We start from the raw sequence: 72,089 nt of genomic DNA, 5'->3' as shown, positions 1-72,089 counted from the left end.
TTTCGATCATTAGAAACACAGATAGCTGGGTTTGTGATGACCGGGAGAACCGTATGGTGACTTGTCTGCCTGGTATGAAGGTTGCGGATCTCTCGAGGCATCTAGATAGACTTATGTGTAGTGCTGGGGAGGAGCTAGTGGTCGTGATACATGTAGGTACGAATGACATAGGGAAGGATAGGAGAGACATCCTGGAGGCCAAATTTAGGCTGCTAGGAAAGAGACTGAACTCCAGAACCCCTATGGTGGCATTCTCAGAAATGCTTCCAGTTCCAGGCGCAGGGCCAGGTGGTCAGGCAGAGTTTCAGAGTCTCAATGTGTGGACGAGACGATGGTGTAGAGAGGAGGGGTTTAGATTTATTAGGAACTGGGGAAACTTTGGGGATAGGGGGAGCCTAAACAGGAAGGATGGGCTCCACCTAAACCAAAGTGGATCCAGACTGCTGGCACTTCACATTAAAAAGGTTACAGAGCAGTTTTTAAATTAAGAGATGGGGAAAGCCGGTTACTGCAGAGGCGCACATGGATCTGACAGAGACTTCTCTTAGAGGAGAGTCTATTCATAGAGATTCTCTAGGTTTTAGTCAGGAGAAGAGGATGGAAGAGGATAAAGTGTGGGCCAGATCAGACGAGAAACATTCACATAAAGAATCTGACACGTCAGAAAAGGGCAGACAAATAAACAGTGACAAGTTTTTAAAGTGCTTGCACACAAATGCTAGAAGTCTAAATAATAAGATGGGTGAACTGGAGTGCCTCGTGTTAAAGGAGGATATTGACATAATAGGCATCACAGAAACCTGGTGGAGTAAGGACAATCAATGGGACACAATCATTCTGGGGTATGAAATATATCGGAAGGACAGAACAGGTCATGCGGGGGGAGGGGAGGAGTGGCACTATATGTGAAAGAAAATGTAGAATCAAATGAAATAAAAATCTTAAATGAATCCACATGTTCCATAGAATCTCTAAGGATAGTAATTCCAGGCTCTAATAAGAATATAACAGTAGGGATCTATTATCGACCACCTGACTAGGACAGTGATAATGACGATGAAATGCTAAGGGAGATTAGAGAGGCTATCAAAATAAAAAACTCAATAATAGTGGGGGTTTTCAATTATCCCCATATTGACTGGGTACATGTCACCTCAGGACGAAATGCAGAGACAAAATTTCTCGATACTTGAAATGGCTGGTTCTTGATGCAGCTGGTAGAGGAACCCACAAGGGGAGAGGCAACTCTCGATCTAGTCCTGAGTGGAGCGTAGGATCTGGTCCAAGAGGTAACTATAACAGGACCACTTGGAAATAGTGACCATAATATAATAACATTTAACATTCCTGTGGTGGGAAGATCACTTCAACAGCCCAAAACTGTGGCATTTAATTTCAGAAAGGGGAACTATGCAAAAATGAGGAAGTTAGTTAAACAGAAAGTAAAAGGTACTAGAGTGACATCCCTACAAGCTGCATGGACACTTTTCAAAGACACCATAATAGAGGCTCAACTTAAATGTACACCCCAAATTATAAAACACAGTAAAAGAACTAAAAAAGAGCCACCTTGACTTAACAACCATGTAAAAGAAGCAGTGAGAGATAAAAAGGCATCTTTTAAAAAGTGAAAGTCAAATCCTAGTGAGGTAAATAGAAAAGCGCATAAACACTACCAAATTAAATGTAAAAATGTAATAAGAAAAGCCAAAAAGGAGTTTGAAGAACAGCTAGCCAAAAACTCAAAAGGCAATAACAAAATGTTTTTTAAGTGCATCAGAAGCAGGAAGCCTGCTAAACAACCAGTGGGGCCCCTGGACGCTCGAGATACAAAAGGAGCATTTAAAGACGATAAAATCATTGCGGAGAAATGAAATGAATTCTTTAGAATCACAGAATCATAGAATATCAGGGTTGGAAGGGACCTCAGGAGGTCATCTAGTCCAACCCCCTGCTCAAAGCAGGACTGATCCCCAATTAAAGCATCCCAACCAGTCTTTGCTTCAGTCTTCACAGTTGAGGATGTTAGGGAGATTCCCAAACCTGAGCCGTCTTTTGTGGGTGACAAATCTGAGGAATTGTCACAGATTGAAGTGTCACTAGAGGAGGTTCTGGAATTAATTGAGAAACTTAACAGTAATAGGTCACCAAGACCAGATGGCATTCACCCAAGAGTTCTGAAAGAACTCAAATGTGAAATTGTGGAACTCTTAACTATGGTTTGTAACCTGTCCTTTAAATCAGCTACTGTACCCAGTGACTGGAAGATAGCTAATGTAATGCCAATATTTAAGAAGGGCTCTAGAGGTGATCCTGGCAATTACAGACCGGTAAGTCTAACATCAGTACCGGGCAAATTAGTTGAAACAATAGCAAAGAATAAAATTGTCAGACACATAGAAGAACATATATTGTTGCGCAAAAGTCAACATGGTTTCTGGAAAGGGGGATCATGTCTTACTAATCTATTAGAGTCCTTTGAGGGGGTCAACAAACATGTGGACAAGGGGGATCCAGTGGACATAGTGTACTTAGATTTCCAGAAAGCCTTTGACAAGGTCCCTCACCAAAGGCTCTTACGTAAAGTAAGTTATCATGGGATAAGAGGGAAGATCCTTTCATGGACTGAGAACTGGTTAAAAGACAGGGAACAAAGGGTAGGAATAAATGGTAAATTTTCAGAATGGAGAGAGGTAACTAGTGGTGTTCCGCAAGGGTCAGTCCTAGGACCAATCCTATTCAATTGATTCATAAATGATCTGGAGAAAGGGGTAAACAGTGAGGTGGCAAAGTTTGCAGATGATACTAAATTGCTCAAGATAGTTAAGACCAAAGCAGACTGTGAAGAACTTCAAAAAACTCTCACAAAACTAAGTGATTGGGCAACAAAATGGCAAATGAAATTGAATGTGGATAAATGTAAAGTAATGCACATTGGAAAAAATAACCCCAATTATACATACAATATGATGGGGGCTAATTTAGCTATAACTAATCAGGAGAAAGATCTTGGAGTCATCGTGGGTAGTTCTCTGAAGACATCCACGCAGTGTGCAGCGGCAGTCAAAAAAGCAAACGGGATGTTAGGAATCATTAAAAAAGGGATAGAGAATAAGACGGAGAATATCTTATTGCCCTTATATAAATCCATGGTAAGCCCACATCTTGAATACTGCGTACAGATGTGGTCCCCTCATCTCAAAAAAGATATACTGGCATTAGAAAAGATTCAGAAAACGGCAACTAAAATGATTGGGGGTTTGGAACAGGTCCCATATGAGGAGAGATTAAAGAGGCTAGGACTTTTCAGCTTGGAAAAGAGGAGACTAAAGGGGGATATGATAGAAGTCTATAAAATCATGAGTGGTGTGGAGAAAGTGAATAAGGAAAAGTTATTTACTTGTTCCCATAATACAAGAACTAGGGGCCACCAAATGAAATTAATGGGTAGCAGGTTTAAAACAAATAAAAGGAAGTTCTTCTTCACTCAGCACATAGTCAACCTGTGGAACTCCTTGCCTGAGGAGGTTGTGAAGGCTAGGACTATAATAGGGTTTAAAAAAGAACTGGATAATTCATGGAGGTTAAGTCCATTAATGGCTATTAGCCAGGATGGGTAAGGAATGGTGTCCCTAGCCTCTGTTTGTCAGAGGGTGGAGATGGATGGCAGGAGAGAGATCACTAGATCATTACCTGTTAGGTTCACTCCCTCTGGGGCACTTGGCATTGGCCACTGTCGGTAGACAGGATACTGGGCTGGATGGACCTTGGGTCTGGCCCAGTATGGCCATTCTTTTGTTCTTGTGGGCTGAAAGTATAAAAGATGAGACTGTGACATCATTGCTTTGTCTTCAATCCTGCTCCACTTCTCTGGCCTGTGATTTCTAACAACAAGGAAGTTTGAGGAAGGACTGATGACCCTCAACCTTTTGGGCGATCCAGAGAGCCTTATTGCAAGCTAGCAGACTTACCATCACTGCTATTATGCTGACCTACAGACTCTGGAGTCAATCGTCATGTATGATTCCTTTAACCATTTAATTAAAAAAAAGAGAGTTATGAGTAAACCTAAAGTTACTCATAGTTTAGTTACTAAAGGAATTGGCTGCAGAATGGTTTTGGGGTAAGATCTAAAGCATATATTGACCTGGGGGAACTCCTTGGAAGAACCTATTATGTGTGATTTCTGGTTTTAATAATCATTTATCACAATAGTTCAGCTGTCTGGGTGGTGAGCCGGGGCTGGGATGCCTAAGGGCATTGTGTTTTGGCTTTTTGTTAACCAGTGTGGTGATACAGGAGCTCACTGTTGTTACTGGCTTGGTGAAACCTAACTATAGAATAAACCACCAGTTCTGGGATGTGTCTGCCCTGTTTCTTCAGTCTGTTTCTTCAGTCTGTCTGGAATTTGGCACACTCAGTGTTGGCCCGTACCAGGCAGCATGACACAGGGCATTTTCAGTTTTCAGGATGTCTTTTGTAAGTGGCCTCAAATCCAGCACATTTCAGCTTCTCAGCTGTTCAACAGCCTGGTGAAAATGGTTCTTACAGAGATAAAGACAATCTCCTTTGTTAGCAAATAATTTCTGCATGAAAAATTAAATCTTTACTCTTCCAAGGAAAGACTGAAGCTTGCACCCCAGGTGCATTTCCATGGGGAGCAGGGCACTCTCCAGGCTTGTAGCCTTATTCAAAGGAAGGTTCAAAATTGGCCTCACACAATATTTGAACCCAACACATTGATTCTGAATGCCTTGTAAGGCTTTGCTCTTATCACCCCAAACTGAAACTGTATATTTCAATCAGCGCAGAATTGGATTGTTTCTTCCTCTAAAGGACAAATATTTGATATTGTATCAAGAAATTATGGACACAATATAGACACACATAAAACTATGAGCTCATCATGCTGAATATCTTGCCAAATTGAATGATGGGCATCCTTTTCCTCTAAGAACAGAAAACATGAAAAAAAGTAAGCCACCATCAAAGTAAGGGGAGAGCTGCAGAATCCAGTCATGGCTATGGAAAGCTGAAGCAGTGAAATAACATAATACTTTGCTGTTATATAGTGCAGTCCATCAGTAGATCTTAAAATGCTGCACAAAGGAGGTCAGTATTATCCCCATTTTACAGATGGGGAACTGAGGCACAGGGAAGGGAAATGACTTGCCCAAGGTCACCCTAGCAGACCAGCGGCAGAGCAGGGCATAGAAATCAAATCTCCTGCATCCCAGGCCAGTGTTCTCTCCATACAATAGGATCAGTATCCTCTAGCTCAAAACTACTTTTTAAAGTGTGTATAGACCTAGAATTTCTTTACAAAACCCAGCAGTGTTGCAAGCACAGTGGGGTTGCAGTTACATCTTGTAAGAAAGTATAACTAAAAATGAACTCTTGCTCACTGGAAACTGTCCATGGTGCTGAAGTTCATGCAACTAGCATCCTGGAATCTGTAAAACGGTAGGAACCAGAATGGGAACCATCCATTAAACCATATCAGAGTGGCTTAGTGTGGGAGCCCATTCCAGCATTGTGCACTGTCTGGAACAGTGCAGTAATAGGCTATTATTCAGCCTTTTAGAAATTGTTTCTGTAGATTAAAAATATTTTTGTGATACAATCTACATAATAATTACCATGCACCTTGGTCCAATGCCCCGGAGGAAGGAGGCATCAAAGGTGGTTGTATGCTGCCTTTTCATGTCTCAAATTCTGAGTCCAGCTGTCCCCTAGTGTAAATTAGAGCAGCCCCTCGGGCCTGCAGTGGCTCTCTGTGGAGCCAAACAACAACCCTGAATAACCACATGCAGAGTGTTCTAGCCACACCCTTACCCACCTCTGAAATGTCAACTCCCAATCCAATGCCAGAGATGGACAGGGATGGTATACAGTCATTATACCGTCCTTGAACTTCATAGGGTACCCTTCTGTGCTAGTAGGCTTCCCAGCTGGGTGATCTGCCCATCGCCGTCCAGAACTGGGATCAAAGACTCTGTAAAAGCCCACATTAAACAGTGGTGGCTAACCTCCCTTTCTTCCTGCTTTGAGTGGTGGGTTGGGGGTAGGAATGGGCAGGTAAAAGTTTGTGCTAGAGATGCTTTGGAAGCTAGGGGAGGTAAACTCATAACTGTGCTGTGCTTAAATTAGTCTGTTGCATTTGCACACTTATCTACTGTCATGAATTGTGGACATACCTGCTTCTCTGAAAATATCTGATGAAACAAGTCAAGTCTTTATTTCTGGGCTTTAGGTGTAATTGTGATAGAGGACGATTTTCCTATAATATAATATTGGTATTTTTATGCGATTACTTTTATTAAGACTGGAGATCTGGATTTAAACAGGGAGGAGATGGTTAAACAGAAAAGTGGCAAAGCCTTTGCATTACAAAGCCATTACAGCTAAAACCAGATCACTGGTCACATGGAAAACTTTAAGAGCATTAGGCCGCTCTAGAGCAACTGGCCCAAGAGCAAGTTAATGTGTAAAATGTTAAGACCCCAATAGCTACCTCTGGGGCACAGTGACACTAAAAGTATAGCAATGTGTGTTAGGCCTGCCTGTAAATGCCTATATTTTAAGAATTTAGGTATGTGTTTATCATTTAGCTAGTAATAGAGGTATACAAGAAAGAATCTGTGGAAGGGCCTTCTTTCACTGTGACAGTCTGAGGCCCTGTTCTTAGGCCAAGGCCTTTGGCTAAGCAGCAGAGGCAGCCATAAGCTGGGAGCATACAGTCACATCCTCACATTCCAAACTAGTCAATATGGGGCTGTTAGGAAGGTGATCCGATCTATCACCTCCAGAGAAAGGGAAGAACCTAGAAGATGTAAAAGGAAATGTAGGTTGATAGTTTTCTGTCTGGTAAGAACTCACTTATCAATAGACACAGCTGGGAAACCCTTATGTCTTTATAGATGTCATTGTGAAATCCTCACTTCTGTATTGTTTTGTCATTACAGTGCCCACTTTGCTATTATTTGCATGGTTGCTGTCTGGTTCTGTGATTGTTTCTGTCTGCTGTATAATTAATTTTGCTGGGTGTAAACTAATTAAGGTGGTGGGATATAATTGGTTAGCTAATCATGTTACAATATGTTAGGATTGGTTAGGTAAATTTCAGTAGAATGATTGGTTAAGGTATAGCTAAGAATATTATTATATAAATTAGGGGCAAACAGGAAGTAAGTTGGGATTCAAAAATAAGGAAAAAGGAACTTGGATTTAAGCTTGCTGGAAGTTCACCCCAATAAACATTGAATTGTTTGCACCTTCGGACTTTGGGTATCGTTGCTCTCTATTCATGCGAGAAGGACCAGGGAAGTGGGAGAGTGAAGGAATAAGCTCTCTAACAATGTGTAAAGCATGTGACATGGGAAAAAAAAGCTTCTTAGAGACTGGAATCAGAATGTGGAAAGCTAAAGATGCTAAATGTTGGTATATGGTCAAAACATTAATAGTATCAGAAGCAGCTGTTAAATCAAGAAAAAGCAAAATCAACATAAATCCTTTCTGTTTAGCTACAAAAGGCCACTGAAACTCTTTCAGTACAGCAAATGGCTCTAAATCTGGATCCCAAACAGCCCATTAGCTGGTGGGCCTGAAAACAATATAAAATCTGAGCCCTATCGGCACATACAAGAAGTTTAAAAAGAAAAGGAAAGAGAATGAGACACTGCTATTTAGTGACGATTAGAGAATCCATTGGAAGTTTTCTTAGAATAGGAGCTAGGAGGAAAATATGTTTCATGTGACATAAAAACTACCCACCAGACAGAAGAATTTACAATAGAAGCAATTAAGCCTGAAATAGAAGGAAAGATGCTAAGGGAAACCAGAAGGAATGGGGTCATAAAGGACAAATTGTTTGACCTTAAAGGTCAGCACACAAATATCTTTAGAAAACTTTGTTGTTCTTTTAAAGTAGAAGAAAAGGAACAAGATAAAGAGCTATCCTGAGAGTCATCATGGCCAAATATTTCCTGACACTTGCCAATTTTGTCTGAGAAGAATCTACAGAAAAGTTATCAGGCCAAAAAACAAACTGGTTACCTGCTGCCTTGAGAGAAATATTGTGCAAAGAATTAAAACACATTTTTAAATCTCCATGAGTTATGGGATAATTCTGAGGCCTCAATCAATTCTTGTATTAGGCTCTGTAGAGGGTACTATTAAACATAGGGAATGATCTGTTCTTTGGGGCAGAGTAATGTAAGATGTACCAGTGATACTTCAAAGTTCTCTGATCTGCATACTATGGTAGTAATAGAAGGGTGTCATTATAGGATATTTTATATCTTTAACCATATAGAAAACAAGCACCAATTGGAGCAGGTCAAATTCTTTTATTGGAAACTGCATTTTCTTCAGAACTGACATTTTCTATGGGGAAAAAAATATTCATTTGGGCCAATGTTTGGAAATGATGCTTCAGAAAAATCATACAAAAATAATTCATTTTGATTGAAAAGGCTGACATTTGTCATTTCAACATTTCTGAATTGAAATTTCTGAACTTTTCATTCTGTGAAAACTTTCAATACTTCAACTTTTTGGCCCAAATCAGAATTTCCAGGCTAAACAAATCCCTGTTACCATGGTAACCAAATGGCAGTTGCTCCAGGTCAATTAAGACACCTGGGGCCCATTAAGATCCTTCTAGGAAGCAGTGGAGACAACTAGGTTGATTGGGACACCTGAAGCCAACTGGAACAAGTTAAAAGCCTCCCAGTTAGTCAGTTAGGAGCATGTGTCAGGAGCTGTAGAAGGAAGCCATGCTGCTGGAGAAACTGGGCAGTACAAACCCTATCAGCCACAAGGAGGGAGGCCCTGAGGTAAGGGTGAAGTAGATGTTGAGGAAGTGGGGGCTGCTGGTGGGAAGCAGCCCAGGGAATTGTACTTGTCCTGCTTCAAAAAGTCAGCTACCAATAGCAGCTACTATTAGGATCCCTGGGCTGGATCCCGGAGTAGAGGGTGGGGCGGGCTCCCCTGCCCCCCTGCCCCCCACATATACTCTCCCCGATTAATCACAGAGACTGTGAGACAACATAGACTGTGCAAGGGAGGGTTGCCTCTTCCCACCTCCCTTCCTGACTTAAGATGAAAATGGCTCAGTAGGCTGTGACCCTTGCCTCTAGAGAGAGAAGGGCTATGCGGAGGCTCACTGTGACCCTCTGAGGCTAGCGTAATCCACCTGAAAGCGCGAGACCCACTGAGACAAGGTTGGAGCTTTGTCACACTATGCTGTATGTAGGAAATATCTGCTCTCATTATTGATCAATAATGTGACACACAACCCTGACCTGTCATTTTTAGAAGTCTTGATTGAGGTTTTGATGGAGTAGGAAGTTTTGGAAATAATTAGTTAGTGAGCCAAGGGGCATAATAACAGTTATATTAACTAATGGTAATCCCATGATCCTCTTTATGTATGGCTTTCATTTGAGGACAGAAGAATGGCCCTATTGAGTCAGACCAAAGGTCCATCTAGCCCAGTATCCTGTCTTTCGACAGTGGCCGTTGCCAGGTGCCCCAGAGGGAATGAACAGAACAGGTAATCATCAAGTGATCCATCCCCTGTCGCTCATTCCCAGCTTCTGGCAAACAGAGGCTAGGGACACCATTCCTGCCCATCTTGGCTAATAGCCATTGATGGACCTATCCTCCATGAATTTATCTAGTTCTTTTTTGAACCCTGTTATGGTCTTGGACATCACAACATCCCCTGGCAAGGAGTTCCACAGGCTGACTGTGCATTGTGTGAAGAAATACTTCCTTTTATTTGTTTTAAACCTGCTGTGTATTAATTTCATTTGGTGACCCCTAGTTCTTGTGTTATGAGATGTAGTAAACAACACTTCCTTATCTACTTTCTCTACACCAGACATGATTTTATAGACCTCAATCATATCTCCCCTTAGCCATCTCTTTTCCAAGCTGAAAAGTCCCAGTCTTATTAATCTCTCCTCATATGGAAGCTGTTCCATACCCCTAATAATTTTTGTTGCCCTTTTCTGAACTTTTCCGATTCCAATATATCTTTTTTGAGATGGGGCGACCACATCTGCACACAGTATTCAAGATGTGGGCATACCATGGCTTTACACAGAGGCAATATGATATTTTCTGTCCTATTATCTATCCCTTTCTTAATTATTCCCAGAATTCTGTTAGCTTTTTTGACTGCCCCTGCACATTGAGTGGATGTTTTCAAAGAACTATCCACAATGATTCCAAGATCTCTTTCTTCAGTGGTAACAGCTAATTTAGACCCCATCATTTTATATGTATAGGTGGGATTATGCTTTCTAGCATGCATTACTTTGCATTTATCAACATTTATCAACATTAAATTTCATCTGCCATTTTGTTGCCCAGTCATCCAGTTTTGAGGGATCATTTTGTAGCTCTTCGCAGTCTGCCTGGGTCTTAACTATCTTTAGTAATTTTGTATCATCTGCAAATTTTGTGACCTCACTGTTTACCCCTTTTTCCAGATCATTTATGAATATGTTGAATAGGACTGGTCCCAGAATAGACCCCTGGGGGACACCATTATTTACCTCTCTCCATTCTGAAAACTGACCATTTATACCTACCCTTTGTTTCCTGTCTTTTAACCAGTTACCAATCCATGAGAGCACCTTCCCTCCTTACTTTGTGTAAGAGCCTTTGGTGAGGGACTTTGTCAAAGGCTTTCTGAAAATCTAAGTACACTATATCCACTGGATCCCCTTGGTCCACATGCTTGTTGGCCCCCTCAAAGAATTCTTGTAGATTGGTGAGGTATAATTTCCCTTTACTAAAACCATGTTGACTCTTCCTCAACAAATTATGTTCATCTATATGTCTGATAATATTGTTCTTTATTATAGATTCAACCAGTTTGCCCAGTACTGAAGTCAGGCTTACAGGCCTGTAATTGCCGGGATCACCTCTGGAGCCCTTTTTAAAATTGGGGTCATGTTAGCTATCCTCCAGTCATCTGGTTCAGAAGCTGATTTAAATGATAGGTTACAGACTACAGTTAAAAGAAAAGGAGTACTTGTGGTACCTTAGAGACTAACAAATTTATTTGAGCATAAGCTTTTGTGAGGTACAGCTCACTTCATCGGATACATCTGATGAAGTGAGCTGTAGCTCATGAAAGCTTATGCTCAAATAAATTTGTTAGTCTCTAAGGTGCCACAAGTACTCCTTTTCTTTTTGCGGATACAGACTAACATGGCTGCTACTCTGAAACCTGAGACTACAGTTAGTAGTTCTGCAGTTTCACATTTGAGTTCCTTCAGAATTGTTGGGTGAATACCATCTGGTCCTGCTGACTTATTGCTGTTTAATTTATCGATTTGTTCCAAAACTTGCTCTAATGATACCTCAATCTGGGACAGTTCCTCAGATCTGTCACCTAAAAAGAATGGCTCAGGTTTGGGAATCTCCCTCACATCCTCAGCCGTGAAGACCGATGCAAAGAATTCATTTAGTTTCTCCGCAATGGCCATATCATCCTTGAGTGCTTCTTTAGCACCTCGGTTGTCCAGTGGCCCCAGTGGTTGTTTAGCAGGCTTCCTGCTTCTGATGTACTTAAAAAAAATTGCTATTACTTTTTGAGTCTTTGGCTAACTGTTCCTCAGATTCTTTTTTGGCCTTCCCAATTGTATTGTTACACTTCATTTGCCAGAGTTTATGCTCCTTTCTATTTTCCTCACTAGGATTTAACTTCCACTTTTTAAAGGATGTCTTTTTGCCTCTCACTGCTTCTTTTACTTGTTGTTTAGCCATGGTGGCTCTTTTTTGGTTCTCTTACTATGTTTTTTAAATTGGGGTGTACATTTAAGTTGAGCCTCTATTATGGAGTGTTTAAAAAGTTTCCACGCAGCTTGCAGAGATTTCACTTTTGGTACTGTACCCTTTAATTTCTGTTTAACTAACCTCCTCATTTTTGTGTAGTTCCCCTTTCTGAAATTAAATGCTACAGTGTTGGGCTGCCGTGGTGTTTTTCCTGCCACAGGGATATTAAATTTAATTATATTATGGTCACTATTACCAACAGGTCCAGCTATATTCACCTCTTGGACCAGATCCTGTGTTCCACTTAGGACTAAATCAAGAATTGCCTCTCCTCTGGTGGGTTTCAGGACCAGCTGCTCCAAGAAGCAGTCATTTAAGGTTTCAAGAAACTTTATCTCTGCATCCCGTCCTGAGTCAATATGGGAAGAATTGAAATCCCCATTATTATTACTGAGTTTTTTATTTTAATAGACTCTCTAATCTCCCTGAATATTTCACAGTCACTATCACCATCCTGGTCAGGTGGCCAGTAATATATCCCTACCACTATATTCTTTAGATCGCTTTTGGCATTCATGATCTTATAGAGTTGTTCTCTTATCTTTTTTTGTTCTTCTAACAAAGTTCTGTTTTTTAAGAATCTGATTGGCTTTTTTGGGTGTTAAAAATCCAAGGCTGGTCTGTGTTCATCTTGTTATTCTCAAGCCTCCCCAGGAAAGGGGGTGTAAGTGCTTGGGGGGATATTTTGGGGAAATAGGAACGCCAAGTGGTCCTTTCCCTGATTATTTGTAAAATCACTTGGTGGTGGCAGCGTTTAACTAATCCAAGGGCAAAAACTTTGTGCCTTGGGGAAGTTTTTACTTAAACTGGTAGGAATAAGCTTAGGGGGTCTTTCATGCGGGTCCCCACATCTGTACCCTAGAGTTCAGAGTGGGGAAGGAACCCTGACAACTCCAAATAAACAACGTTTTAGCTCCAACGTTCCCAGAAGATATTAAAGGGTGTGACACTGAATGTGTTTTTTATGGCTAAAGTAGTGTAATTTGAAAGCCTGCAAAGCAAAATGGGGATCTATTGTAATTCTCCTTTCAGAGATTCATTTCATTGTATACAAAATGGAATGGTGTGACCTCAGGGCCATGGCAAGTGCGGGGGAGTAGGGGTGAGGGCCCCCCCTTGGCCCTAGACAGGGCCCAGATCCCCAATTCTGAGAATCCCAGGCCACTATCTCCTCATGGTGTTTCATCTACCCCTTCTGCTTCGGGGCCCACTCCAGAAGGAGAGATGGCAGCTCAGTGAGGACATACAGGGTGGACAGAACCCCAGATATACACAAACACCTCTTGAAACACAACTCATGCGTAAAGCAGGATCCCAACGACAAGGAAATTGGGAACCTCTGCTACTTGGCAGGTAACAACCCCGCCTTTGGAACATTCTAAGTGCACTCCTATGTAATATTATTGTCCTCCTCTTGAAAATGAGAATTATATATGGCTTTCTGGTAGTTTTAGTAGCCTAAGAAGGTTTATTTAAAGTATCAATATAATATTAGACTGCTTTCTTCCAAACTCAGTCCTGTAAATATACCTGGGATTTCTCAGGGCGTGCGGAGCACTATAGGCCTCAATGCTGTAATGGTTTACGCCCAGGCCTAATTTTAAGCATGAATAGTCTCACTGAGCTGGGCGAGACTACCCATGGGCTGAAAGTTAAGCAAGTGCACAAGCCTTTGCCTAAGGACTTGGCTACACTTGCAAGTTAGAGCGCATTCAATCAGTCCCGGGCACCCTAACTCCTGAGGTGTCCACACTGGCAAGGAACTTAGAGCACTGGACTTTGCAGCTGGAGTGCTCCTGGTAATCCACCTCCATGAGAAGCATAATGCTTGCTGCGCCTCGGTTGAAATGCGTGGGTGTCAGTGTGAACCGAGGTGTTACATTACTGCGCTGTGATTGGCCTCCAGAAATGTCCCATAATCCCCTGAAGTCAAGTGGCCACTCTTCTCAATGTTTTGAACTTGCTGTAGGAATGTGGATATCCCCTTTCAAAGCTCCATTTCTGACAGCTGGCTGCTTATCTGCTCTGGGACAAAGCAACCATTACTGTGGAATACTGTGTGTGTGAGAGAGAGAGAGAGAGAGGCGGGGGAAGGAGGGGTCTGCTGCTGTCTGACTTACAAGACAGAGTGCTGACACACTCTCTGCCCCCCAAAACACACTGTCTCTCCCCCCCCACACACACAGCACACTCCCTGTCACACTCCACCTCCCTCCCCGCATTTGAAAAGCATGCTGCAGCCACTTGCACACTGGCATACCTACCACAATGCACTGATCTCTGTGGCATTGAAAGAGCTGCTAATGTGGCCATGCCAGTGCGCTTCCAGCTGACAGTGTAAACACACAGTAGCGTTTTCCCTGCTGCGGTCTCCGAAGGCTGGTTTAACTCCCAGCGCTCTATATCTGCAAGTGTAGCCAAGCTCTTTAGTCAGCAAACACAAGGCTCAGTTCTGCAAGCCCTGATGTACACAAGTAGTGCCAGGGAGCTCCTGTGAATTAGAATTCCTTGTGTGAGCCAGTATTCACAAGAGCAGGCCCAGCATCATAGGTGACCTCGAAAGTTTGAAGGTGAGGTAGAGATAAGCCCTGAAATGTATTAATACTTATCAGACCTGAATCTTTTGAGGTCTCCCTCCATATCTGCCTCACAGCCTTCTTTCTCACTGCTTCCAATCCAATCTAACCTAGCTCCATCTTTCCTCTGACCCCAAATTCCCTCTCTCTGAGACCAACAGTCCACTCCTTCTCCTCACCCAGTCACTGATCACACAGGCCAACAGACTCTATCAGAAGAGACATGAATAGAAACAGGTAAAAACAGTCTGGTGACCTCAGAATTGGCTTGAAACTTCCCCCAAAACTAGCACTGTGCCCTGCTAATCCAAAATAAAACATGCTGCAAATCTCTCAAGAAACCTTGATCCCGTGAGATTTCCAGCTCAGCTTCCAGAACAAGGAAGCTCAAATTTTTTCAATTTAAATTTTCAGGTGAATTCAGTGCATAGGAAAGGTGCTACATTAACAGTGGCAGAATGCTCTTCTATCTATCCACGCACGGCCGCAGCGTGGTTGCCAGGCGTATGAGTCTCTCCTTCCTGACCTTCCAATGTACCTTCACCCTCTCCCAGCTTTTAGGGTTCAAAGCATAGTTCATTCTGCAGACCAGTTCAATCCTTAGCTTCTAAAATGAATCTACAAAGACTCTCACTTCTGATCATGAGTGTTTGACAGACTCCTACCCACTGGGAGAGATTCAAATAAATTTCAGTACGTTTCACATCCGAATATTTGTTGGAGCTGTTCAAATTTTTCACTGTAGATCAATTATCCGACAAGCTCTTTTTTCCTGACTGCGAGCTGTTTGCACTTTAGCACTGATTATTGTGAATGAAATACACAGAAATACTTACCAAACATTTTCAGTGAACAAATTTCAGCCCATGGGGTGTTTGTGAATTGGTCACTGTGACAATATGATACTATTAGGGCAATGGGAGTGGACACATAAGTCAAAGAGGATTGGTTCTGCTCTGATTGGATGATGAAAACATTATAAATAAGAGAATAACAAATAGCAACCAATGGCTAATGAAGACTGACTACTATTGTTCATGCCCAAATACCTTTACTTACATGCAGATACGGTTATTTATTTCAGGGTCAGATATTCCCTAAACATCCATGTGAATAATGTCAAAAGGGAATAAGGTGATCTGTGTAACATGCCAGAGAACTGCCCTAAATTCATTCCTGCTTAAGTTAAAAATGGATATTTTTTTCTATTTTAAAGATTGCCAGAAATGGAGAATCCACCACAACCCTTGGTAATTTGTTCCAATGGTTAATTGCTCTCATTGTTAAAATGTGCACCTTATTTCCAGTCTGAATTTGTCTAGCTTCAATTTCCAACCACTGGATCTTGGGCAAGCCAAACAGCCATTCTGGGTTCTAACAAAGGTGCATAAATGTTGTTTGAACTAACTGACCAGCTCTTAAAGATTCACCTGTCATAAATCTCAGGTCTGAGACTCTCCATGCTGGACTCTCACAAGATGTCCACATCGGATCTCATCTCCTCCAGTGCTCCCTTCACAAAGTCCTGCCATTGGAAAGAAATGCACACCGCACACCGCCCAGCAAAGATTGCCAGACCACCTGCGCCCTGGATCCAAACTCAGTGATGTGGCATCTTTGTGACTAAGGCAATCTGGCCCTCGAATGTGATGGCGCCCAATGTGAACCTGCTTCTGTGACAGCCAGTCAACTGAGAGCCAGCAGGTTTTAAGGGTGGGCCCAATCCTGTCCCCACCCTAGTGATTTTAGCACAAATTGATTTACAGTCAGGGATGAAAGTAACATTGAAAACTTACCGCTACGGGGGCTGCCTCGGGCCCCGGCCCCCCCGGAAGGGGCCTCGGGCAGAAAGGCAGGGCTGGGGGGGGGGGGTCAGCGGCCCATCCCGCCCGTCCACACTGACTGGCCCGCACCGCCCAGGGCTCCGGCAGCGGTTGAAAGGGCCTGGGGCTTCGGCCACTGCCGCTGCCGCTGCCACTACCACAGTGGCGTCCGGAGCCCCGGGCCCTTTCAACCGCCGGCCCCAGGGCAGCGGCTCTGTTTGCCCCCCCACCCCGCCCCCCAGGTTGGCAGCCGGGGGGGCAAAAGGGGCAGCGAGGCTGAAGCGTTACCGCGGCAGCGCTTTAAAATAAGGCGGTTGGGGCCGGTACCAGCAGCCACCTGGTACCGGTACAGGGTACCGGCCCGCCCCACTTTCACCCCTGCTTACAGTTCAGCTCTCCAGTAGGTCTGAGGTGGGAAGAAAGAGAGCCAGATTCCCCTTCTGCTTTCCCCGCTGAAGCCCCACCGACATCCGTGGCTTAAAGAAGAGAAGAGCGTGGTCAAGTAGGAGCAGTGGTGGGATTGTAGCACCTGAGATTATACAAACCGCTGGCCAAATTCGCAGTCCCCCCCCTGCACATCAGTTGACTCCGCTGCGCCTGTACAACACTGCAGGCGCGCAAATAGCCAGGGTTCATTCGTATTTTTTGATACACTTAATGGTTTGACAAAAATCAGCAAAAATATAATTTACAGTAATTATGTAGGAAGCACTCATCAACAGAGGCCAGGTGGCATGCGAAAGTAATTTAATGGGAATATAAAACTTCTCTGTTTTGTGTTAAAACAAGCAGGACTATAATAAAATCAACTCCCCCCCCCCCCCAAAAAAAAAAAAACTAATAGAATTTCACTCTACTGTCATTGTCATTCATTTTCCTCAGTAATATAATAGCCTTGGTCATTTTGCATTCAAATCATGCCTGAGTTTTGCTGGTCTCGTTAATTCTTGGAATGGAAAAAAACCCCTTCCTGTTGACTGCATGATTTCTGACCAGAGCTATATATTGATGAGAGGAGGGAAATCTTTGAAAGGTGGCTCAAATAACTCAGCAGCTCATTCTAATTCTAGCCAGAGCAATGGTGACAAACCCATCGTGACCTGCAAGGGAATCAGACACAACTTGTGCTGGCATTTTTAAACCTTGGTCCAAGGCAACATTGGTCCTTACAATCAGTACAGTGACATAACTCCATTACAAATCAGGCAATGGTCATTACAGCTAAAACACTAAACCCCTCTTTTACAACAGGGTGATGCTGCAGTGATATTAAAGCTTCCACAAAAATATCCTAGTAAACATGCCAACATGATAAAGCTATAACTATCTATTAAAGTTTTACCACAGATTTTAGTACCTCAAAGATACAATCCGGCTAACCCATTTATCTGAGTAAGATTAGGTAGGTGTAGTAAAAGGATTTTGATAGCACAGTGGTTCCTGAAATTGCATGCTTTTGAGCCAGTGGGGAAGCCTCTGCCAAGGCTGATTTTAAAGAGGCAGGTCTTCCAAATTCCCAATCACAATTGTGTGTCATTGCTTTTCATGGGAGTAACCCCATTGCCTCTAAGGAGAGAAAAGGTTTGCAGGATGGGGCCCAGGAGTTGACAATTTTACAAATTCCTCATGAATACTCTATACCAAATTCTGCCTTATGTCCCAAACAAAGTCAAGACAGATGCACAATTCTCACAAAAGACACGTTATGCCACAACAGTTTGAATATTCTTAATGAAACAGCTGTCTCCACAAGAATTTGGAAATGCTCTGTATTGCATTTCAACCTAGAAGAAACAATGCAAGTGTTAAGGACACTGGTCCTTTTACCTGCTTCTCAGCACGTCAATTGTTCTATTTCCTACACTATAAAATGAGATGGCAAATATTTCTTACCTAATCAACACCAGGTAAAGGGAAAAGAAAAGGAAAATTATTCTTATCTGCAGTATTTAAATCCCTAAACATTTATACCCTTGCTTACAACTTCCTCATTCAACATAGCTGACATACTCCAACCCTTGCAAATATGTTTGTATTCAACATTTTGGAGGAAGGCAAAAAAATACCGATGTCTGGCTTGTACCTTTAATTTGATGAGTTACATTTGCATGACAGTTCAGATGTATTGGGTTACCAGCCAGGTGTACAGCATATCTAACCAAGCCAAGGCAGACCTCATTAAGGCTCCTGGCTGGTGCTGATGCTACTGAGTACAATTTGGCCTGATATATGTTTGTTTAAAAAGTCTAATCAGCAGATACTGGTAAAAATGTAATAAATGTTTGCACTTCTACTGGTGCTTTCATGGAACAATCTCGAAAAGGCACCCTACAATAATAACTGAGTTGCAACATGCCTGCAAGATAGGTCAATGCTACTGTGCACATGTTACAGATGGGCAAATAGAGGCACAGAAAGAATAGGGTTGGAGGTTTCAAAGGAGCATAAGGGAGCTAAGCACCCAGGACCTACTGGAATTCAGTGGGATTTGAAGATCCCACTCAAATAATCTCTTATGTTCAAGGCCTACACACAAAGATGTTAGATAAAAAAAGATAAATCCTCTCACTGGAAGGTGACAATGTAACAGTATTTTATTTCTTAGAGTTCAGAGTGATAACACACAAGAACCCAAAAACTGAGGGCATGAAACAGACTGCTTCCTAGAACAGAGAGGTGCAACTCACCCAGCCTTACTATAGGCTGTCTGATCACACACTTGCCTGGAGAGCACCATAGCCTGCAAGGAGGATCAGGAAAACCTCTTCAAACTTAAAGTGCTAGCTTGTAATTTTAACATAGTTTTAAATACACCACAACTATTGCCAGTTACGTCAGCGGCTGTACTGGGAATAGAACCCAAGGGAGAAATCCTGCCCCATGGAAGTTAGTGAGGGTTTTGCCATTCACATCAATGGGTGGGGAGGCAGGATTTGACCCCAAAAGTCCTGGCTCCCAATTTTCTGCACTAACCAATGCAGGAAAGGGACTTGAATAGAGCTGGTCAGGAAACATTTTTCATCACAAAATGCTGAGATATCAAAGCCAAAAGAAAGGGCTGGTTTCAACAAATTTCTCAACTTGAAAAATGTTCAGAAAAATGGGTTTTGAGATTGTTGAAAGGTTCCATTTCAACATTTCCAAAAAGAAACATTTCCTGGTTTCCTGATTCAAAACAACTTTTCACCTAGAAACTGAAGCTAAATTGTAGTAAAAAAATGTTTTAATGGTTAATCAAAACAAAGCATCTTGATTCATTTAAATTGATTTTTTTTCAGCTTTTTTATTCATGAAAATTCTTGAGATTGACTTTTTGTGCTGATTCAAGAAAAGAAATGTTGTTGAAAATGTTTGGATGAAGGGTAAAACAATTTCCTGCCCAGCTGTAGTCTTGAACTCCAAATCCAGCAACATTTCCCACCCTCTTTCACTTACAGGGTGACCTTTTTAAAATACTGGGCTTGTGGTCTTTTGGGCTACTCTGTGATTGAGAAAGAAGGCCTGCAAGGCTTTTCTTTAATAATAAAACAAATTTGCTTATTTACACCTTAGAAATATCAGGACCATAAAGACATAAAATCTGAACTTCTCAGGATTTGCTGGAGTACTACTGGGAAGTCTAAGGGATTTTTAATGTTTGCTCTTAACACCTACACTGAGGGCTGAAGGTACTGACTGTTTAATAAAGACTTCCTTTATTCAAAATGTTAATCAGTCATTGATGTTAAATAGGTGTTTGCAAAACCAGCAAAAACAAATAGTTTTAAACGGTCTGGCTCTAAATCCCTTCATAGCTCTAATTTCACTCTCTTTGCTCTTGCAATGACACCAGTTACATTAGTTCTCCAAAAAGAAAAGGAGTACTTGTGGCACCTTAGAGACTAGCAAATTTATTTGCGCATAAGCTTTTATGAGCTACAGCTCACTTCATCGGATGCATTCAGCAGAAAATACAGTGTGGAGATTTATATACATAGAGAACATGAAACAATGGGTGTTACCATACACACTGTAACCAGAGTGATCACTTAAGGTGAGCTATTACCAGCAGGAGAGCGGGGGGGACGAAGACCTTTTGTAGTGATAATCAAGGTGGGCCATTTCCAGCAGTTGACAAGAATGTCTGAGGAACAGTGGGGGGTGTGGGGGGATAAACATGGGGAAATAGTTTTACTTTGTGTAATGACCCATCCACTCCCAGTCTCTATTCAAGCCTAAATTAATTGTATCCAGTTTGCAGATTAATTCCAATTCAGCAGTTTCTTGTTGGAGTCTGTTTTTGAAGTTTTTTTTGTTGAAGTATTGCCACTTTTAGATCTGTAATCGAGTGACCAGAGAGATTGAAGTGTTCTCCAACTGGTTTTTTAATGTTATAATTCTTGACGTCTGATTTGTGTCCATTTATTCTTTTACGTAGAGACTGTCCAGTTTGACCAATGTACATGGCAGAGAGGCATTGCTGGCACATGATGGCATGTATCACATTGGTAGATGTGCAGGTGAACGAGCCTCTGATATTGTGGCTGATGTGATTAGGCCCTATGATGGTGTCCCCTGAATAGATATGTGGACACAGTTGGCAACGGGCTTTATTGCAAGGGTAGGTTCCTGGGTTAGTGGTTCTGTGGTGTGGTGTGTGGTTGCTGGTGAGCATTTGCTTCAGGTTGGGGGCTGTCTGTAAGCAAGGACTGGCCTGTCTCCCAAGATCTGTGAGAGTGATGGGTTGTCTTTCAGGATAGGTTGTAGAGCCTTGATGATGCGATGGAGAGGTTTTAGTTGGGGGCTGAAGGTGATGGTGAAGGGGGCTAGTAGCGTTCTGTTATTTTCTTTGTTGGGCCTGTCCTGTAGCAGGTGACTTCTGGGTACTCTTCTGGCTCTGTCAATCTGTTTCTTCACTTCAGCAGGTGGGTATTGTAGTTGTAAGATTACAGACCTAAACAGACCTAAAAGTGGCAATACTTCAACAAAAAAACTTCAAAAACAGATGTAACTCAAGTGTTGCCCTTAGCCTGACTCCCATCCATACCCAACAGGTTAACTGGAGCTTTAGTCTTGGTCTACAGCACTACGCCAGCATAGGCTCTGTGATGTAGGTATACCCTTAGACTTGAGCTAGCTGGCTTGTCAGAGCAGGAGGGCTGAAGCTCAAGTGCTGCTGATGTCTGAGCTAGTAATGCAGTGGGGCCTCCGCTACTCTGTGCTGCTAGTCCAAATTCTGTGCAGCTCCAAGGTAGTTTGCACGGTGGTCACGCTCACTCGAGCGAGGCTAACTCGAGAGGAGTTAACTTGAGTGTAGGGACTGGTCTATACTACAAAGTTAGCTTGGTTTCACTACATCCCTCAGGGGTGTGAAAAATTCTTCTGTTGACTTAACTACTGCCTCTTGGAGAGGTGGGTGTACTGCAGCAGTTAGGAGAACCCCGTCCATCTCTGTAATAAGTGTCTATACTACAGCAGCACAGATGCCACACTGCTGTGCCACTGTAGCATTTCTAGGTGTGGGTGGAGGCCTGGTCGGTGCTACAAAGTTAGATCAATGTAAACTGCCTTCCGTCAGCCTAGCTGTGCGTGCGTCTACACTTACATTTGTTTCCCACCCAAGTAAGTGGTCCGTTACACCACCATAGTAACACCACCTCCCCAGGCACCGTTGAGCCCAGATCAATGTGCGGAGGCGCAAGTGTAGATACTGTGACCTATGTCAGCACTGACAGTCCTCCAGCAGCTGTCCCACAATGCTCCCCAGTGACCATCTGATCACCATTGTGAACTCCAATGCCCAGGAGTCATGTAGACTGGAATCACTCCTCTTCTTTAAAGCTCCGTGAATTTTTGAAATTCCTTTACATCATTGCCTGGCTTGGTGAGAACACCTAGCAAAGTGCAACTGCCAGCTCACTGTGCTGGCTACACACTCCAGACATGCTCTGACCTGGAGTAGACAAAAGATATTGGATCTCCGGGGCAGCTCCAAACCAGCCGTAGAAATGTGGATGTCTATGAGCAGATTGCAGGAGAAGGGATAAGACAGGGACCAGCAGCAGTGCCATGTCACAGCCAATGAGCTGCAGCAGGCCTACCAGGCAGCCAGGGAGGCCAACAATCAATCCAGTGCTGAGCACAGACCTGCCACTTTTACAATGATCTGCTTTCACCCACCCCAGACCAGAGTGGATACCTCTGAGGAGCCTGACTCACAGGCCTCTTCTATGAACAGCGAGGAGGAGGAGGTGGGTGAGGAAGAGGAGGAGTATGGGGTCAGGCAACCGATGGGATCCACCTGTGCAGAGAGCCAGGACCTGTTTTTGACTTCGCTGCCGTCCAGCCAGTTCCACCAGTGGAGCACAGGTGAGCCTGATGCAGGGGAAGGCACCTCAGGTAGGTGCGTAGATAACTTTTCCATTACAGGGATGGCATCCCCAAAATGGCAGGACACAACTGTTGACTTTTCATTACTTTACTGGTGCTAGAAGAGGGTGTGGCACAACCAAGAGAGGTAGAGTTGCTACCTGCTTTTCATTCCCCTCGTTAGGCCAAGGGGGCCAAGTGGAGCAGTCTGTTTATGTGCACCGGCATGTCTCGTGAATCCTCCATCGAGATCTCGATGAAACTTTCATGGAGGTGTCTGCAATCCCCTGCTGAAGGTTTCTAGAGAAGGCAGCCTTATTTCTTCCGCCGCAGTGGGACACTTTCCCATGCCAGTCAGTGATAACTTCAGCAGGCGACATTGGAGTGCACAGGCTAGCAGCATATGGACCCTGGTGGCTTTGGGACCCTAGCAGCAGCTTTGCTCTCTCTGCCTTTGTTACACTCACGAGTGAGAGATCAGCTAAAATCACCCCTGCCTGTAGGAAATGGTGCCAGTGCTCAGTGCCATTGCCCTGTGCCAAGAGAATCATGCCAGTGAGCAATTCCCTCCGCATCTCCTCAACCCCAGTGGGCCATACTCACCAGGGCTGGTGCTGCGAGTGGGGCTATGCACGAGCAATCCCAATCCCAAGCGAGAATGCAGAGCTTACAACGTTAGGGGAGCAGGGGGAGTGAGTTCAGCAGCAGTAGTTTCGCTCTCTGTAGTGAATGTGCTGACAATGTACCGCTGTGTGTTGTATCTTCAGCTGCTGCCACTGTGGCCTTCAGGGTCTCCCTCCCACACCCACAGAACACCTAAGCCAGATAAGGAGGAGAAAGAAGAGGACTCGGGATGACACGTTCAATGAGACCCTGCAAGCCAGCGCTGCATCGGACCACGAGCACAGGGCCTGGAGGATGAACATTGCGGACAGCCTGGAGAAGGAAAGAGTGGAGAGGAGACAGGCCCAGGAGTCCCAGCAGGAAAAGGAGAGGGAGAGGCACCAGGACATAACGGAGAGATTTTCAGACAGCAAACACAGATGCTGCAGACTCTGCTGGACCTGCAGGTTCAACAAGCCCGAGCTTGCCTCCCTCTGCAGACCATTGCAAACTCAATAGCGGGACCTTCCCATTAACCTCCCCCTAACATTCCACATGGCATCGGGGTCACTGCACTACCCCTACCACTCCGCCCTGGGGGACACTGAAGACAACTGCAACGTCACAGACCCAGGCCTTTGAAAGCCACCGTTGGTGTACGTGTAGCTGAAATGGATGTGCATGTTCTTTCCCCTTCAAAAGTTCTGTGCTCTTAATTTATCACGTTTTAAATGAATTTATTTTAATATTTCAGAGGGGGTTTTGCATTGAATTCTGTTACAAAATAAATGTCTAATATTTAAAACATGACTCATCTTTATTAGTTCGAACCATCTGCTACCGAGTGCTTAGCAGGTCTGAAAGCAACCAATTACTTGTTAGTGACAGTGTGACACAACTGATAGGATAAGCCACAAACAAAATTACTAAGTGTATTGACAGCGTGACAGTCCTACATGTACAGCAATCCGCACACAATTCCTGACAGGCCACAAAAGAGCAGGGCCAGGCACAGCACAGTACAGCAAAATGTGTTTCTCGGGCTCACTGTTAAAATGGTCTTTCAAAGCGTTGCTGAGCCATACAGCTCCGCATTGAGCTCTTCTAAAAGCCCTTGTGTCTGGCTGTTCAAATTCAGCAGATAGCTGCTCCACTTCTGCCCTTCACCCGGGGTGCAGAGGTTTCCTCCTCTCCTTCACAGAGAACACATGCAGGACATAGCAGGCAGCTATAACCATGGGATATTTTTCTCACTAAGGTCCAATCTTGTGAGCAAACAAATTGATTTCTGACTGACTGGTAGCAATCTGACATTGCAAGTTTCCACAGTTTGTGACTGACACTGTCAGTCTACTGTCAGTGCTGCTCTCATTTAGGTGCCCCTGCACTGGAGGACTGGGGCAAGCTTGGCACACAGATCCGGGAATGTGGCACTGCGAATTCAAGAATACTGGAGCCTCTGCTCATCATCCCAAACCTGCATTATGATGTGATTCCCACCAGTCACTGCCTCATATCTTGGGCCCAGAAGCCCATTATCTGCATCTGCTCTGTGAATGCCACCAACAACAACCTTGAATTGGTTCTTGCTCTATCCCATATAAATCTGTCCTCCATTGTTCTTCTTGCAGCTCTACAAATATAACACTCATGGCAATAGTGCAGAGCTGTGCAGGCTCCATGCTTCTGTCAGAGATAATGGACAGCAAGGAGGGACATGCGGGTTTGTGGGATTTTGAAAAAAGATGCAAAAATTATGGGCTACAGATGACATTATTGGATGGAGACAGCTGCACACTGGGAAGTTGACCCCATGCTCCCAATCACCCCTGTGTGATTCATTTCGGCGCTATCATGCATTGCCAAAACTTCCCACAAGACAGTGCGCTGTGCAGTGGCAGGTTGCAAACTGGGATACCTACCCATGGTGCACCACACTCTGCATCAATACAGGCACTCCTGGTGAGTACCCCCATTGCCGACACAAGGAGCCAAGGATGCATGCACATAACTGTGGCAGCTTTATGCTGGCGTAACTTGTGTTGACATAAATTTGTAGTGCAGACATGGCCGTAGTCTAGATAACCTGAACTAGCGCTGCAGTGAAGACAAGCCAAGACTGGTACTGGAAAGAAAATTGAGAAGGAGAGGGGAAGTCTCTACATTCCTTGCTAGGGTGACCAGGTGTCCGGTTTTTGACTGGTCGAAAAGGGATCCTGGCGGCTCCAGTCAGCACTGCTGACCGGGCCATTAACTGTCCAGTTGGTGGCACCATGCAGCGGGGCTGGCAGGCTCCCTGCTAGCCACTGCGCCATGCTGCTCCCAGGAGGCAGCCAGCATGCCCGGCTCATAGGCAGAGGGGTGGCCCAGGGGGTCCATGTGCTGCCCCGCCCCCGTACCTGCAGGCGCAGCTCCCATTGGCTGGGTCAGGGCAGGGGACAAACTAGCATGACTGGCTGCTGACGGGTCGTGGCGTGCCCCTCTCCTGCTGCTGCCAGGCCCTCTACTTCTCACGCTCCTCCTGTGGCTGAGCTGGAGCTGCGGCGCGTGCCCTGCTGCGAACTGCAGTCTGTTGCCCCATCGCTGGCACCCAGGAGTTTGAGGTATGTATTCCCCTCTCCAAGTGCTGGGAATGGGGCTGCTGGAGGGGAGAAGAATAAGATGAACCCAGCGCCCAGTCCAGCCTGGCAGCACCATCCCCCCAACCCGGGACAGTTCTCCTGAGTCCGCCGCTGGCCCCAGCAGCCCCGGACTCTGGGCAATTCCTCCCCCTCTGCCCTGCACCCCCATCACTGCATCCCTCCCTGTCCCATCTCCCCTGCACCCCATCCCCTGTCCCAACCCCCCCCCACAACCCATCTCCCTCCATTCCCTACTGCACTCCCATTATGTCCCTATACATCCCTGTGCCCCCCACATCCTCATGCACCTGTAGCCTTCTGCCTCCCCCTGCATCTCCATCCACCCCACATCCCCTCCTCTCTCCTTCACTGCCCCTTCTCACCTCCACCCTGCTCTCATCCTTGGCTTCTTTCCCTCCCTATCTTCTCTCCTCCACCCACCCACCCCCATCTCTTCCCCTCCAGCCCACCCTCCTCCCTTCCTGGCTGGGTGATTTAGGCAGCCCCTGGAAGAGTGGCGTCCTCCCGGCACCATCATAATCACATAGAAAATAAAAAGGCAATAAAACCAGACAATAAAACTCAGCCAGCAGCACGGGGCCCAGGCAGAGCAGAGCCCTCTCAGTGCCAGGCGGCCAGCCTCCGGCCCCTTCGCTCCGGGGCCCAACCTTCACGCCGGGCACGGCAGCGCAGCAGCCCCCCAGGTGAGGGGCCCGCGAGCACGGGAAGTCTCCTGCAGCGAGGGTGACCAGGTGTTCAGGTGCCGTCTCCCACAGTCAAACCATTGCAGCTCCTGGCCTTCTCCTGGCGCCTGTTTGGGCCTTGCAGTGAAAATGAGCCTGGGGGTGGGGGAGTTCAAGAGACGGGGGAGGGGCAGTGGTGAGCTGGAGCCGGTTCACACCGGTTCACTGGAACCGGTGGTTCCACGAGGGAGAACCGGCTCTAAAAGGGCTTCTAAATTTAACAACGGCCAAAAGTGGCGCCTTAGGCGCCAACTCCGTGGGTGCTCTGGGGCTGGAGCACCCACAGGGAAAATTTGATGGGTGCAGAGCACCCACTGGCAGCTCCCTGCCCCGCGCCCGGCCCCAGCTCACCTCCGCCTCCGCCCCTGAACGCACCGCCCCGCTCTGCTTCTCTGCGCCCCCTCCCGGTTTCCCGCGAATCAGCTGTTCGCGCAGGAAGCCGGGGCGGGCTGAGAAGCAGGCTGCAGCTTCCGCTCAGGCCCAGGGAGGCAGAGTGGAGGTGAGCTTGGGCGGGGGGGGCAGGGGGGGGCGCAGAGAAGCAGAGCGGGGCGGCGCGTTCAGGGGCGGAGGCGGAGGTGAGCTGGGGCCGGGCGCAGGACAGGGAGCTGCCAGTGGGTGCTCTGCACCCATCAAATTTTCCCTGTGGGTGCTCCAGCCCCAGATCACCCACAGGAGTCGGCACCTCAGGCACCACTTTTGATGTGATCAGTGCGGAGAGCGGCCGCTCCCCCTGCTCCCCCCCCCAGCTACGCTCCCCCGCCCCTAGGCACCAGGGGGACCTGCCGGATGCTTCCTGGGAGCTGCCCCAGGTAAGCACCGCCGGGACTCCCCACCTCGCCCCCCGGCAGGTCCCTCTGCCTCTTAGGGGCAGGGTGGGCACACACTACGGTGGCCCACGAGACCCTCCTGCCCGGTCCTGGGGGCAGTCAGGGGACAGGGGAGGGGCGTAAAGGAATTGGGGGGGTTGGATGGAGCAGGAGTTGCCAGGGGGTGGGGGTGGGCCACGACCCCCTCATGTGGTGAGGAGGGAACCGGTTGTTAAGATTTTGGCAGCTCATCACTGGGGAGGGGGATGGAGTGAGCAAGGGGCAGGGCCTCAGGGAAGAGATGAGGGAGGGGGGTGAGGCAAGGGTGTTCCATTTTCTGGAATTAGAAAGTTGGCAACCCTATTTAAAACATCTCCCTTTTAATACATCTTAGTTAGTGAGGCTGGAATTCTTTAACTAGTTTGGCATAGACAGATGGATATTGCATATATACAGCTGAAGAGACAGATAGATACTGCATGTATAGACAGTCAGACAGCACATGCAAAAGATACATATGTTGCACATATACACATGGGATCCATCTGTACGTAGGCAGAGAGACAGGATAGAGATTCTCAGTGTAGGGCCCAATGTTGGGTCTGCAATGGTAGTTTTGCACCAGAAAGCCAGCGGATCTGGTTGCTGGAGGGTCCCTCCTGTACAGCAGAAGCTGTGAGTGGCACACAGCCACACGGTGATTCTCCATGCAGCCGGAGGCAGAAACATTTTTCCAGTGAACCTTTTTTTCTGAAAAAAATAATGCAATTTGACGACATCAAGACATTTCATAAATTCATGTCAATTTCACCAAAATGTTTTGGAGGGAGGGAACCCTAACAAAAATTACCAAAAACAATTGAAAAGTTCAGTCAAAACAGCTTTTTGTTTCAAAATTTTCTTTAATTTAATATTTTATAAATGTTTTAAAATGCCCAAAATCAGAACTAAGCATTTTGCTTTGGATAAAACAAAATATTGCATCATCCAACCTTAAACCAAATTTTTATTTATTTTTTGATTTGCTGATTTAAAAAAAAATCATTTTTTGTTCAACCTGAAACCAACATTTGTTTTTGAGGTTTTTGAACGGCCAGCACACCCACAAGTCCAGGATTTGCCCAACTCGAAAATGCAGCTCCCATCCCAGTCACCATTGCACGGGTGCATCCAGAGGAAAAGAGGTGCAGCTACTTTGTCCCTGTTTCTGGATGCTCTCCAGGCCTAGGTACTCAGGTAAGGAATCTGCTCCTGAAGGCGTCTTTTTTATAGCACAACTTCCTGCTACATTGCATTATTTTTATATTATCACTTGTTCGTGGCTTACAAATGCCATTGTATAAAAATAACTCCAATATAGCATTAGGGGAACTTCTGTTCTTAGCCACTCAGGTGTAAATCTGGAGTAACTTTTACAGCTCAGTAACTGAGGGCACACTCTGGCCCATAGTGTTTAAAAATAAATTGCCAAAGCAGGAGTCTGGTTGTGCTGGCTTCTCCCCACCACGGCGGCTCTGTGTCTAGCAGAGCAGCTCAGAAGTAGCTCATCTGTTGCATTTATAGATTTGACCTGTGAACGCAACTAGGAGAGGTTACACAGTGTGTCATCATCGAGGCCAATGGAGGAGGCAAAACTCTTTGTGTTTTTCATTTATTGACACCGATGACTTGATCCCACTTCATTGTGAGTTCCGGCACAAACAGCAAGTGTCAAAAATGGGTCAAGCCACTTTCTGAATGTTTGCTGGTCATGATCTTATTATTCAAGTGGGATGCTCCTACAGCAGAGAATGAGAAGGAAGCTAGCAGCCATGCTAACCTCTCCAGCACATAGTCTGGAGCTGCAGTGATATAAGGCATTGTCTATTGACAGACTAACCTTGCGGGGGTCATTGAAGCCTTGAGGCATTTCAGACACCCCAAAGTGATTTGTAACCTTAACAAAAGTAGAGATTGAGAGGCAGGAGAGCAGAGCCAGGGCAGCAGCATAAGATGTATTGCTTTAAAACCAGGCACACAGTATCCATCCCTTCTTGCTATGGATTTGGATTTTGCTTTTCACTGGCAGAGTATAGCCCCAGCTCCCAAATATCCTTTTCTGTTCATCCGGGTGACAGTGACTAATTGTTCAGCCACTAAACCATTATTAAAACAAATCACCCAGTGCTTCCAGGAGTGGAAGCAGACAACAATCGGCCCCCCAGGAGGTTAACGCTTCTGGAAACAGGCTGAGCTGTCTGTCCCAAAGGAGACAGAAGGACTGCGCAGAATCATTGCCACTAGGAGAGCTTTACTGACAACAGTCATTTTTACTTTGATCCCATGTGTCAGCTGGTGTGCAGAGCAAGCCTGCTACAAGGAAATAATGAGATGGCAGCTACTCCTCAGCCTAACCTGTGGCCCAGCTCTGGATCTGGGAACCATGCCAGCTTCCTTCACATCGCTGCTTGCAAAAAGCTTTCTGGCAAAACCTAGCAATACCTGTCCCTTTACTATAACAACAACCCTGGTCCTGATGCACGGAGCTTGGGCCAAAGCTTGCTTTGCATGATGCACTGCATGAGATCAGCTGCAACGGAGCTCTGGCAATGGATTGGCAGACAGTTCCAGGGTGCATGGACAAAATTGCCATGTGAAAGCTGGAGAAGGCGCTATAGAGAACGCTGGAGAAGGCGCTAAAAAGAAGTGGAAGGTTGGACATATGACCAGGGAAGAGTATAAAAATATTGCTTGGGCATGTAGGAAAGATATCAGGAGGGCCAAATCACACCTGGAGCGGCAGCTAGCAAGAGATGTCAAGAGTAACAAGAAGGGTTTCTTCAGGTATGTTGGCAACAAGAAGAAAGCCAAGGAAAGTGTGGGCCCCTTACTGAATGAGGGAGGCAACCTAGTGACAGAGGACGTGGAAAAAGCTAATGTACTCAATGCTTTTTTTGCCTCTGTCTTCACTAACAAGGTCAGCTCCCAGACTGCTGCACTGGGCATCGCAGCATGGGGAGTAGATGGCCAGCCCTCTGTGGAGAAAGAGGTGGTTAGGGACTATTTAGAAAAGCTGGATGTGCACAAATCCATGGGGCCGGACGCGTTGCATCCGAGAGTGCTAAAGCAACTGGCGGCTGTGATTGCAGAGCCATTGGCCATTATCTTTGAAAACTCGTGGTGAACGGGGGAAGTCCCGGATGACTGGAAAAAGGCTAATGTAGTGCCAATCTTTAAAAAAGGGAAGAAGGAGGATCCTGGGAACTACAGGCCAGTCAGCCTCACCTCAGTCCCCGGAAAAATCATGGAGCACTTTCCTCTCATGTAAGTGCTTCAAGGAATCAATCCTGAAGCACTTACATGAGAGGAAAGTGATCAGGAACAGTCAGCATGGATTCACCAAGGGAAGGTCATGCCTGACTAATCTAATCGCCTTCTATGATGAGATTACTGGTTCTGTGGATGAAGGGAAAGCAGTGGATATATTGTTTCTTGACTTTAGCAAAGCTTTTGACACGGTCTCCCACAGTATTCTTGTCAGCAAGTTAAAGAAGTATGGGCTGGATGAATGCACTATAAGGTGGGTAGAAAGTTGGCTAGATTGTCGGGCTCAACGGGTAGTGATCAATGGCTCCATGTCTAGTTGGCAGCCGGTGTCAAGTGGAGTGCCCCAGGGGTCGGTCCTGGGGCCGGTTTTGTTCAATATCTTCATAAATGATCTGGAGGATGGTGTGGATTGCACTCTCAGCAAATTTGCGCATGATACTAAACTAAGAGGAGTGGTAGACAAGCTGGAGGGCAGGGATAGGATACAGAGGGACCTAGACAAATTGGAGGATTGGGCCAAAAGAAATCTGTTGAGGTTCAATAAGGATAAGTGCAGGGTCCTGCACTTAGGACGGAAGAACCCAATGCACCGCTACAGACTAGGGACCGAGCAGCTAGGCAGCAGTTCTGCAGAAAAGGACCTAGGGGTGACAGTGGACGAGAAGCTGGATATGAGTCAGCAGTGTGCCCTTGTTGGCAAGAAGACCAATGGCATTTTGGGATGTATAGGTAGGGGCATAGCGAGCAGATCGAGGGACGTGATCGTCCCCCTCTATTCGACATTGGTGAGGCCTCATCTGGAGTACTGTGTCCAGTTTTGGGCCCCACACTACAGGAAGGATGTGGATAAATTGGAGAGAGTCCAGCGAAGGGCAACAAAAATGATTAGGGGTCTGGAACACATGATTTATGAGGAAAGGCTGAGGGAACTGGGATTGTTTAGTCTACAGAAGAGAAGAATGAGGGGGGATTTGATAGCTGCTTTCAACTACCTGAGAGGTGGTTCCAGAGAGGATGGTTCTAGACTATTCTCAGTGGTAGAAGGGGACAGGACAAGGAGTAATGGTCTCAAGTTGCAGTGGGGGAGGTTTAGGTTGGATATTAGGAAAAATATTTTCACTAGGAGGGTGGTGAAACACTGGAATGCGTTACCTAGGGAGGTGGTAGAATCTCCTTCCTTAGAAGTTTTTAAGGTCAGGCTTGACAAAGCCCTGGCTGGGATGATTTAATTGGGGAATGGTCCTGCTTTGAGCAGGGGGTTGGACTAGATGACCTCCTGAGGTCCCTTCCAACCCTGATATTCTATGATTCTATGATAGATTGACTGAAGTGAGTGTCTCTAAATATGGCCCAACATTTATTGTATCTCAGAAACACTCAATTTACAAGTATAAAGAGGGTGATTATTTTCTACCTGCCAACCTGCAAACTCAGCATGAGTTCTCAAGCCTTGTCTATACTAGGAAAATTACCCAGAGTTGATAACAGGGGTCAGCAGCAGGCAATTGCTACACCAGTATTGCATGACTCAATTGCTAGTGTAGACATGTGTGCTCCCATTTGTGTGTTCAGACCCTTGCTCTCATCTTCTGAAATGGTGGTGAGCAGCTTGGCCTTGTTCACACTGGTAGCTAACACAGGTTCAGCTGTGCCTGTTGCTGACTCCCATTGTCAGCAAGGCCCAATTTTCCCATTGCAGGTTGGTATCAAGTTCTGTTTTTTCCTCCTCACTTACCATCCCCCATAACAAAAGCCTGCCTGCTCAGACTAGGCCCTCGGAGACACCTGGGCAGTACCACTGTCTGACCTAGGTTGGCACAGCTGTAACTGGCTGAAGCCTAGTCGTCATGCCCACTGAGATGCCCAGGAAGGAAGGGAATCCTGCTCTCTCCCCCATAGCAGTGTTGAACAGAGCTGGTCACTAATTTTTGGTTGAAATGACTGAGCCTTGTGGAGCCACAGGAGCCACATAACTGAACCTGCATCATGGGAGATGGTAACCTGGCCTGGGAGCTCAGCCGACAGAGGAGAACAGGGACCCGAAAGCTTGTCTCTGTCACCAATGGAAATTGGTCCAATAAAAGATACCACCTCCCGCCTCTCTAATATCCTGGGATCGAAGGCTAACAGCATTTTGGGCTGTATAAGTAGGAGCATTGCCAGCAGATCGAGGGACGTGATCTTTCCCCTCTATTCGACACTGGTGAGGCCTCATCTGGAGTACTGTGTCCAGTTTTGGGCCCCACACTACAAGGTGGATGTGGAAAAATTGGAAAGCGTCCAGCGGAGGGCAACAAAAATGATTAGGGGGCTGGAGCACATGATTTATGAGGAGAGGCTGAGGGAACTGGGATTGTTTAGTCTGCAGAAGAGAAGAATGAGGGGGGATTTGATAGGTGCTTCCAACTACCTGAAAGGGGGTTCCAAAGAGGATGGATCTTGACTGTTCTCTGTGGTAGCACATGACAGAACAAGGAGTAATGGTCTCAAGTTGCAGTGGGGGAGATTTAGGTTGGATATTAGGAAAAACTTTTTCACTAGGAGGGTGATGAAGCACTGGAATGAGTTACCTAGGGAGGTGGTGGAATCTCCTTCCTTAGAGGTTTTTAAGGTCAGGCTTGACAAAGCCCTGGCTGGGATGATTTAGTTGGGGATTGGTCCTGCTTTGAGCAGGGGGTTGGACTAAATGACCTCTTGAGGTCCCTTCCAACCCTGATATTCTATGATTCTATGATCAACACGGCTGCAAATACACTGCATAATTCCTATTCAGTTCAAGAAACTGAAATATTTTGATTTGGGAATGTCAAAACAAAACATTTCAACATTTCCAAATTGGAATTTTGGGAACTTTTTCATTGCACAAAAAAAGTCAATATTTCAGCTTTTTGGCCAGATACAAAAAGAAACATTGAAATATCAGAATTTCCTATGGGATGGCAATTCCAGCTCTCACATTGAATAAGCAGTACTAAAAGCATTACAAACAGCAGCTCTGACTCCTAATGCACACACAAACAGCAGATCTGATGAGTAAGAAGGTGCTGTTTTAACACTGTCATATTTCAGAGCAGACTCACTCTTGAGCGGCCGTGTGTGCTGCTGTCAATGGATTGTTTTAGTCAAGAATTAAAGAGAAAATGAAATATCTCACAGGCACTTATATACAAACAATCCTAAGAGCCTGATTTGTCTCTGGGGTTCTGCTCACTGAAACTAGGGCAAGGAAAGTTTTGTGCTCAAAGAGTGATTTGTATATGAGAGAGGAAAACTACCACTGAGCAAATAGAGCTGTTGCTGACATTTGTATTTGGTTGTTATGGTGAGAAAATTCACAGCCAGTGCCTGTCAAATCTCAACATACAGAAGTTAACATACGGGAGCTCTTGGGGCGGGGGGGGGGTTGACAGTTGTACTGATTTCCCTTTCTAAAGGAGGCCATAATCAGGCTGAAGAGTTCATCTAGAATTTAATCCTGTGCTCTCTAGCATGGTACAAGACAGAGGACATGCAAAGGCAGAGACCCAGTGAAGAGGCTAGATTTGCATAGAGAGGAGTGTCATAACAAGCTATTTACTCCTCTCTTCACATTCACTTTGAACTGTTGTCTCCTACCTGTGCCAAGTCAGAGCAGAGTAATGCTATAAGCAATGTAATTTATGTAAATAAAATACATTATGCAAATATGTCCTCCTCACTTGCTGCTTAGAATTTTGTTCTTTTATAGTTAACAGGCATAAGTCTCATTCTCACCTGGAAGAGACAGAATGGTTATGTTTATGCTCTAAAATTCTTCTGCTGCTTCTCTTCTCTTTGAAGGAGAAAAAAAAAAGTTTCCTCTATGAAATATTTACACACTCCAATTTTCTTTTTAAAAAATCCCTTTGCTTAAATTTTAATTGTTTGCACACCATCTTCATGATTGTGATTGCTCAATAGGATCTGAATAATAAAAAGGATGCAGAAAAATCCACCTATGCATTATACATGCATTCCCAACAGGGGATCTGTACTTTCATCTTGTTAATGCTAAACTGAATTATTCAATTAATTCAAAAATATTTGTGAGCTCCATTCCCTGATTCCTCTTTTGTAAGACCAGGAGTCACAGCATCCATTGATTGAATTCCTTTCTTTGGCAGTTAGTAAAGAAATGTGTATGTTCTTTAATACTATTTGTTAAACATTTCCAATCCTGGATAAGTAGCAATGAGCTGCAGTCAAAATACTACTAGGAAACAGAAAAACTGCTCTGCCCAGGATGTGAAAGAGTGCAGCCGTACTGTTTGGAGAGACCCCAGATGAGAGAGAAATATCTGCTGGTGAAAATGCAGCAATTCATTGCCATGTGTATTTTATGGGCTTGATTCTCTGCTGCTGGGCACCTTGCCTTGTCATTGGCACCTGTGCAAAGTGGGGGTAAAATGCTGACCCTGGTGTAAGGGAGGGGAGAATTCTGATTTGCATTGGTGTAAGTGATGATGCAAGGTGTACGGAAGTGGAGAATTGGGAACTACATCTATGCAGTTATGGCAGATGTCACAAAGTGGTGCTGTTACACATAGACTTCCACATTCTTTATTCTTCGTGTGTGAGCAAATGTTCAGTCTCAGGAAGACATGCTGGGTAATGTTAGTTTTGGGTTATGCAAAGTTCTGTGTAGAGGCAATGGTCCTTAGAGTGGGAGCTGTATGAGCAACTGCAGAGTTAGCTGTCTGCACTGGTCTCTGATTAGGGTCAATTCTGGAGGCAGAGCTGTTTCCTGGGGACAGGCACTGGGTCGAGATTCTTGGAAGAAGAGATTGCCAGCATGCTGTGAGGTGACCAGGACTGGGATGTGTGTGCAAATAAAGCAAGTTACATTTAGAATCCACCCAGAGTCCACGTCATTGATTGCTTTTGCACTGGAAGATGAGCTTTAAGGTGCTAGACATAGACTGCCAGAAGATAGAGGGGCAAGAATAGGCCATTCATGTTGGAAGAAAGGGCAACAATATAAAGAAAAGATGAAAAAGAGAAGGACAGAGACTATAGTTCATCTTTATGATCTGCATCCTGAACGTCAAACTTCAAAATGAAGTCTAAGGGTAATCTAATTTGGTATCACTTTTCCTTCGAGAGGGAGGGAGAAATTCCCTGTAATCTTACCCTTCTTGAGCCTCATTACACTCCCCTCTGTTTTGGGGCTTACTTTTCAGAAACGCTAAGCACCAACAACTCCAGCTGAAGCCAATGGGAGCAGCCAATGTTCCCTCCATGCTCTGAAAAGCAAGCCCAAGGTGTTTACGTAACAGTCAGTTAATCAATTGCATTTCAACTAGCTAAGTGCAATATTGGTCTCCTTTGCATGCTAATTGTCAAAGTATCCCTGCACTCTTTTTGAATGGCATCCATCAAAAAACCCTCACACTTCCGCAAAAAAAAAAAAAAAACTAATGCAAATGCTGTTTTTCATTCCATGTTGTTTTTCACAAATAGGCCTTAAGAGATAATATTAGTGTTATGACAGGTTTCAGAGTAACCGCCGTGTTAGTCTGTATTCGCAAAAAGAAAAGGAGTATTTGTGGCACCTTAGAGACTAACCAATTTATTTGAGCATAAGCTTTCATGAGCTACAGCTCACTTCATCGGATGCATACTGTGGAAGATCACGAAAGATTACGCTCAAATAAATTGGTTAGTCTCTAAGGTGCCACAAGTACTCCTTTTCTTTTTGTGAATATTAGTGTTCTGATCCTCTAATGCATTCGCCTCAGCTGAACAGCGAACAGCAGAGCGACTAACAGAGGGAGTTTGCCTGGGAGTTCGCCTGGGGAGAGCCTGCTGAGGCTTACATCTGGCCGGCTTCTCTGAGTAGTTACTACAACTCCTGAGTAAGCTCATAGAAGGAAGGTAATATGGATGGGGGGTGTTCAGCTGTTGTGACCTGCACTGGATGTGCCATGTTTATCTTTCTTCCACAGGAGAGAAGCGACTTTGTCTGTACAAAGTGCAAGCTGGTCTCCATATTGGAAGAGAAGTTTCAAGGTCTGGAGCAACAGGTATCGACCCTGCGTTGCATAAGAGAAACTGAAGATTTCCTGGACAGATGTCAGGATATGCTTCAATGGGCACAATGTTCTGAAGATTCAGAGCAAGCTGCGCAGCGGGGACAGGAGGATGGTGAAAAATTTGGCAGCATGTGACCTCCAGAAGAAAGGGGAGCGTCCGTGTACCAGCAACGCAGATACAGGTAGGTAACCATTTTCATGTTCTATCCACAGGTACTAATGCGGAGAGTGGACTAGATGACACATCTCAGGGAAGGGAACAGAAGGAGACGTCGCCAATTGGAAGGCATGCGGTGCACTGTACTAGGGTTGGGGGTTCCACGACCACCGCTCCCAAGAGAAGGAAGCGGGTGGTGGTGGTCGGGGACTCTCTCCTCAGGGGGACTGAGTCACCTATCTGCCGCCCCGACTGGGAAAACCGAGAAGTCTGCTGCTTGCCAGGAGCTAGGATTCACAATGTGACGGAGAGACTGCCAAGACTCATCAAGCCCTCGGATCGCTACCCCTTCCTGCTTCCCCATGTGGGCTCCAATGACACTGCCAAGAATGACCTTGAGCAGATCACTGCGGACTATGTGGCTCTGGGAAGAAGGATAAAGGAGTTTGAGGCGCAAGTGGTCTTCTCGTCCATCCTCCCCGTGGAAGGAAAAGGCCTGGGTAGAGACCGTCCAATTGTGGAAGTCAACGAATGGCTACGCAGGTGGTGTCGGAGAGAAGGCTTTGGATTCTTTGACCATGAGATGGTGTTCCAAGAAGGAGGAGTGCTAGGCAGAGACAGGCTCCACCTAACGAAGAGAGGGAAGAGCATCTTTGCAAGCAGGCTGGCTAACCTAGTAAACTAGGTTCACCGGGGGAAGGAGACCAAAGCCCTCAGGTAAGTGGGGAAGTGGGACGCTGGGAGGAAGCAGAAGCGCGCGAGAGGGCAGGGCTCCTGCCTCATACTGAGAAAGAGGGACGATCAGCGAGTTATCTCAAGTGCCTGTACACAAATGCAAGAAGCCTGGGAAACAAGCAGGGAGAACTGAAGTCCTGGCACAGTCAAGGAATTATGATGTGATTGGAATAACAGAGACTTGGTGGGATAACTCACATGACTGGAGTACTGTCATGGATGGATATAAACTGTTCAGGAAGGACAGGCAGGGCAGAAAAGGTGGGGGAGTTGCACTTATGTAAGGGAGCAGTATGACTGCTCAGAGCTCAAGTATGAAACTGTAGAAAAACCTGAAAGTCTCTGAATTCATTTTAGAAATGTGAGCAACAAGGGTGATGTCATGGTGGGAGTCTGCTATAGACCACTGGACCAGGGGGATGAAGTGGATGAGGGTTTCTTCCGGCAACTCACGGAAGTTACTAGATCGCAGGCCCTGGTTCTCATGGGGGACTTCAATCACCCTGATATCTTCTGGGAGAGCAATACAGCGGTGCACAGACAATCCAAGAAGTTTTTGGAAAGGGTAGGGGACAATTTTCTGGTGCAAGTGCTGGAGGAACCAACTAGGGGCAGAGCTCTTCTTGACCTGCTGCTCACAAACCGGGAAGAATTAGTAGGGGAAGCAAAAGTGGATGGGAACCTGGGAGGCAGTGACCATGAAATGGTTGAGTTCAGGATCCTGACACAGGGAAGAAAGGAGAGCAGCAGAATACGGACCCTGGACTTCAGAAAAGCAGACTTTGACTCCCTCAGGGAACTGATGGGCAGGATCCCCTGGGAGAATAACATGAGGGGGAAAGGAGTCCAGGAGAGCTGGCTGTATTTTAAAGAATCTTTATTGAGGTTATAGGGACAAACCATCCTGATGTGTAGAAAGAATAGTAATTATGGCAGGCGACCAGCTTGGCTTAACAGTGAAATCCTTGCTGATCTTGAACACAAAAAAGAAGCTTACAAGAAGTGGAAGATTGGACAAATGACCAGGGAAGAGTATAAAAATATTGCTTGGGGGTGCAGGAGTGAAATCAGGAAGGCCAAATCACACCTGGAGTTGCAGCTAGCAAGAGATGTTAAGAGTAACAAGAAGGGTTTCTTCAGGTATGTTAGCAAGGTCAGCTCCCAGACTGCTGCACTGGGCAGCACAGCATGGGGAGGAGGTGACCAGCCCTCTATGGAGAAAGAAGTGGTTCAGGGCTATTTAGAAAAGCTGGACGAGCACAAATCCATGGGGCCGGATGTGCTGCATCCGAGAGTGCTAAAGGAGTTGGCGGATGTGATTGCAGAGCCATTGGCCGTTATCTTTGAAAACTCGTGGTGATTGGCGGAGGTCCCGGACGACTGGAAAAAGGCTAAGGTAGTGCTCATCTTTAAAAAAGGGAAGAAGGAGGATCCTGGGAACTACAGGCCAGTCAGGCTCACCTCAGTCCCTGGAATAATCATGGAGCAGGTCCTCAAGGAATCAATTTCTGAAGCACTTAGAGGAGAGGAAAGTGATCAGGAACAGTCAGCATGGATTCACCAAGGGCAAGTCATGCCTGACTAATCTAATTGCCTTCTATGACGAGAGGTTTCAGAGTAACAGCCGTGTTAGTCTGTATTCGCAAAAAGAAAAGGAGTACTTGTGGCACCTTAGAGACTAACAATTTATTTGAGCATAAGCTTTCGTGAGCTACAGCTCACTTCATTGGATGCATACTGTGGCACCCCCCTCTGTGGATGAGGGGAAAGCAGTGGACATGTTGTTCCTTGACTTTAGCAAAGCTTTTGACACGGTCTCCCACAGTATTCTTGCCAGCAAGTTAAAGAAGTATGGGCTGGATGAATGGACTATAAGGTGGATAGAAAGTTGGATAGATTGTCGGGCTCAACGGGTAGTGCTCAATGGCTCCATGTCTAGTTGGCAGCCGGTATCAAGTGGAGTGCCCCAAGGGTCGGTCCTCGGGCCAGTTTTGTTCAATATCTTCATAAATGATCTGGAGGATGGTGTGGATTGCACCCTCAGCAAGTTTGCAGATGACACTAAACCGGGAGGAGAGGTAGATACACTGGAGGGTAGGGATAGGATACAGAGGGACCTAGACAAATTAGAGGATTGGGACAAAAGAAATCTGATGAGGTTCAACAAGGACAAGTGCAGAGTCCTGCACTTAGGACGGAAGAACCCCATGCACAGCTACAGACTAGGGACCGAATGGCTCGGCAGCAGTTCTGCCGAAAAGGACCTAGGGGTCACAGTGGACGAGAAGCTGGATATGAGTCAACAGTGTGTCCTTGTTGCCAAGAAGGCCAATGGCATTTTGGGATGTATACGTAGGGGCATTGCCAGCAGATCGAGGGACGTGATCGTTCCCCTCTATTCAACATTGGTGAGGCCTCATCTGGAGTACTTTGTCCAGTTTTGGGCCCCACACTACAAGAAGGATGTGGAAAAATTGGAAAACATCCAGCGGAGGGCAACAAAAATGATTAGAGGGCTGGAACAATGACTTATGAGGAGCGGCTGAGGGAACTGGGATTGTTTCGTCTGCAGAAGAGAAGAATGAGGGGGGATTTGATAGCTGCTTTCAACTACCTGAAAGGGGGTTCCAAAGAGGATGGATCTAGACTGTTCTCAGTGGTAGCTGATGACAGAACAAGGAGTAATGGTCTCAAGTTGCAGTGGGGGAGGTTTAGGTTGGATATTAGGAAAAACTTTTTCACTAGGAGGGTGGTGAAACACTGGAATGCGTTACCTAGGGAGGTGGTGGAATCTCCTTCCTTAGAAGTTTTTAAGGTCAGGCTTGACAAAGCCCTGGCTGGGATGATTTAGTTGGGGATTGGTCCTGCTTTGAGCAGGGGGTTGGACTAGATGACCTCCTGAGGTCCCTTCCAACCCTGATATTCTATGAGTCTATGATTCAATAAATAGAGGGCAGAAAACATGTTTAAAAGGCTCCACATCCATTAAGAAGGAAATAATGTTTCAGAATTGCCATAATTCTGGTGAGAGTCACCTAGTATTTGACAATGTGGTTGATTTAGTGGCATGTTGTTTTTGCTTGGGCCGATTTTGTTCCGATGTTGCATCTGCAATATTTTTGGGGTATCGCCCCCCAATCCATGAGAGGGAAAATGCCCATCAAAAGCCTGAGCAGTTGGCATAGCAGTTGGTGCTCTCCTACAACCACTTCTCAATGTACCAGGAACAGCTGCCCATTTAAAAAGTCAGTTTGCCTGCAGGTACCACACAGTCACCACAGTTATTTTCTCTTCTAAGAAGAGAGAAAAATGGCGCTAAATCAGATGCCACTGTGTTGTAAGTGTTGGCGAAGGGTGACTTTTCCATTGAGACCACTGTGAGTCAGTCTAAAAGCTGGTATTGAGTATTTTACAACCTGGCTACCTCTAGAGTGGATTGTTGCAACAGAAACAGAGAAATTAGAGATAAAAAAGACGTATGGGAAGAGTTGGTGAAAACTGACTTTTGAAGGATTATTTACTAGAAAATCCATCCTAGGAGAGTGTTCATCATTGTTCTTCTTATTCCAGAAGTTTGTCACTAAATCATGGAGCAGAGATAACAACATATGACCTAGGCAATTGACACTCCATGAATAACACATAGTCAGAGCAAACAGTTCATAGTCAGAAAATTATTACTCCAAACTCTTTGGATAATGCATAGGAATAATGGACACATTCAAGGAAAATTCAGATTGATTCCTGAATGGCTTGCTAACTAAAACGCTAAATCTGAAACAAACATTACTCATAGCAAATAATTCACCCGATTAGCTCATCTAACCCATTGCATGGAAGCCAGTGCAAAATATTTTCTAGTTCTTTGTGCATTCTAGTTTGGAATGCCCCTAGTCCTGCACCCTTGGGAGAAACTTCCCTATCTCTAGCTTTCTCGACTTTTTTTTAATCACATTATTCTTCTTTCTAATCCCTTGTGGCCTACACACCTTAAACACTTTGCATTCCTCCTTCATGTTTGCACTCTTCAGATATCTGTAGATGAGAACCATGTCTCCCACTGTATCTGTCACATACATAATAGATTCAACTCCTTTAATCTTTCCTCAAGGAGCCAGTCCCTCCAGCTTCTTATTATCTTTGGGTCTTCGCTGAATTCTATCCAATTTGTTTCCATCTCTATAGTGTTTAAGGGCCGAGAACTGAACTATGTAGGCTCGCTATAAGAAAGTCCGTTCAACCAGCCTACGATTTCGAGACACACTGGTACTGTAATTCATTCATTTGTTCAGATTTTGATCACTGGAATGGCCCACTGAAAAACACAACTTGTTTTTCTGCAAAGGTCCCTGAGGGAGGGCAGCACAGAGTTTTGCTCCAGTCTACAAATGAATAAAGATCTTTCACTTCTCTGAATTCTTGGATGAACCAGAGAAAGAATTTTATAAAAAAGAAACTTTCCAATACAATTGCACATAGATAAAGAAGAGCAGCACCACCCCAGGCAGTCATGAATTAGGACCAAAAGCTTCCTCTGTCAGGCAGAAGTACTTGTTGTAGTGCTGCTAAAGCTGGCAAATGCTGGGTGGGGTTTTCAGAAGTGCATGGCGTTGGCCTAACTTTGCTCCCAGTAATGTCAGTGAAACTCCCATTGACTTCAGTGGACACAGAGTTGGGCCAGCGCTTTTGAAGATGCCACCAGCATAGGGGAAGTTGAGAGGACAGGACCATCAGCCAATCAAAGCAGGGGCAGTGGAATTAAAGTAGAGAGGGGAGAGAAACAAAGAAAGCACAGAAGCCTTTCTGGCTCAGATGGACTGCTAGTTGCAGGCAGGAAGGGGGTCAGGGTACATGTGTGCAGGAGGCTGGAGCGTGCTTGTACCCTGGGCTCTCCTGGCTGATACAGGAGAAGGTTCTGATCCAATCTGAACCTGGCAGAATAACACAAGCCCTTCAGGAATTGTACTCTGTGACAGTGTGCATGTCTGCTTTGGGGCCTTACAAGAGGGCATCCACTAACCGGAAATAAAAGCACAGTGGGGCATCATTTCTGCACCTCTCTCTCTGGAGCCAATGACACTTGCATCCATCGCTCTATCAAGCCACCATCCATTCCTCATCCACATATGCCGTTTCCCTAGCAACCTTCATCCTCCCCACAAGACGTGTTCATGGAATGGCTGCTGTTCAGCAGCACTGTAACAGGGTGGCCCTGCCTCTTTAAGCACTAGCCAGCCCTATTTGGAGATGGAGCCCCCTTTGAGAACAGCTGTTTGGGTCAGGTGGAAGGGGATGATCAGAACCAGCAGTGTCAGGTGCTTGGCTGATGAGCACCTCATTTCTATAGTGGCTTCCAGAGCTCCATCTGAGGAGGGCATCTACAGGAAGCAGACTGGCTCTGCCGCAGGGGGCTCCACGCAGACTGGATTGTAGGACTGCAGAAGATCTGTCAGGAGCAGCAAGACATTGGCAGGGAAGCCTTGGGTCAGGGAAATTGTTTAGCTGTTGGATTTATGTTGGAGTGTTTTATCTTGGGGTGTGCTGAAGGTTGTCAGTGCCACCGATGAGTGGTCCCCACTGAGGCACAGTGACAGCATATGTAGAGTGTTCATGATAAACATCACTCAGCCAAGTAGCGGGCAGCAAGCTAGTGTGCTGTACGTTTACACCCCAGCTTGCCACTCTGACAAAGCTATGTCCTTGTCTCCTGGCGGATTTCGTTTCCTGGCAGATTTCGCTAGCCTTAGAGTCTCGCTGTGACCCTCCACGTAACCCTTCTCTCTCTAGAGACAAGGGTCACAGTCTACTGAGCCATTTTCATCATAAGCCAGTGAGGGAGGTGAGGAGAAGTTGCACAGTCTCTGTTGTCTCCCAGTCTCAGTGATTAATTGTAGGGGGCAAAGGTGGGAGCCCGGGCCTGCCCTTTACTCCAGGCTCCAGCCCAGGGACCCTAATAGTATCAGCTATGGTAGCTGACCTTTTAGAAACATGACATGTACAATTCCCTGGGCTACTTCCCCCACAGCAGCCCTCACTTCCTCAAGCTCCACTTCACCCTTACCTCAGGGCCTCCTTCCTTGTGCCTCATATGGTGTGTACTACTCAGCCTCTCCAACAGCGCAACTTCCTCCCACACCTCCTGACATGCACCCCCATCTGACTGACTGGGAGGCTTTTAACTAGTTTCAGCCAGCCCCTGATTGGCTTCAGGTGTCCCAATCAACCTAGCCTTCTCCCTGCCTTCTGGAAAGTTCTTAATTGGCCCCAGGTATCTTAATTGACCTGGAGCAGCTACCATTTCACTTAACCTGGTACAAGGGATTTGTTTAGCCTGGAGCTAATATATCTATCTCCCACTACTTTTCTATAGTCATCTCGCCTTGCCCCGTCACACCACGTACTAACTCTCTGTTTAGTCAACCCCTAACATCTAGACAGGTTCAGGCACCAGCCAACCCCCCATTCAATCACGAATTTATAGTGCATCAAGCAAAACGTCTGTGTAACTAAGCCCACTGTGAGTTCCTGAATTGTTTGTGTCTTTGCATTGTTCTCTCCCTCGTTTTCACTTCTCCCTGTCCCTGGATGTGTCTTTACCTGCTGAGTAGCTTTTTTATTATTTATCCTTTATAAATGTTTGTTTTCTCTAAAAACTTTTCTCCTCAAGATGTTTTCCTTTTCTGACAGGCTATTTTTAATCTTCTGCAGATGCTTTGCTCTTGTTTACTGAAATAAAAACTTCAAAACAGAAACCAAAAATTACAGTTGCAACTGGAAGGAATCACAGCTACAAAAAGAGACCATCCAAACCCTCTCCACCCTAGATCTGTTGCCATGAAAACAAGAAGGTCAGTCCGATACCAAGGCCCTCCTTCCACCCATGCACAAATAGTCTGAAATAAAGTTTCAGGTGTGTCATTCTGTGCCTGAAGACAGACCAAACAGTATAAAAGCACTGCATTAACAACTGCCAGCGTCTCAAAAAAAATGCATGGCAAATGTATCTCCTTCCTTATCAAGGCAGATGCTGAGTCCTCTGCTGTCTGAAGAAGTCCCAAACCCAACTGTCCATAAGCCTGGCCATGCAACAGCGGGACTCTAAGTTTTGAAGCCCACAAATCCCAACTGTGGATGTTAAAGGAGCAGAATAACAAAGTGCTTTGGATATGCATCTTAAAAACAAGTCACATCTAAGAGAAAGCCTGCTTGGCTGGTGCAGGGAAAAATACCTTCCTCTTTTTCCCACCAGTTTCCCTATTTCCTAGTAATGCTGGAAAATGAGTGGCCCAGGCCCTGCCCCCACCCACGTGAATCCAATGAAAATTAAAGAACAAAAACAACACCAGCAAGAAAGCTTCAGGGCAGTCCATCCCCACTGGCAAGTAGACTCTTCTCTTCACAAGATTACATTTATTGCCCCAGAGCCTCTGAAAAAATCTGACCAATAATGAACTAGGGGGAGGATATGCACCTGTCACATAAATGCAAAGAGGTAACGGGAATGTTTAATTAACATCACCCCTTCTGCCAACATCAGGGTCCATCTCTTCTGCCTTAGGCCCTGCAGGAGGCAAACCACTTCTCCCAGTTCAACGAGGCTACTGAATCACTGCTGAAGGGGAGTCCCAAAACATCTCTAACCCCAGGAGGGCTCATCACAATCTGTAACTCCTCCAGAAAGGCACATGAGCACCTCCAAATCCCCACCCACTAAGCCTTGCTCTTCTTCATGTTAATCATTGCTTAGGCTGCTGCTGAATAGTTATGTAAAGCACCAAAAAATACGTCCCTATCTCCTATCCTGCCTACCAGCACTGTAATATCATCCACACGGGTGAAAATTTTCATTGACTCAGTGAAATTCCTCTCGTCCTTAATCTTCATATTTAAGCCCTGAAATCCCCTGTTACCACACACTGCCCACAGTCAAGGTTCCATAGAAAAGAATACAACAATGGACTCAGGGGACAGGCTTGCCTTGCTCCAGAATGTATCTGCAGCCTCACCCCTCTACCCATTTCCTAGTGGGATACATAATGCCTGAACATGGGACAGCCATGGCCAGCTAATAAACAGGGGGAATACCGTACTGCAACAGAGCAACTGTCAGCAAGGCCAAAACATAACACTGCCACTCTCCCTGTTTCCCAATTTCAGATGCATCCCACAAGCTACACAAAGTGACTGCCACTGTGTGACCTTTAACTGATTTAGACTGACTGGGATGCAATCATCTCCCTGCTGTTTTCCCCACTAGAATGGAAGTCAAAATTTTGTAACCCGTGTTCCAAAGGGCAATAGGCCTCCCCTTCCTGACATCTTCAAAATCCCGTTTCTGCCCAAAAAATGAAAAGGCTTCATAAAAGGAAGATCCCAATGTGCCTCTGGTCACAGCATCACTGAAATCATGAGAGCACCACAGAGCGGGGATCCATGAACCTCTGATAAAATTCTACTGTCAAAGCATCCACCTCTGGGGAAGTTGTCTTCTTCAGTAACAAGATAGCTGCCTGAACCTCCATCTCCTCTACTGGCCTCACAAGTGAGGCCTAATCCTCATCTGCCAATATGGGAAAATTCACAGTACTACCCCAACATCGCTGCTGCTGGAAAAGAGGGATGTTTGTTTATGAAAGAGCTCAGTGTAATATTCCGGACTTACCCTCCACCTGCCAGCAGGGTCTCTGAGGACCCATCCAGTGCTGGGATCCTGTAACCCCACTGTGTCCTGCTGCAATCTCGTTTCCTTACATCCTGCACATATATTACAGGAGGCTGCCCCATCTTTTGTCCTAAAATCCTTTGCAAATTTATCTGATTCCAGCTTTCTTCTGTGGCACTGAACCATTTCCTTCTTACCTCTTCTAAGACCCTTATTTCTATGCATGCCACTGCTTGTAGTCAACTATGAAGATCTCTCAAACAGTTCTGCAGTGCAAAATAATGTTTGTAATCAGATGTATACAGATGTCCTGAAAGGGAACGCTGAGAGATCACCAGACTCCTCTTTGTCAGTTCTCACCATTCCATCTGGTATGCACAAAACTTCCAGACTGTTTCTTGTTCCATAAATATGCTTCAACGTTTCTTATTGACAATGCATTATTAAGTGAGCAAGTATTTCGTTTCCAGTAACCATAGCCAAAGGTCATTGTGTCACAACCTCAGGGGGTTCCCCTGGGGAAGGCAGATCAGCACTGCAAGTTGCTAACGCTGTTGCAAGCATCACAAAGCATTTTGGGGAGAGTCAAAGGTGTGAGTGGGGAGTGGAAGATTCTTTTGCAGGCTGCAAGAGGACAAAGGGGGAAGGAGAAAGAGAGCAGAGAATGGGTTAACTAAACACTGCAGCTAGCAAGCTCAGTCCAACGATAAGATGCTGGCCCCAGTCCAAGGTCATGGCGCTAGATGAGAAGCTTATCTCTTACCCAGCCTCAGCCAGCCATGAGAAAACCAAGGCTGCAGAGATGGAAAACACGGGGAAGACAATGAGGGGGAGAGCAGAGCTTCTCTTCCCTGGAACTGTTGTGTTTTGGGAAGAAGAAGACCACAGAAAGCAGGTTTGGACTGGCACAAGGAGCACCAAGAACAGAGGTCACGGAATGGAACACCCCCAAAGGAGCCCAGGACTTAAAACCCTCCTGAGAGCTGGAGCAATTTGGAGATCACAGTGGACCCCGGATGACCTGGGCCCAGGACAGAACTCCTGTCCAGCCTTCCCCCTCTTCTGCTTACCAGCCTCTTGGCCAGCCTCTGGTAGAGCGTGTGTGAGTATGAAAGTGGGTTAGGGCTTGGGGCACTAATGCTTTCTTCCTTCCTCTGAGTGACGTGGGGAGCACCCATTACTCTCCGCTGTTACTTTATTATTTATTTATTGAAAGCTTTAAAATTCAGACACTTGGTGTGTTTCATCATCTCCTCCCCAAACGATCCTGCAGCTTCAGCCTGATCACCTGGCGCCTCAGGCTGATTGGTAACAGAAATCTGTCACAACTGTTCCCTACTTCCTGAGCTCACATTGGACCAACAGGGGTTAGAAAACTCTACAGGCTGCATTGCCCATCTGTATCCCTGTGCAAGAGGGCAAAGGGCTCACTAGAACCTTGTAGTGAGTTCCATCTAGTCCGATCAGTTCAGTGTACCCCAGCTCACTAATGTCATAACCTATACCCAAAAGGTGTCATGTAAGACACCAACATAAAGCTAACAATTTACTGATCATTAATATTATTGCATGCTGTATGCATGGAGGACAAATTCAAAATTACAAACATACTGGGAATTATGTTCTTAAAATGTGTCTGCCAGGCAGGGCTGAAATTACCCCACCCTAGCCAAAGGAATGTGGTTCATCCACCTTGAAGGTACTTCCAAGGTACATTAACAGACAATGGGGATGCAAATTACATCAGAACCATCATAATGGCAGGGGGAGGAGATTGCAGGAACAGATCAATTTGAGATTTAGCAAATACCAGTGCGGGAAGACACCAGCATGAAACTTCCTTCACCAGGAGACTCCATGTCTCAATCTTCACAGCTTAAATGAACTTTACTGGGGGTGGGGGGTGGGGAATAGCCTTCAGAAGAATCCATTTCAAAGGGTCACTGGACTATAATGAAGGGCAGAGAACCCCAAGGGATCTTTCACCTAAGAACACAAAGGAATCGAGCACTTTGGACTTGGTGGAAGATTCTGAACAAGGGGTAGTCAGCCACCTTGCTGGAAAGTAGGTTGGTAAGGAAACTATCTTGAACAAAGGCTGTAGCTTGTTTTGTTAAGTCTTAGCTGCTAGAAAGTGCTTTTCACTTTAATTTACTTGTCACCATTTCTAACGCTATCTGTTGTTTCTGAACTCACTAAAAATACTACCTCCCTTTGTTAATAACTTGGTTTGCTTTTAATTGAAACCCACCCAATGCTGTGTTTGATTTAAAGTGAATGTTAACTCTGGTTAATCATAGAATCATAGAATATTAGGGTTCGAAGAGACCTCAGGAGCTCATCTAGTCCAATCCCCTGCTCAAAGCAGGACCAAAACCAATTAAATCATCCCAGCCAGGGCTTTGTAAAGCCTGACCTTAAAAACCTCTAAGGATGGAGATTCCACCACCTCCCTAGGTAACCCATTCCAGTGCTTCACCACCCTCTAGGGAAATAGTTTCCTAATATCCAACCTAGACCTCCCCCATTGCAACTCGAGACCATTGCTTCTTGTTCTGTCATCTGCCACCATTGAGAACAGCCTAGGTCCATCCTCTTTGGAACCCCCCTTCAGGTAGTTGAAGACTGCTATCAAATCCCACCTCACTCTTCTCTTCTGCAGACTAAATAACCCCAGTTCCCTCAGCCCCTTCTCGTAAGTCATGTTCCCCAGCCCCCTAATCATTTTTGTTGCCCTCTGCTGGGACCAAAACTGGATGCAGTACTCCAGGTGTGGCCTCACCAGTGCCAAATAGAGGGGAAAAATCACTTCCCTTGATCTGCTGGCAATGCTCCTACTAATACAGCCCAATATGCCGTTGGCCTTCTTGGCAACGAGGGCACACTGCAGACTCATATCCAGCTTCTCGTCCACTGTAATCCCCAAGTCCTGTTCCGCAGAACTGCTGCTTAGCCAGTCGGTCCCCAGCCTGAAGCAGTCTATGGGATTCTTCCTTCCTAAGTGCAGTACTCTGCACTTGTCCTTGTTGAACCTCATCAGATTTCTTTTGGCCCAATCCTCCAGTATGTCTAGGTCACTCTGGACCCTATCCCTACCCTCCAGTGTATCTACCTCTCCCCCCAGCTTAGTGTCATCTGTGAACTTTCTGAGGGTGCAATTAATGCCATCATCCAGATCAGGGGTGGGCAAACTTTTTGGCCCGAGGGCCACATCTGAGTGGGGAAATTGCTTGCAGGGCCGGGGCAGGGGGTTGGGGAGTGGGGGCAGAGTGCAGGGTGCGGGAGGGGGTGCGGTGTGCAGGAAGGATCTCGGGGCAAGGGGTTGGGGCAGAGGAGGGGTGTGGGGTGTATGAGGGGGCTCAGGGAAGGGGGTTAGGGTGCAGGAGGGGTGTGGAGTGCAGTAGGGGGCTCAGGTCAGGGGATTGAGGTGCAGGAGGGGTGCAGGGTGCAGCAGGGGGCTCAGGGCAGGGTGTTGGGGTGCAAGAGGGGTGGGGGGTGCGGCAGGGGGCTCGGGGCGGGGAGTTGGGGGTGGGGTGCAGGAGGGGTTCAGGCTCCGGCCTGGTGCCGCTTACCTAGAGTGGCTCTGGGGTGGCAGTGGTGCGCACTGGGGCCAGGGCAGGCTCCCTGCCTGTCTACTTGCCCCGGCCCCGCGCCAGACCACGCCACGCCACTGCGGGAAGTAGCCACACCACATCCCTGCGGCCCCTGGGGGTGAGGGAGGGCGCAGAGGGCGCCACGTGTTTCCCTTGCCTGTGGGTACCTCCCCTGAAGCTTCCATTGGCCACTGTACCCCATTTCTGACCAATGGGAGCTTTGGGGGAGGTATCCATAGGGAAGAGCAGTGTGCAGAGCTCTCCGCCGCACCCACCCCCACCCCCAGGGGCTGCAGGGACATGGTGTGGCCACTTCCTGGAGCAGCGCAGAGCCTGCGGTGGTGGCAATCCCGCGGGCTGGATCCAAAGCCCCGAGGGGCTGGATCCGGCCTGCGGGCTGTAGTTTTCCCACCCCTGATCCAGACCATTGATAAAGATGTTGACCAAAACCGGCCCCAGGACTGACCCCTGGGGCACTCCGCTTGATACCGGCTGCCAACTAGATACCAAGCTGTTGATCACTACCCGTTGAGCCCGACAAACTAGCCAGCTTTCTATCCACCTTATAGTCCATTCATCCAATCCATACTTTTAAAACTTGCTGGCAAGAATACTGTGGTAGACCATATCAAAAGCTTTGCTAAAGTCAAGATATATCAAATCCACCACTTTCCCCATATCCACAGAGCCAGTTATCTCATCATAGAAGGCAATGACATCACATCAGCCAACTCCCTCAGCACCCTTGGATGCTTTAGATCTGGACCCATGGACTTGTGCATGTCCAGCTTTTCTAAATAGTCCTTAACCTGTTCTTTCTCCACTGAGGGCTGCTCTCCTCCTCCCCATACTGTGCTGCCCAGTGCAGCAGTCTGGGAGCTGACCTGGTCTGTGAAGACCAAGGCAAAAAAAGCATTGAGTGCTGCAGCTTTTTCCACATCCTCTGTCACTATGTTGCCTCCCCCATTCAGTAAGGGTCCCATACTTTCCCTGACCTTCTTCTTGTTGCTAACATACCTGTAGAAACCCTTCTTGTTACCCTTCACATCCCCTGCTAGCTGCAACTCCAATTGTGCCTTGGCCTTCCTGATTACACCCCTGCATGATCTAGGAATATTTTTATACTCCTCCCTTGTCATCAGTCCAAATTTCCACTTCTTGTAAGCTTCCTTTTTGAGTTTAAGCTCACCGAAGATTTCACTGTTAAGCCAAGCTGGTCGCCTGCCATATTTGCTATTCTTTCTGCACATCAGGATGGTTTGTTCCTGTGCCCTCAATAAGGCTTTTTAAAAATACAGCCAGCTCTCCTGGACTCCTTGCCCCCTCATATTAGCTTCCCAGGGGATCCTGCCCATCAGTGCCCTAAGGGAGTATAAGTCTGCTTTTCTGAAGTCCAGGGTCCGTACTTTGCTACTCTCCTTTCTTCGTTTTGTGAGGATCCTGAACTCAATCATCTCATGGTCACTGCTGCCTAGGTTGCCACCCACTTCTACTTCCCAAGCCAATTCTTCCCTGTTTGTGAGCAGCAGGTCAAGAGGAGCACAGCCCCTAGTTGGTTGCTTCAGCACTTGTACCAGGAAGTTGTCCCCAACACTCTCCAAAAACTTCCTAGATTGTTTGTGCACTGCTGTATTGCTCTCCCAGAAGATGTCAGGGTGACTGAAGTCCCCCATTAGTACCAGGGCCTGTGATCTGGAAACTTCAGTTAGTTGTCCGAAGAAAGCCTCGTCTACCTCATCCTTCTGATCCGGTGGTCTATAGCACACGCCCACCATGACATTTGTCACCATCCTTTGTAGGTGACAAATCTGAGGAATTGTCATTGAAGTGTCATTAGAGGAGGTTTTGGAATTAATTGATAAACTTAACAGTAACAAGTCACCGGGACCAGATGGCATTCACCCAAGAGTTCTGAAAGAACTCAAATGTGAAATTGCGGAACTATTAACTATGGTTTGTAACCTGTCCTCTCAAAAAAGATATACTGGCATTAGAAAAGGTTCAGAAAAGGGCAACTAAAATGATTAGGGGTTTGGAATGGGTCCCATATGAGGAAAGATTAAAGAGACTAGGAGTTTTCAGCTTTGAAAAGAGGAGACTAAGGGGGGATATGATAGAGGTCTATAAAATCATGAGTGGTGTGGAGAAAGTGAATAAAGAAAAGTTATTTATTTGTTCCCATAATATAAGAACTAGGGGCCACCAAATGAAATTAATGGGCAGCAGGTTTAAAACAAATAAAAGGAAGTTCTTCTTCACACAGCACACAATCAACCTGTGGAACTCCTTGCCTGAGGAGGTTGTGAAGGCTAGGACTATAACAAGGTTTAAAAGAGAACTGAATAAATTCACGGAGCTTAAGTCCATTAATGGCTATTAGCCAGGATGGGTAAGGAATGGTGTCCCTAGCTTCTGTTTGTCAGAAGGTGGAGATGGATGGCAGGAGAGAGATCACTTGGTCATTGCCTGTTAGATTCACTCCCTCTGGGGCACCTGGCGTTGGCTGCTGTCGGGCTGGATGGACCTTTGGTCTGACCCAGTGTGGCCATTCTTATGTTCTTATGACATCACCCTTGTTGCTCTCACCTCTAAACTTAACCTGAAGACTCTCAAAAGGCTTTTCTCCAGTTTCAAACTGGAGCTCTGAGCAAGCATACGGCTCTCTTACATACAGTGCAACTCCTCCACCTTTCCTCCCATACCTGTCCTTCCTGAACAGTTTCTACCCATCCATGACAGTGCTCCAGTCATGTGAACTGCCCCACCAAGCTTCTGTTACTCCAATCACGTCATAGTTCCTTGACTGTGCCAGGTCTTCCAATTCTTCCTGCTTGTTTCCCAGGCATCTTTTGTTCATGTACAGGCACCTAAGATAACTAGCTGATTGCCCAATTTCTCGGTATGAATCAGGAGACTTCCCATCTTGTACCCTCCTCCTTGTGTTTCCTCCTGGTATCCCACTCCCCCACTTACCTCTGGGTTTAGGTCACCATCCGCTGGCGAACCTAGTTTAAAGCCCTCCTCACTAGGTTAGCTAGCCTGCCTGCGAAGATGCTCTTTCCCTCTCTTCGTTAGGTGGATCCCATCTCTTCCTAGCAATCCTTCTTCCCAGAACAACATCCCATGATCAAAGAATCCAAAGCCCTCTCTCTGGCACCACCTGCATAACCATGCATTTACCTCCACAATTCGATGGTCCCTACCTGGGCCTTTTCCTTCAACAGGGAGGATGGATGAGAACATGACTTGTGCCTCAAACTTCTTTATCCTTCTTCCCAGAGCCACATAGTCTGCAGTGACCCACTCAAGGTCATTCTTGGCAGTATCATTGGTGCCCACGTGGAGAAGTAGGAAGGGGTAGCTGTCTGAGGTCTTGATCAGTCTCGGCAAACACGCTGTCACGTCCTGGATTCCAGCTCCAGGCAAGCAGCACACTTCTCGAGTCTCCCGGTCTGGATGGCAGATAGATGACTCCATCCCCCTTAGGAGGGAATCCCCAACCACCACCACCTGTCTCCTCCTCTTGGGAGTGTTGTTCATGGAACCCCCATCCCTAGAACAATGCAGCCCCTGCCTTCCGGCCGATGGGGTCTCCTTCTGATACCTTCCTTCAGAGGGCTCTTCCAAGTTACTGAGTATTGTATCTTTAAAGGAACAAACAAACTTTAATCTCTCTCTCTGAATGGTCCAAGAGAGGGCTGGACATTGCAGAGCACACAGTTTGGGGAATATTGGGAAATAGGGCCTGTTGGGATCACCTTGCCAGGTGTAACCAAGGCGGGTGGAGGCAGGAGTGTGGCAGGGATGTAACAATGCTTAAAGACACTCAGGGCATGCTCAGATGCTGGCTGGAAGCACCCAGACAATGGAGCTACAATAGCAGGACATTTTGAGGCACTCAGGGTTACAGGGCAGGTGGTGACACAATCCCTCCCTGGTCTGAGCTGCACCCCAGAATACGACAACATTGTTTGATATTGAGGTAGCTTTCATACACACCCTGTCCAATTGCCTACCAGATTCCCTTCTAAAAACATAACGGTCCCTTCCATCCTTAAATGAGCATGCCCCAAACCATTCTTTATGCCAGAGGCATCACACAATGCTTGTAAGTGCATTTCAGCAGCTTGTAACCCTGTACGTTGCTTCGCTCTGACAGTCACTGAAAAAGCAGGAACTTCTATAAAAAGATCTTTCCTCAGCTTCTAACGGTATGGGCCATCGATAGTGACACAACAAGACCTCACACCCAAGTAACAGAAACCAACTATGAAACCCCTCCCTTGTTACAGCTCTACCACCCATTGCACCAATCCTGCATAAGTATAAGACTGTACCCCTACCCCAGCGTAAGTATCAGGCCCTGTGGACCAAAAAGACGGGGTCTTCCTCCAGTGCTTCTGAGCTCCCAAAATGTCACATAGGATCTAGTGGGGACCCAGGAAACAAGACTAATCCTGCCCCTCCAAAACCTGCAGGCTCATCTGCCTCAAACTCAGGAGGGAGTGCATGTTCCAAGTTGCAGTTCCCAGTACCATCGAAACACGGGCTTAGGTCTGAGTCATCACAGCATTTCAGATTCCCATTACATTGATTGCCTTGTCATTGCTATGAAACCGTCAACTCACCCCTCTCACTTGCTCTTTCCTTTTCTTTAGCCACTTTTTCCTTGTTGAATGGCTCATTTACTCTCACCTGGTGGACCTCCTGAGTCCCCAGACCTTGACCCCAACTCTGATCATTCTTTCTGGAATTGCTGAAACCCAGTATCCCCTGGTTCCTTCCCCCAGTGCATGTTCTTGTTACACATCCACAGGCTCCTCTCTCTGCTCTCTCTCGTCCACAAAAGGGTCTGTCATAAATATAAAGGGAAGGGTAAACCCCTTTAAAATCCCTCCTGGCCAGAGGAAAACATCCTCTCACCTGTAAAGGGTTAAGAAGCTAAAGGTAACCTCGCTGGCACCTGACCAAAATGACCAATGAGGAGACAAGATACTTTCAAAAGCTGGGAAAAGGGAGAGAAACAAAGGGTCTGGGTCTGTCTGTATGCTGCTTTTGCTGGGGATAGAACAGGAATGGAGTCTTAGAACTTTTAGCGAGTAATCTAGCTAGGTATGTGTTAGATTATGATTTCTTCAAATGGCTGAGAAAGGAACTGTGCTGAATAGAATGACTATTCCTGTCTGTGTGTCTTTTTTGTAACTTAAGGTTTTGCCTAGAGGGATTCTCTATGTTTTGAATCTAATTACCCTGTAAGGTATCTACCATCCTGATTTTACAGAGGGGATTTCTTTACTTCTATTAAAAGTCTTCTTGTAAGAAAACTGAATGCTTTTTCATTGTTCTCAGATCCAAGGGTTTGGGTCTGTGGTCACCTATGCAAATTGGTGAGGATTTTTACCAAACCTTTCCCAGGAAGTGGGGTGCAAGGGTTGGGAGGATTTTGGGGGGGAAAGACGTGTCCAAACTACGTTTCCCAGTAAACCCAGTTAGAGTTTGGTGGTGGCAGTGGAGATCCAGGGACAAAGGATAAAATTAATTTGTACCTTGGGGAAGTTTTAACCTAAGCTGGTAAAAGTAAGCTTAGGAGGTTTTCATGCAGGTCCCCACATCTGTACCCTAGAGTTCAGAGTCGGGGAGGAACCTTGACATGGTGGCAGAGTGGTGGGATTAACCTGAAATAAATTTGAGATCAATTTGAGATTTTTTGAACTAGAAATACAGATTTTAAAAAGGAATTTTTTTTTCCTTTGGGGCTGCTGGAAAGGAGGTCCAACTGAAAAAGCAGCTAGTTTTTTCTCTGCTTTGGGGCCAGAGCAGAGACAAAAGGGGATTATCTTTGTGAATTGCAGGTTTTCTTTGCCTGGAGGCAGGGTACTTAACTCCTGCAGGGAAATTCACAGTCTTCCAAACCAGAGTTTTTTTTCCCCTAAAAGTAAACAGGAGGGGGGGTGTTCTACCCATTTGCCTGGAGACAAAAGTGGCAAGAGGTTTTTTTTTAGGATTTTGATTTTTTTTACAAGGAGCACCGGTTTGAAAAGGATTTTTTTTTCCTTTAGGCTGCTGGTAAGCAGGTTTCCAAGTAGTTGGAGGTTTTTTGCTTTGATTTGGGGCCAGAGCAGAGACAAAGGGAATTGTCTTTTTCTGTAGGCTGACAATCACTATCAGAGAATAGGTATCCTATTCCAGCAGAGCAAAATTTTACAGCCAAGTAAAAGACCGTTTGGGGGGGTCATTCCACTGGGAGGGAATGGGCAAGGATGTTTCTACGTATGTCCAGTCTTGTGAAGTATGCCAAAGAGTGGGAAAACCCCAAGACCAGGTCAAAGCCCCTCTCCAGCCACTCCCCATCATTGAAGTTCCATTTCAGCGAGTAGCTGTGGATATTCTGGGTCCTTTTCCGAAAAAGACACCCAGAGGAAAGCAGTACATACTGACTTTCATGGATTTTGCCACCCGATGGCCGGAAGCAGTAGCTCTAAGCAACACGAGGGCTAAAAGTGTGTGCCAGGCACTAGCAGACATTTTTGCCAGGGTAGGTTGGCCCTCCGACACCCTCACAGATGCAGGGACTAATTTCCTGGCAGGAACTATGGAAAACCTTTGGGAAGCTCATGGGGTAAATCACTTGGTTGCCACTCCTTACCACCATCAAACAAATGGCATGGTGGAGAAGTTTAATGGAACTTTGGGGGCCATGATATGTAAATTCGTAAATGAGCACTCCAATGATTGGGACCTAGTGTTGCAGCAGTTGCTCTTTGCCTACAGAGCTGTACCACACCCCAGTTTAGAGTTTTCCCCATTTGAACTTGTATATGGCCGTGAGGTTAAAGGGCCATTGCAGTTGGTGAAGCAGCAATGGGAGGGATTTACACCTTCTCCAGGAACTAACATTCTGGACTTTGTAACCAACCTACAAAACACCCTCCGAACCTCTTTAGCACTTGCTAAAGAAAACTTACACGATGCTCAAAAAGAGCAAAAAGCCTGGTATGATAAACATGCCAGAGAGCGTTCCTTCAAAGTAGGGGACCAGGTCATGGTCTTAAAGGCGCTCCAGGCCCATAAAATGGAAGCATCGTGGGAAGGGCCATTCACGGTCCAGGAGCGCCTGGGAGCTGTTAATTATCTCATAGCATTCCCCACCTCCAACCAAAAACCTAAGGTGTACCATATTAATTCTCTAAAGCCCTTTTATTCTAGAGAATTAAAGGTTTGTCAGTTTACAGCCCAGGGAGGAGAGGACGCTGAGTGGCCTGAAGGTGTCTACTACGAAGGGAAAAGTGCTGGTGGTGTAGAAGAGGTGAACCTCTCCATGACCCTTGGGTGTATGCAGCGACAGCAGATCAAGGAGCTGTGCACTAGCTACGCGCCAGCGTTCTCAGCCACCCCGGGACTGACTGAACGGGCATAGCACTCCATTGACACAGTTAATGCTCACCCAATTAAAGTCCAACCTTACCAGGTGTCTCCTCAAGCTAAAACTGCTATAGAACGGGAGATCCAGGATATGTTACAGATGGGGGTAATCCGCCCCTCTGGAAGTGCATGGGCATCTCCAGTGGTTCTAGTTCCCAAACCAGATGGGGAAATACGTTTTTGCGTGGACTACCGTAAGCTAAATGCTGTAACTTGCCCAGACAACTATCCAATGCCACGCACAGATGAACTATTAGAGAAACTGGGACGGTCCCAGTTTATCTCTACCTTAGACTTAACCAAGGGGTACTGGCAGGTACCGCTAGATGAATCTGCCAAGGAAAGGTCAGCCTTCACCCCACATCTCGGGCTGTATGAATTTAATGTACTCCCTTTTGGGCTGCGAAATGCACCCACCACCTTCCAAAGACTTGTAGATGGTCTCCTAGCAGGATTAGGAGAATATGCAGTCGCCTACCTTGATGATGTGGCCATATTTTCGGATTCCTGGGCAGAACACCTGGAACATCTAAAAAAAGTCCTTGAGCGAATAAGGGAGGCAGGACTAACTGTTAAGGCTAAGAAGTGTCAAATAGGCCTAAACAGAGTGACTTACCTTGGACACCAGGTGGGTCAAGGAACTATCAGCCCCCTACAGGCCAAAGTGGATGCTATCCAAAAGTGGCCTGTCCCAAAGTCAAAAAAAAGGTTCAATCCTTCTTAGGCTTGGCCGGTTATTACAGACGATTTGTACCGCAATACAGCCAAATCGCCGCCCCACTGACAGACCTAACCAAAAAGAAACAGCCAAATGCCGTTCAGTGGACCGAAAAGTGTCAGAAGGCCTTTAACAAGCTTAAAGCGACACTCATGTCTGACCCTGTACTAAGGGCCCCAGACTTTGACAAACCATTCCTAGTAACCACAGATGCATCCGAGCGTGGTGTGGGAGCAGTTTTAATGCAGAAAGGACCTGATCAAGAATTCCACCCTGTGGTGTTTCTCAGCAAAAAACTGCCTGAGAGGGAAAGCAACTGGTCAGTCAGTGAAAAAGAATGTTATGCTATTGTCTACGCTCTGGAAAAGCTACGCCCATATGTTTGGGGACGGCGTTTCCACTTGCAAACCGACCATGCTGCACTACAGTGGCTTCATACCACCATGGGAAATCACAAAAAACTTATAGCTCTCCAAGATTTTGATTTCGACATCCAACACATCTCAGGAGCTTCTAACAAAGTGGCTGATGCACTCTCCTGTGAAAGTTTCTCAGAATCAACTGGTTAAAATCATCCTTGAGATGTGGAAAATATTGTTAGTCTTATGTACTTGGTAGTATATGTAGAGGTGCATGTGTCTTATTAACTCTGTTTTTCCTAGAGCTCCAGGAAAAAATCCCAGCCAGCGTTTCACCCTAGCTGAGATTTGGGGGGCGTGTCATAAATATAAAGGGAAGGGTAAACCTCTTTAAAATCCCTCCTGGCCAGAGGAAAAAATCCTCTCACCTGTAAAGGGTTAAGAAGCTAAAGGTAACCTCGCTGGCACCTGACCAAAATGACCAATGAGGAGACAAGATACTTTCAAAAGCTGGGAAAAGGGAGAGAAACAAAGGGTCTGGGTCTGTCTGTATGCTGCTTTTGCCGGGGATAGAACAGGAATGCAGTCTTAGAACTTTTAGTAAGTAATCTAGCTAGGTATGTGTTAGATTATGATTTCTTCAAATGGCTGAGAAAGGAACTGTGCTGAATAGAATGACTATTCCTGTCTGTGTGTCTTTTTTGTAACTTAAGGTTTTGCCTAGAGGGATTCTCTATGTTTTGAATCTAATTACCCTGTAAGGTATCTACCATCCTGATTTTACAGAGGGGATTTCTTTACTTCTATTAAAAGTCTTCTTGTAAGAAAACTGAATGCTTTTTCATTGTTCTCAGATCCAAGGGTTTGGGTCTGTGGTCACCTATGCAAATTGGTGAGGATTTTTACCAAACCTTTCCCAGGAAGTGGGGTGCAAGGGTTGGGAGGATTTTGGGGGGGAAAGACGTGTCCAAACTACGTTTCCCAGTAAACCCAGTTAGAGTTTGGTGGTGGCAGTGGAGATCCAGGGACAAAGGATAAAATTAATTTGTACCTTGGGGAAGTTTTAACCTAAGCTGGTAAAAGTAAGCTTAGGAGGTTTTCATGCAGGTCCCCACATCTGTACCCTAGAGTTCAGAGTCGGGGAGGAACCTTGACAGGGTCGAATACAGAAAACCAGTTACCCATTTGCACTGTGGAAATGCTGTGCGGTTAGGCCAGTTGTAGGTCACCCTCAGCTACTATAACCCCAGCAGACTTCTTGGATCCTGTCTTTCCCTGTCTGATTTCAAAAAACTCTCCTGCTCCTGAAGTTGAGCCCAACAAAACCTGCTCCCCAACTACAGGATCTGCCATAGCCCACCAACCCCTCCCTGGTGACTGGGATTACTGCATAGTCAATTGCGTCTGCGGATTTTCCTTCCCTAGGTTCTCTTTTTCCCACTCTGCATCTCCAATAGTCTCCCCCACATTCCCAGTGCTCATGTCCCTATCTGTATCATCCTGGATCTCAGCTGTTCCCACCCCTCACCCTGACTCCTTCCCAATCTTGTATAAGTAAAGGACAAAGTAAGTCCTTTCCTTCCCCCCTAAAACAGAAAGGCCCTGCCACTCAAAATGGGGCTTTCATCAATCCTCGAGGGGCTACATGGAATCCTCCAACCTGTTGGCTCAGAGAAGGAGGAAGGGTCCTTGCGAGGCTGGGAATGATGTTTTTCCTATTGTGCCATGTCTCTGGGCACTGCCGATAAACAAATCCATGTTTCCCCACACTTGTTGAAACGAATGAAGTCCCTGCAGTCCTCAATCTGTTGTGCACTAGACCCACTGCATGTGCACTTCCTCAAAACACAGACCCCACCCAAATTCTCTGCAGAGCCTCTAGTAAAACAAGTGCCTGGCTGCCCGGGATACCTACTCGTCCAGGGATACCCGAGTAACCCTGCTCAGAACCTAAACATGTTATGTTGGGGAGAGGTTGCACTGTATTATTAACCTGGAAAAGTTCAATGGTGCCTTTAAATTCACCATTCCAAATGCTAAATCAATCATAAACTTTAACTGTAGGCTGCAACTCTTTAGCATAACATGAAACTCAGTGCAGACCATCCACTTTGGGTATGTTTTCACTGAGGAAGAAAATAATCACCGGCTTAATAGCAGGTTGGAATTAAAAAACTGCTACTATATCGGCCCAATTCCTTGTTCCCTTCCTAATGACAAACCTCTCCCAGAAAAATTCCCCTTTCCTGTTAGAGGAAAAGCTCCTATGGCAGCCTCTCCTGCCTGGCAGGTGAATCACAGCTTAAGGATTTTAACAAGAGTCCAACAACAGAATCTCTCCTGGGACATTTGACCATGCCCCCCCGGCCACGCAGTCAAACCACAAGTCTCTGCCAAGGCATCCTAGGGTAAAGCTTCCATTGTGAGGAGTCTTGCCCAGAAACCCGATCCTGACCGTCTGGGACTGTGGCTAGGATTTCTTCCTAGGCCTCCTCTTTCCTTTCCATCACTGTTCCTCAGTCATGCCAGGCTTCTGCGCTCCCTCCTCAGCCCTGGGGCTTCCCTTCGTGTTGCTGGGAACCTCAAGGGCAAGGGAAACAACAGACCCCTCTTCAGATTTTCAAAAATGCCTCTTTGGGACCACTTTTCCCTCTGGTCATCTCCCGCCGCCCCCTTAGTAATCCCCTGAGTGGAGTCCTTAAAACGAATGGAGCAGTACTACCCCCCTCTTCCACACACAGGTGTGCCTGATAATCTGCCTTTACCCCTCCATGTCTAATACAGCCCGACTGGCAAAACTCCCCTGTATCCCCCTCCCGAGCCCCACGCAGAGTCTGAAATGGAGGCCACACCCTGCTAAACATTTCCCAGAGTAAGGGGACCTAGTTCCACCCCTCCATCCCAGGGGCTCCCCCTGGCAGCTGCTCCCAAACAGCAGGGAGCTGTAAAGCAAATGCTTTTTTCCTTTTGAACACCTACTTCTACTGTCTGTCCCTTCACCCCAAATCCTTCCCCACACCCCCCAATGCAGTTCCTATGTCACCTGCCCCATCCAAACCCCCAGCCACCACAGGAACAAGGCTCATAACGTTGGCCAAAAGTGCCACAGGATCCACCAGTCTGTGTACAGTAACTTCTGCATCATTCTCCCAGCAAACTGACCCTTCTACCATCTCAACCAGACAATTTACTGGAGGGACAAAGCTTCCTTCAGCACCCGCCCCCCAACTCTGTCTCCTCCCCATATCCCTGTGATGAGAGTGTCTTGAAGGACAGGTAGGTGACAGTGTAAGGTTATGTGCAGGCCTGCGGATGGGCATGGGTTCAGGCCCAGCACGCCAGGTCTGTTGGGCTCTCACCAGTTCCTATGCCTATTGCCCATGCTCTGCCTGCCTTGAATTCACTGTAACCCTGGGAAAGGACTCGTGGGCACTGAAGACAGCTGATTGCCAAACGTGATGAGATCCCAAGCTAAACATCACTGTAAAACAGGGCTGTGAGATGGAAGAAGGGAAGGGCTGGGAGCTGCCATTTAATCCAAACAGTTTCTCACGTGAAACAGGCTCAGACTGAGATTTATGATGAGGTCTCAAATAGTGGGGGGAAGGGAGGTTGTCTTGTTTGACAGATGCCTCAGTAAAATGCTGTGGCTCATACATCGTTACCATCTCTCTTTCTCCACTGGCTCGCAGCTTATTTCTCTGTAGCCACTTATTGCTACAGTACCAGAGCACCTCATCCCACCAACGAACTTCATCTCCACAAAAACCCCATGAAGGCAAGTGTTAACCACACGTCCCGAATGGGGAGCTTGGGACAGATCAAGAGACTTGCCTAAGGTCATGCACAGAGTCTATGGCAAAGCCAGGAATCAGACCATGTTTCATGCTTATGATGCACCCACCATGTGTGTCTATGGGAGAAGTCATGCCACACTGCACTTTATTGCCATAACGTAGCACCTCATCTCTGATATATTTTGTCAGCAACTGAATACTATTTCAACCAACGCACCGTTGTGTAACGCTCCTTATAGGCAGCACTTCGAATAAAACCTTTCTTACGGCACAGCATTGTCTCTTCTATTAAAAAGACAACCCTCTAATGAAGACTGCATGGCCCAGAATGCGGGCTGCCTCAAGTACCCAAAACAGAGTGGCTTAAACATTTCACGACCATCTGCGTGCTCCTTCCTTTTGTGTAATTGGAAGCTATGCTTAGAATTCACTACTTTGCCAGCCAGCTGCTGTTTTGCCTTGTTTAAATTAAAAATGGATGTGGCACTAGATACTCTGCCCGGTGAAACGGGGCTGCGCGTGCATATTAATGAAGCAGCCATGTCTTCAGGTGTCTGACATTTATTACCCTGGCTCAGAGAGGTCATTCTGCCTATTCGGTTCTTGCTCAGAGGACGTCAGCCATGCTTGTTTGCCCTGGGATTATTTTCCTGCACAATGGGGCTGTGTGTGTATTTTCAGACATTATGTCCCCTTTACTGTTCACTTCTGATACTGGACTAAATACATTTTGGGTGTAATGCCATTGTCTTCAGCACAGCAGCAGCCCCTTCACTTCCCCTTGTGTCTTACTCTCTCCCTCCCTCCTTCTCCAGACCTGAAAGCCAATGATTCCCTCAGAACGCAGGCCGAGCTTGATCTTCAGCCATTCACAGCGGGGATTTTACCCTAATACTGTTTTCAGCAAGTAAGTCGTCCAGCAAGACTGCCCGCCCTCTCCCTAAAAAATCAAAAGCCTCACATGAAATGATCCCGCGGTGGTTATCAGTGAACTCAAACCCAATGTTTAGATGTAGGGAAGGCACCTGAAGTGATTTAATTTAATACTACATAGAGGCTGGTTTCTCGGGTACATAGTAAATTGCAAGCTGATCCTCATTCCACTCTTCTTTTTTAAGATGGAGACCAGCCTGCATCTGAAACTACCAGCCACTTTATTTACCCAATCTCTGCTCTTCTGTGGGAGATACTGAAATTAGACAGGCCCAAAGAAAGTGGTTGGTCCCTCATGGTAAAAGGTTTGGGGAGTACAATGCCCACTTTACAGATTCAGGATTTGTAAGTATTGGGATGCTCTGTACTTTGGCAGTTCATGTTAGCTCTGGGTATCTAGCCATACGGAGGGCATCAGATGAAATATTGAAAACCCATTTCCTGTTGCTCTGTATCTGTGCTCAATTTGAGTCATGTTTCCTAGCCTGCTTCTTTAGGGAAACAGCTGAAAGCCAAGCTCAAATATATTCCGAATTACCGGCTGTGGTATTATCATTCCAGTGCCCTAATGCAATTGTACCTCATGGTTGGAATGAGTTTACAGTGCTGGTGCTTTGCAGGAGACAATGGGAAGGTCAAAGGTGGGTTCATTACTGTAATACATGTGACAAAGCTCTGTCCTTGACTCCGTGGGTCCCGTGTTTCCTGGCGGATTTCGCTAGCCTCAGAGGCTCATTGTGACCCTCCACGTAACCCTTCTCTCTCTAGAGACAAGAGTCACAGTCTACTGAGCCATTTTCATCATAAGCTAGCGAGGGAGGTGAGGAGAAGTTATCCTTCCTTGCACAGTCTCTGTTGTCTCCCAGTCTCAGTGATTAATCAGGGGGCAAAGGTGGGGGGGGAGCCCGGGTCCACCCTCTACTCCGGGCTCCAGCCCAGGGACCCTAATAGTATCAGCTATGGTAGCTGACCTTTTAGAAACATGACATGTACAATTCCCTGGGCTACTTCCCCCACAGCAGCCCTCACTTCCTCAAGCTCCACTTCACCCTTACCTCAGGGCCTCCTTCCTTGTGCCTGATATGGTGTGTACTACTCAGCCTCTCCAACAGCACAACTTCCTCCCACAGCTCCTGACATGCACTCCCACCTGACTGACTGGGAGGCTTTTAACTAGTTTCAGCCAGCCCCTGATTGGCTTCAGGTGTCCCAATCAACCTAGCCTTCTCCCTGCCTTCTGGAAAGTTCTTAATTGGCCCCAGGTGTCTTAACTGACCTCGAGCAGCTGCCATTTCACTTATCCTGGTACCAGGGATTTGTTTAGCCTGGAGCTAATATATCTATCTCCCACTACTTTTCCATAGCCATCTGGCCTTGCCCCGTCACATACAGTCTAAAGCCTTGTCATTAAGGGAGGAATAATGAGGATAACTCTTGTCAATCTGTTTATTTAGGGGTAAGGTAACAACTCTGTAAGAAAATCCTCCTTAAATTTATAATTTGGGGCCTGATTCTCTTCTTACACAGGTGTAAATCAGGAGTAACTCCACTGAAATCAATAGGATTGCACCAGTATGAAACTGATGCATAAATATGAGGAGAACCAAGCCTGTTATCAGTAATAAAATACACAAGACCTTCAAACAGGGGCATTAGATTGTAAATGGAGATTTTCCCTGTAACATTTTACCCTTTAAATTGCATGGATGATGAATGGCGCATCATATTAATATTTTCATATTTGCACATACTGAGAGATTTGTTATCCTGCAAAGCCAGATTTCATTTAAAGAGTAGAGCACTCGACCAAGCATTTTCACAATACTGCAAAGGCCTGGCAGGAGACCAGTGAGAGCACTTTGGGGAAACAGAACATGACAGCTCTACCTGGGAAGAACAGGAGCTAGCAGGAAGTCACAACACACCAGTGATCACACGGCAATACAGTTATCTGAATTAACTCCTTCTGCACAGGAACTTAGATTTAAGAGCGTGGAATTGCTGACTCAGTGCACCTGGAATGTAATTTATTCAGGACCTCTCCAATCACTTCAAGGCCACGTTAACCAAATGTCAGCCTGATGCTTCTATTTCAACAGAATACTGAAATTCAGGGTGCACCCACGATCAACTCCGTGCATGCCACAGACTTGCTTTGTTTTACCCCCCAGTTATAGGTGTACACTGGTGGCATGCACCCAATGGGATGATGGAGGGTCTGTATTTCGGGGGCTGGCTATATGGCTCATCACATAGACATCCTGCTGCTGCATGGAGTGATCCACTTCAAGGCTAGACTCAGGTGGTGCCTGTACTGCAGTCTCAGGTTGTGATCACAGCTTGGGCATACACACCTGAGCTAGCCTTTAATCTAGCTCACTTGGTACCAGAGCAATGAAGCTGCAGCAGCATGGACCAGCCACCCCAGTAATCACCTGGCATTCCAGGTGGGCTTGTACAGACCACCCTGAAGCCCATGTTGCTGCAGTTTCACTGCTGTGATGCCCTCAGACTCCCACAAACTGGGCTTGGTGAGTATGGCCCAGTGAAATGACCAGCCTCCAGGGAGAGGGCTTCCCCCACCCAATCCCTTCCATGCTCCCTGGAGTCTGGCTGATTTGGAGGGCTGTCAGGGTTCCTGAGCACAGGGATTGCTGCTGTTACTGTACATGGCTACAGCTGGCAAAGCAGCTGGAAGGAGGAGATTGCCTATTTTCAATGTGCCTGAGCCAAGGAAAAGGTGAAATTCCCCAGCTCCTACGCTCACTGCACTGGATTTTTAAGCTCGTGTCTTGAGCACCTCCTTGATACCTCCCCTGGCCAGTGTTGCCCAGGTTTGGGTAAAGCCCACACCCTGGAGACTGCATGGCCCAGACAACAAAGCCAGGGAAGGGAGTTTGAGAGCAGGTCTGCCTCCTGCACTTGGCTCTCAGGAAAGGCCATCGGTGACCTCCACAGTGACATGCAATGTCTCTTAGCGACAACTTCACGTTAGAAAGGTGTTTAAAGGGTAGCAAAGTGAAAAGCGAGGACTCTAGTGCCCAGACACAGTTCAGTAGAGCAGGGGCATAGGGAATGAGCCTGCATGCCCATGAAGCAGTCCCAATGCACCCTGACATAAAGGGCAGTGACTGTAACTCCCCAGTGTGCACAAGGGGACAGTGGGCCACCTCTGCACCCCTGAGCAGCAGGACGCGCTCGGTGGCGGTGGGGGGAGGGAGGAGGGCTCTGAGCAAGGAGTGGGCATGCCCAGGGCTCTACAGTCTGGCTGAGGGGGCTGCTGATGTGCACAGCAAAGGCTCTGGGAGGAAATGGCTGCTCCTGGCATTGACCGCTGGAGTAAGAGAGACGGAGCTTGTTGTACCCTGCCAGCCCCGTTGGAGCCTGTGCCCGCTGCAGTAGAAAACACACGTCCCATTTGCAGTACAGTTTCTCCACCTCACCAGCACAGTAAGCAGGCGGTGAGGAGCAAAGACGCACAAATCAGTGGTTCCCAAACCCCAAACACCGCAAACCCATCTCACCTCTCATCACCTTCCCAGCCTGCAGAAGTACCTGGGCTTTATGAAAAGATCTGTCCCTGAGCCATCAGCTATGCCACATCCTATGGCCTGAAAGAAAGCACTCACCACTGGCTTGGCCTCCTGTGATGTGACTGAACCCTGATGAACAGGAGCTGGAGATTTCTGCCTTGCCTACCCACACAGCTGGCAGCATTCGGAGCAGATCCTGATCCCGTCCCACCAGTTGAACCATGGACAGGCATAGGCACGGGATACCCTCTCATCAACTCCCTTTTACCTTCCCTGCCACTTCCACCATAGCCTGCAGAAACTCTTCCTCCTAAATTGTCCCTTTTCTCCCTACTTCTCCTCTCCTCACTCTGCTTCTCTGCAGCTTCTGGCTGTGCCCCTTGGGAAACTTGGCTCTTGTGTGAGAGTTTAGCCCTGGCTTTCATCTGGGGGAGATCAACTCGTAGCTGACTTTGCAAAAGCTTTTCCCCGAAGCAAGGGCTTGTCTCTAAAGCACACCACCAGTTTTGTCACACTTGATTCTGAAGGGACCCCTGGCATGTGAGCCAAAGCTCTCCCTCACCTCAGCCTCCTGCATCAGGGAATGAGACAAGTCAGACAGTGACGAAGTCTGCTTAGACCTATGCCTTTCACACTCCAGGGCAAGCCTACTGTGATCCAGGTCTGCAACCCCTAGGTATGCACACGTCTGCTGAGAACCCTGCCTGCCTATGACAACAGAGTTATGGAAATCTACACATCATGTATAATTCTGCTACACAAACGGCTGCAGCAGGGAAAGGGGACACCACACTGCTAAAAACAGCAGTGTAGACATGGGAGGTGCTGCCCAGGCACGCACAGAGCAGTGCAGGGTGTACCCCTTAAGGTTGTGTTGTGTCTCTACTCTGCTCGCCTAAGCAGTGACCCACCATCACACTGCTATTTATACCCTACCCGTGTTGGGGCGGGGAGGGGGCATGTAGCGTATGTACTCTCCACACTGCCATACAGTTCGACACAGCTGGAGATGCAGAAAAAAAAGGTTCAATTCCCAGGCCTACCCAGGCTCCTTCTGTGACCTTGGACAAGTCTTTTGTGCCTCAGTTACCAGTCTGTAAAATGGGGATGATCATTCTGATTTGTCAAGTTAGACTGCAAATTCTCGAGGGCAGGGATTATCTCTTACTGTGTGCATGTGCAGCACCTAGCACAATGGGGTCCAGGATCTTGGCTAGGGCCTATAATACCCAGCTGTTAGATTGTACTTTTCATCAATAGATCTCCACGGGTTTTACAACGGTCAGGATCGCTACCCCCATTTTACAGATGGGGAAACTGAGGCACAGAGCAGCAAAGTGACTTGGCCAAGGTCACCCAGCAGGCCTGTAGTCAAGCTGGTCTCCTGAGCAAGGGTGTCATTTGCTATGAGACATGGGGGGCAGTTCCCTCCCTCCCCTGACTTTTCATAGGTCTACATACTCCACGATGTCTTCCACTTGTAACCCTTCCCTTCCTCCCAGACTTTGCAGGACATACTATAATCACATAAAGTTCTCTCTGCGGACACAACTTTGCCCCCCACCAGAATTCTTTGGAAATGACACCCCTTCTCCTGAGTCCCAGCCCAGTGCATTGATCTTACCTGCTCATAAACTAACTACCTCTGTGCTGTTTCCCTCCTCAGGCTACAGGTGGCGGGGAGGGCGTGTCACATGCTCACCAAGAATATTTTATCATATTATGGCAGATATTAGCATATTAGGCCATGGCCCTGCTCCCACCGACATCCACTGTTCTCCCCTATAGGCTAAAATGACAATATTATGGCATGAAAAAACACGTTGTGGAAAAAAAAGCAGCCGAATACATGTCCCCAAAGGATTTTGTTTCTATCACACTCTAACCAAAGCCAAACCCTGCCACTGGAAACGGGCGCTGCTCAGCACTGTGGCCCTAACACTATGGGTATTTAGTGCTCCAGCTTTGTGCTGCAGACCCAGGGGACAATCACTTGGCGCGGAGCTTCAGTGGAGGCAGTGGGGACAGAAGCGGAGCAGACAGCTCGCTACAGCTGATGGAAAGAGTTTGTACGGCTGGCACTGCGGGCTCTGGCTGCATTGGAATTGGAATTAAAAGCAAGTTTCCGCATCTTGAAGAGCCAGACAGGACATGGCCACTTGTTAGAGCTTTAGCCTTTTGAGGGAGCAGCCTTGTAATAGGCCACAGAACTATTCTAACCTTCCTTCCCTCAGCTGTCACAGGCTCCTGGCTCAAATCTATCCCTGGCAAAGCCTATCGCTGTGCTATGGAGCAGCCTCAAGAAGCATCTCTGCCCCTCAGAACACGAGCCTAGAGGGTCTGGATGGTAGCGGGTTCAGGAAGGTGCTTGTGCTGCAGAGGAGAACCCAGAACGCCCGTTTTCAGCGAGTGGTGCCACCCTCACTTGAAAATTGTCATGGCTCAGGCCAAAGAAACTGGTTGTGGTAAACCAACACCGAAACAAGAGAGATCTTTCTTTGCCATACTGTATCCCCAACTCCCAAGCTATGCTACAGCCTAATCCTCACTCTGAAATATTCTGCCTACAGCACTGTGTCTTCCAGCCAACCTTATAAAACATAATAAATGCTTAGCTCCTACAGCAGCATATGTTGGAGACAAAGAACACAGGAATATGTCATTTCGTATAAAGGCCAGAAAGGGTGTTGTGACCAGTGAAGTGTTAAAATGACATTTGCACTTCGGTGACAAACAAGCCCATTCTGTGTTAATAAAGCCCATGTGCTGTTTGGGGATGACGAATGAATGCAATGCAAAGACTGCCCTCTGGAGCGGGTTCTAGGAAAGACCGGGCTCAACAGAGCAGTCTGCAGCAAAGTACCCGACTCCCTGCCTTTAGGGTAATCCAGGTGCTAGCTTGGAAGCTGTGTGGGGTGGCAGGGAGGGAGTTTGACAACCCCTTCACTTCCAACAGATAAGATCATCTGTCTTCTCCCTTCTATAGATCCAACAGCCGCACTACGCTCCAGGGAGGGACTGCGCTTAACATCCACTGCATGAATTGGCTGATACCCCACTGATGTTAGAAAAATTGGCTGTGAAACAGTAAGCTACCCACTATCTTAACTGTGTGGTGCTACCACAACAGAATAATTTAAGGGCAAGCGACTTCTTATTCCTGATAACTATTGAAAAGGATCACTGCTGGTGTGTGAAAACAACTGCATTTTCTGTTTGGCAAGATTTAAAACAACAATCGTGTAGGTGCTTCTAGATTTAAAGCAGAGAGATCTTTGCTTTCCTGAGTAATATTCCTGAATAATATGTCGTCTCCCATAGGGGGGAATTTGCTTATTGACTTCGATTTTAGAGTCACAGGAGCTGGAGATGGATAACACCTCTGCCATCATCCAGTCTACCCTATGGCAGAGAGGGATTGTTTCCTACACTGTCTGTGTCAGTGTTTTGTCCATCCTAGTTTTAAATGTCCCAAACAATGAGGCCTCACCATTTCCCTTGGCAGACTAATCCACAGCCTAACAGATCTCAATTTGATTTTAATTGATTGTGAATTAAAAAGATAATATTTAATCTTCATCAGTCAGTCTTTTAAATTCATAATCAGCTGTTGTTTGGGCTTTAAACTAAACACAAAGTTGTCAGGTTCCTGACAGGGGACTGGGGCTTTACAAAAACTGAAAACACAGATTTGGCAAAGATACCACATCAGGCAGGTGCAATGACCTGGAAAGAACCCCTCTGGTGTACAACAGGGCAGTGGAAGGACTGCAGTAGAGACAACCCCCCAAACCTGAGTATGTGGAGTTTCACACAACTGTGCGGAGGTTTGATCTGTCTGTGATGGTGTGGGTGGTGGAATTCAGGAATGGGGTGCTGAAAGTCTAACAGCTCTAGCAGGGCAGAGATAAAGTAACCAGAGCAGAGCCTCTGTTGATGTAAACTTCCCAAAGCTCCATTGAGACTTCAATGGAGCTACAACAATTTACGACAGCTGCAGATCTGCCATATGGTGCATCCTCTGTGATGTATGGTGCTAGCTGTGAGCATCTCTGGCTGGAGGAGCAGAGGGTATGTGCTGCTGGTTGCTTTAACATTTCCTTGCCTTGCTTTGGTGGCTTTCTGTTAGGTACCCTGTGCATTTGACTAACCTTAACTGATATGCAATGTGGCGTGTGGGTGCATTAATTCTAGACAGGGACCCAGTCTGCATTCAGTGCTGAAGGGAGGGCTGCATGGCCAGGTGGCAGGAACCAAAAGGCCCCATAACATTCCTATAAAAAGGAGGTGCTCTCAGTTGCCCTGTCTCTAACGTGGCTGGGGAATCCAGATGCCAGCGTATGATACTCCCTCTTTATCCACTCAGCTCACAAGGGAGCCGAAGCTTGTAGTCTCAGGGGGCTGCCCCTCTTTATAAAAGAGAGAGTGACCTTGGGTTGCATCACAGGATGCTTCGGGCCACACTTCGGTCACCCCTATGCTCCTGCTCTGTCTTGAAGGCGACCCTTAGCCTATTAATGCCAGGTTCTCTGAAATCACAGAAACAGGATCATGTGTGTGCAGAATTTACTAGAGAAGGAGCCAAAGCTCAGAATGTTTAGGGGAGCTGGATGGACAGTCTCGAGAACATTTGGAGGAAAAGGAGAGCAGTGGGAGATGCAGATGAAGGAGCAGAGAGCTTTTCTCTCCCGCTGATGATATTGGGGGACTCTGAAATTAAGCACTGTATGCAGGAAAATCCTGCCCAGATCTCAAAGGCTAATATGTGTTTATACACTGTACTTTTGAGTCCCACATCTGACTGTGAGGCAGCAGACTTCAGAGAGACTTCTGCCCCATATTCTCGAACAGTAGGTGCTTAAACTGGAGGGGCTGTTTCTGGGTAACATTTATGGCAAAAGCTCCCCATCACATATGGCTTAAAAAAGCAGTGTTTCCCCCTTCTGATGATGGAAGAATCCCATGCATCGCTACAGACTAGGGACCGAGTGGCTAGGCAGCAGTTCTGCAGAAAAGGACCTAGGGGTTACAGTGGACGAGAAGCTGGATATAAGTCAGCAGTGTGCCCTTGTTGCCAAAAAGGCCAATGGCATTTTGGGATGTATAAGTAGGGGCATTGCCAGCAGATCAAGGGATGTGATTGTTCCCCTCTATTCGACATTGGTGAGGCCTCGTCTGGAGTACTGTGTCCAGTTTTGGGCCCCACACGACAAGAAGGATGTGAAAGAATTGGAAAGCGTCCAGTGGAGGGCAACAAAATTGATTAGGGGACTGGAGCACATGAGTTATGAGCAGAGGCTGAACTGGGATTATTTAGTCTGCAGAAGAGAAGAACTCGGGGGGGGGGGGTGTTGATAGCTGCTTTCAATTACCTGAAAGGGTGTTCCAAAGAGGATGAATCTAGACTGTTCTCAGTGGTACCAGATGACAGAACAAGGAGTAATGGTCTCA

This window comes from Natator depressus, chromosome 4 (genome assembly GCF_965152275.1).
Source record: "Natator depressus isolate rNatDep1 chromosome 4, rNatDep2.hap1, whole genome shotgun sequence".
In the NCBI taxonomy this organism is placed as follows: Eukaryota; Metazoa; Chordata; order Testudines; family Cheloniidae; genus Natator; species Natator depressus.
This window is presented reverse-complemented; position numbering follows the sequence as displayed.